This window comes from Rattus rattus, chromosome 6 (genome assembly GCF_011064425.1).
Source record: "Rattus rattus isolate New Zealand chromosome 6, Rrattus_CSIRO_v1, whole genome shotgun sequence".
NCBI classification, from domain to species: domain Eukaryota; kingdom Metazoa; phylum Chordata; class Mammalia; order Rodentia; family Muridae; genus Rattus; species Rattus rattus.
In genome coordinates this window covers 39,959,485-40,031,573 of record NC_046159.1, presented here as the reverse complement: position 1 = coordinate 40,031,573, position 72,089 = coordinate 39,959,485, and the positions used below count along the sequence as shown (strand labels likewise).

At 40.6% G+C, this 72,089-nt stretch overlaps 2 protein-coding genes across 3 annotated transcripts in view; one reads left to right on the top strand and one right to left on the bottom strand.

Moving 5' to 3' along the window:
* The window catches only part of Cntn4 (contactin 4), a 952,979-nt gene extending 923,236 nt beyond the window's left edge, over nucleotides 1-29,743 (top strand). The window contains exons 18-25 of the mRNA XM_032906003.1: nucleotides 1,345-1,494; nucleotides 3,163-3,233; nucleotides 4,334-4,568; nucleotides 6,879-6,991; nucleotides 8,220-8,406; nucleotides 8,840-8,952; nucleotides 23,610-23,778; nucleotides 27,116-29,743. Of these exons, the coding sequence (XP_032761894.1) occupies nucleotides 1,345-1,494; nucleotides 3,163-3,233; nucleotides 4,334-4,568; nucleotides 6,879-6,991; nucleotides 8,220-8,406; nucleotides 8,840-8,952; nucleotides 23,610-23,778; nucleotides 27,116-27,216 (1,139 nt within the window). The 3' untranslated portion in view covers nucleotides 27,217-29,743. The remainder of the gene's footprint in view (nucleotides 1-1,344; nucleotides 1,495-3,162; nucleotides 3,234-4,333; nucleotides 4,569-6,878; nucleotides 6,992-8,219; nucleotides 8,407-8,839; nucleotides 8,953-23,609; nucleotides 23,779-27,115) is intronic.
* Nucleotides 29,744-40,072: 10,329 nt separating this feature from the next.
* Nucleotides 40,073-71,098, bottom strand: Il5ra (interleukin 5 receptor subunit alpha). Of its 2 annotated transcripts, XM_032905044.1 has the most exons (10): nucleotides 71,026-71,098; nucleotides 69,402-69,541; nucleotides 67,992-68,130; nucleotides 65,794-65,947; nucleotides 65,530-65,717; nucleotides 63,312-63,457; nucleotides 60,207-60,345; nucleotides 45,324-45,417; nucleotides 44,262-44,346; nucleotides 40,073-40,159 (listed from the first exon to the last, which is right to left on the bottom strand). In XM_032905044.1, exons 1-10 carry the CDS (start codon nucleotides 71,096-71,098, stop codon nucleotides 40,073-40,075), a joined length of 1,245 nt encoding a protein of 414 aa, XP_032760935.1. The 2 variants fall into 2 exon arrangements, with proteins under 2 accessions (XP_032760935.1, XP_032760936.1); XM_032905045.1 differs by lacking the exons at nucleotides 40,073-40,159; nucleotides 45,324-45,417 and having other exon boundaries at nucleotides 44,273-44,346.
* Nucleotides 71,099-72,089: the final 991 nt, after the last annotated feature.

Here is a 72,089-nt window from a genome sequence, read left to right as displayed (position 1 = left end):
GGAGTCTATATATAATCCTTACAGCTATTCTATCAGTAAGGTAAATTTTTTATATTCTCTCTAAAAGTTTGCCATTGTTCCTCTTGAACAATCAAAGGAAAGGAAGTTCTACAGAGTTCTGTCAGTGAAGATAATGATCCAGTTTCCTTATCTTTCTTCCTAAAGCACCTCTTTGAATCCATAGAAAGGCAATGTTTACAGACAAGAAACCACTTCTAAGATGTGATAAACTTAAGGAATTGGAGGGAGGCAGCTGATGAAAATATACTTGAGGTCCTTAAAAATTTAACACGATATTTTAACAATTGGATTGACATGTCTTATATAAGTTACATGAAATTGAACCTAATATTTACTTCTCCTCAAGACATCAAGACCACACAGCAGTCCCTTGGGACACTAAACGAGTGTGTATCTTGCTTGCAGAAACTTCTGTTTGTCTAATTTTTACCTCAAATGCCATCTCAGTAAGAAAGAGAAAGAAAGAAAGAAAGAAAGAAAGAAAGAAAGAAAGAAAGAAAGAAAGAAAAAGAAAAGGAAGGAAGGAAGGAAGGAAGGAAGGAAGAAAGAAAGAAAGAAAGAAAGAAAGAAAGAAAGAAAGAAAGAAAGAAAGTTAGTTTAGCAGGTGATGGGATTGGGAAAATGCTTAAGACCTATGAGCAATGACAATAAAATTTTACCAAAAGAAATATAGTATTAATATGAATGAACAAAGAAAGATAAAAATATTGCTACTACTGATCCACCAATAGGAACAACCATGTTATGATTTGAACATGAAATGTCCCCAACAGGGTCATGTGATGAAAGTTATATGCTAAGCCACTGGCACTATTTTGGGAGGGGACAAAAGCTTAGGAAGTAGGTCTAGCTGGAGGTGGTATGTCATTAGAGTATTCCTTTGAAGAATATCATGTCTTGGACCCCTTTCTGTTTCTGTTTCCCAGACACCATTTTTCCAACTCAGAGATACCATGTTCCCATCACCATAGTATTTTGCCTAGCTTCAGGTTTCAAGGATTGAAGCCTGCCAACCTTTGACCAACACCTTGAATACCCTGTACCAAATAAATCCTTATCCCTCTTGAGCTTTTACTCTGAAGTATTCGTCAAAGTGACAGGAGTCTAACACAGAAGCAGTAAAGGGAAGAAAAGACAGCACAGACAAGAATTTGTGAATTTGGTGTAGAAGCATGTTCATATGTCTTCATCACTATCCCAGTAGGATAATGACAATGCCCTCCCTGGAAGTGGTGGCAGTGGTAGTAGTAGGAGATGCTCCTATAATCACCACCCTCAGTGGATCCTCTTAAACCCTCTCACCCACCTTTTGATATCTTTCAGTTCCAGAACTCGTTGATGGGAAGACATTCACAGCAACTGTGGTGGGTTTGAACCCCTGGGTTGAATATGAATTCCGCACTGTTGCAGCTAATGTGATTGGCATTGGGGAACCCAGCAGGCCCTCAGAGAAACGGAGGACTGAAGAGGCTCGTGAGTACCACCCAAGATATACATTTTCTCTTCTGGCAGCTCCCATTCTTTAAGGCAGTGGTTCTCAACCTGGAGGTGCAATGACACTTTCACAGAGGTCATCAAAAACCATTGGAAGACACAGATATTTATATTATGATTCACAACAGTAGCAAAATTACAGTTATGAAGTAGCAACAAAAACAATTTTGGGTTGGGGATCACCACAACATGAGGAACTGTACTAACAGTCACGGCATTAAGAAGGTTGAAAACCACTTAAGGAAAAACCATGACTTCTTCCTGATCCTTACCTTCAGTGAGCTCTATATTTACACACCTTCTCCCTTAAAGTATCATAATGATCATACACTAGGTCAGGAGAATCTCAACCTTGTGGGTAATGAGCTTTAATCAAGTTCTTATTCCTCTTTATTTGAGCCCACTGGTAGAGCACAAAACAGTACAGTACCTCCAAAGTCAACTCTCTCTTCTTTGGCTCATGTGTCAGAAAACAAAACAAAACAAAACAAAAAACACAAAGAAATCACAGATGATCAGGAGACATTTCCACAGAAATCGTTGCTAGGATTTTCTTAGGACTCAAACCATTGCAACAAGTGAAGAATGAGAGTAAGCTGCAGCTTGTACGATAAACACAGAATGAAAGCGTTGCACATCCGGCTAAGGCAGATAACCCTCTTATAACCTGGGATATCCTGTTGTATGGCCACTGGAGTGCTCCCAGCCATGAAAATAACAATGATTTGTAAAGGCATAGCAAGATCCTAATGAGACCAGCTATTTCAACGTATTCTTGGAATTGAAGAAAAAGAAATCGTGTAATGCTGCCTTTAATTAAGGGCATATACTGAGTAGCCAGCCTCAGTCCTCAGTGAGATATTTAAAGAATCTGTCTGGAGTCCTTCACTTAGATGACAGTATAACTAAATCTAGGCTCTCTTCCTAGATCTCTAAATCTATAGCTCAAGTCTGCCCTGTAATCTGGAGAAGGAAGTGAGTCTGATTTCCCCTCTTTTACAGAGAAAACTGGGGATCAGAGAGGTTAAGCACAGTGAGCCAGGGCTCAACCTAAGTCCACCACTTCCTTCAACACCCAGCTCAAAGCTCACCTTCTTCTGAGAAGTCATTAGCCCAGCGCTCCTCTGAGCAACCTGCTACTACAGAACAACACCACTGCTCTTCTCCATTCTGTCTGCGACCTCATTGAGTGTTGTCCAAGTTTCTCTGTGATATTCTGCATGTGCTCTCACCCTCCCACTAGATTGTAAGCTCCACGTGGGCACAGTTTGTCCTGTCTTTTCCTTGTGTTACCACCACGTGGCTAATAAATGTCTAACCGAGCAAGAGAACAGATTTTTCAGTCCTTTCTTCCTCTGGGAACTCCTAGGTTTTTAGGGGCGGAGCTAAACAATGGCTCAGTGGTACCTGGTAATGTGTATACCCCATTGAAACAGAAACAGGTAATTAAGAGCAATTTCCTTGGGGGATTTTTCTTCTGTAAGCCAGTACAGTGCTCCCTTGTGGATGTCATTCCCGATATCCAAAAACAAAGGGACATGTGCCCAAATATTCACTAACAGCAAGGCATCACATCTAGGTAACCTTCCTGGCCTCCATTTGCCATTAGCACCTAAAATAACTTGGTTTCTGTTTTGTCTCCTGCAGTCCCCGAAGTCACCCCGGCTAACGTCAGTGGTGGTGGAGGCAGCAAATCTGAACTGGTTATAACCTGGGAGGTAAATCCGTCACAGAACCAAAGGGACCTGGTTTTGTCTGTGCTGTTTTGTTATTTTCTTCCATATGACAAGAAGCCAGGAACTGTTCCCCTCTGTTTTCAAGAAATCCATTAAGGGCTATCAGGAAGTGAAGGTGTTTGGCCACCCATTGTTGAAGCAAGTTTTAATTTGACTGCTCACAGGAAAAACAATCATGAAAGAGGAGAAACCACAAGTTTAAAAAAATTAATAAGAAGAAGAACAATAAGTCTGGATCAGAGAAACCCAGTCTTTTTCTTTTCATTTCTTTTCTTTTCTTTTCTTTCTTTCTTTTTTTTTTTTTCTGAATTGCTGCATGGCCAATTGATTTAAAACATCTGCCAGCTATAGATTGAGTGTCCCAGAACAATTTCCTGGCAGTTGGCTTTGCTTCTGGGCTGTGAGGTATTTCTTTAAACAACCTGGAGGAAGGTTAGTGACCAATTTATTAAAAATTGATTTTGAGAGAGGAGGTGGAAGCTTCAGAAAAGGTTTGAAATGTGTTCCAAAGATTTTAGACAATGTCCTCTGAAATAAAAAGCCTTTCATTCACCCAGAGCCCTAGCAGGGAAAGAAATCTCTCCCTCCCTCCCAGCTGAGCCCAGGGTCTCTCCTCAGGGGCAGGATCTCACCAGAGCAGAGATGGCCCTCTTTTGTGAATTCATTCATCTATTTGACTCCCAAGGAAAATGATTACTGGATGGTGCATGATGGAAAGAGTTTTTTTGTTTTGTTTTGTTTTGTTTTAATTTGGTTTGTTTGGGCTTTTAATCAACTGTGTGGTTAATTGCCATCATTTGTAGCTATTTCAGAGTTGAGTCCTCCACCTTACCAGAGCCCAACTCTCCACAGCTGATCTCCATTTCAGTTTCAAGTCTGTTGGTACCCTGGTACCACATGAATATCTAAGGCAGGTTAAAGGACAGCTCTAAGTTAAAAGGTGGTTGTAAATAAAACCCAATTTAAATTGGTGAGGAACAGTCTTTAACAGTTGAGTCAACTGAAGCAGGAATTGGGGAGTCCCCTTTAATATTTGAATCACATTACTGTGCTTTCTGAGTACAACCTCCCTTCCTCCCCAGACAGTCCCTGAGGAGTTACAGAATGGCAGAGGCTTTGGTTACGTGGTAGCCTTCCGGCCACATGGCAAAATGATCTGGATGCTGACAGTGCTGGCTTCAGCTGATGCCTCCAGATACGTGTTCAGGAATGAAAGCGTGCGTCCATTCTCTCCCTTTGAGGTTAAAGTGGGTGTCTTCAATAACAAAGGGGAAGGCCCTTTCAGTCCCACCACCCTGGTGTATTCTGCTGAAGAAGGTATTGTTCATGCTACCTTGATATTTCTTCAGTTCTAAATGGTGTTCCTTTCAGAATGTACGATTAACTTGGGGTATAATGTACATACAAATCAAAGGGATATCTTCATTACAGACAAGTACACTATAAAATATTGGCTCACTACCGTATCCTGTCTCTCTGTCTCTCTCTGTGTCTCTCTGTCTGTCTCTCTCTCACACTCTCACACACACACACAACACACACACACAGAGAGAGAGAGAGAGAGAGAGAGAGAGAGAGAGAGAGAGAGAGAGAGAGAGAGAGAGAGAGAGACCCTGGCTATGTGTCTACACACCAGTAATTCCAGAATATGGGAGGTTGAGGCACATTAGCTAGTTTAAGAGTAGCCTGGGGTACATGTTTGAAACTATCTCCAAAACAAAAACACTCAGTTGCAACTCTATCATATATAAAAACACATGGCTCTCCATCAATTGACTCCATTCCTAAGGACCGACCAACCAAGCTTGCAAGTGCTCTCCCTGTGTTATCTTCAGCTGTATTTTTCTATGTGCCTACTGTCTATCTATTGATACATACATACCCGGTACCTGTGTGTTATCGTTATTTTTAAAGAATCATACTTTATCCTTTTAGGCAGATAGCAAAACAGAATGTATCACCCATCCCTTGTATTTTTAAGCCATTTTGCTCGGACTCTCACTTCTCAGGAGAGGAAATCACGAAGCACCCTGATTTCCCTTCACACTCCCATAACACTCATGAGTCTTCACACATTATTTACTTCTTTCAGGAGGGCCCTGCATTCACAATGCCTCTCACAGTCCTCAGTATGCTCCGACCTCACCATTTTCATTGTAATGATGATATTCAGAATTAAATCACCGGACAGCATCTAAAAATTGAGACATTAGTTTGGAGTCATCAAAGAAACTACATGTTCTTCTTCCTTGTGGAGAAATGATTGCCATAGAGGACAGCCTAGCATGGCCTCTCCCCTACCCCTCTGCTGGCTCTCACAGCCCTCCCCTGCACACTACACACTACATGCAAAAGACTGGGAATGATCCAAACCAAATCTCTCCCCTTGCATGTGCTTCTCTGCGTTATCTGTTCTCCAACTTACTCACAACACATTAGAAATCCCTCCTCATTCTTCCGGCCTCTCCTTGAATAGCAATGGTTTTCTGTGATTCCCTAGGCCTGCTACATGGAATAGGTTTTTGATTATGTCTCATTTCTTGAGTATCATTTGTAGCCATAATATTTATAGCCTCTGCATTTTTTGCTATGATAATGTTCATGCCAACATATTTAACATTTTGAAGCTTTGTTATATGTTCTCCTGAAGGAGAGTGTTGATGGGGATGGCTGATGTTTTCTGCTATGTGTCAAGTAACATTTTAATAATTCTGAATTAACACATAAGCACAATCTTATTGTCATGTGTAAATAGAGCTCTCTATGTCCAATATTTCCTGGAGTGTGCCATGTAGAGGAGTACACAAATTGAGACTAAATTATATAAGATAAATGTGTTAGCTTTAAAAGGAACTTTATTATAGCCTGTGTTGGGGCTTAAGAGAATGAAGATGGTGCTTTTGTCTACCAGTAATGGGTCCCTGGAACAGATGACGTTTTAAAGGTATCAAATAGTTATGTACTGACTTGAATTGCTTTTTAAAAAGTACATAGCTACCCAAGGTAAAATTTTGTGAATGTTATTATTTAAGTCAGAGCTAAACTAGGTTTTTCGGCAAGGCAGATTATTAAAAGAAAATTTTATGTACCGATGGTATACAACTCTCATAAAAAATCTGGCAAAAGCAACTGGAATGTGAGAAACTATTGGTTCAGTCTGCCATTTGCATTTGGGAATACTGAGTCCCAGAAACTGTAAATGACTTGTCTAGGGTTTCAAAGATTACCTTATCAAACCAAGCCATCAAGTAGCTTTCTTGAATTGTAGTCAATTCAGTTAACTTTCTTTCTGTCTTGTTTTCATAGCCCAGCAACTGAGACTATAATTCAATTTACCTAAGAAAGAGCTACGTAAACAAAGTGCTGGCTATGAGAACTTATTGCTAAACTTGCCCAAGCGTCACTTTAGTGCCATCTACTGCAGTGTAGACCTTTGGAAGACTTCAGAAGTATCCGTTTCCTAACTAGCTCACTACAGATAATAATTGTTTATCTGGGGGAGGGGTTGAGTATCTCCCAAGTATGAAGGACATATGACTGAGGGTTCTTTTGCCTTCTAACCCCATTTTTAAAAACCTGATGTAATGAAGCTGACCCAATAGTAAATTTTTCTGAATTTATTTGTAGAACCCACCAAGCCACCAGCCAGTATCTTTGCCAGGAGTCTTTCTGCCACGGATATTGAAGTTTTCTGGGCCTCCCCTATTGGGAAGAACAGAGGACGGATTCAAGGTTATGAGGTAAGATAGAGACCAGTGCATTTGATATTCATATCTTGGCGAGACTTCTAAGGCACATTCACTGATGGGAGAAGACCCACATTGCCTTATACAGGTATCTGTTTTAGAAGCCTACTTCTACCATACCAAAAATAGAAGCATTGAAGAATCTACTGAGACCACCCTTTACCTATGGTTATGCTCAAGTTTATTATTATATTTCTCTCTCTTTCTTTACCTAAAGATTTGCAATATAGTTGGTAAAAAGAGCTTAAATACAATAGGCCCCTGGGGATAGGCAGATGGCCTAAGAAGTCAGGAGTGTTCATTGCTCTTGCAGAAGATCTGAGTTCAGTTTCCAGCATCCATCCTGGGCAATTCAACAACTGCCTGTAACTCCAGCTCCAGGGGATCTGATACTCTCTTCTGGCCTTTGTGCTTACCTACATTCATAAGTGCAAGCACACATACATGCACACAATGTTTTTTAAAAAAAATTCTTTAAAAATACATGGGCGAATGCCAGCAGCAATCCACTGAACTGAGATCGGGACCCCTGTTGAAGGAATCAGAGAAAGGTCTGGAAGAGCTTGAAGGGGCTCGAGACCCCATATGAACAACAATGCCAACCAACCAGAGCTTCCAGGGACTAAGCCACTACCCAAAGACTATACATGGACTGACCCTGGGCTCCAACCTCATAGGTAGCAATGAATATCCTGGTAAGATCACCAGTGGAAGGGGAAGCCCTTGGTCCTGCCAAGACTGAACCCCCAGTGAACGTGATTGTTGGAGGGAGGGTAGTAATGGGGGGAGGATGGGGAGGGGAAGCCCATATAGAAGGGGAGGGGGATGTTGGCCCAGAAACCGGGAAGGGGAATAATAATCGAAATGTAAATAAGAAATACTCAAGTTAATAAAGATAAGAAAATCTTTAAAAATATTTTTTCCAATATTATATGCTCAGAATCAGCTGGCCTCAAAACAAAGGTGGGGGAAATGACAGAAATAGCCATTGCTGATTCTCCACACTGGCCATCTCAGTGAGAAAATAAGACAAAAAAAGATTTTCTTACTGTGGATGATTGTGTAGATCATGTGAATCTCCTTGTTCTAAAAGCACTGTCCACCAGTTAACATAGAAATTTACCTCCATCAGAAGAACTAGCATAACGATATTATTACCGGATGACATTGGAGGTATCCCCAGTGGATGTAATTTCCAAGGTCGTTCTTTATATTTTCTCAGGTAAAATATTGGAGACATGATGACAAGGAAGAAAACGCTAGAAAAATACGAACAGTTGGAAATCAGACATCTACGAAAATCACCAACTTGAAAGGGAATGCTCTGTACCACCTATCTGTCAAGGCTTATAACTCAGCTGGGACAGGACCCTCCAGTGCAGCAGTCAATGTCACGACCAGAAAGCCACGTAAGGACAGAGTTGCTCAGAAATATTTTGGGGATTCATCAAACATACTCCAAGTTCATTACCTATCCCCACCTCCCAGGGATCATTTGCATACTAATTGGTATCATTATATGGATTCAAATGCACCTTAGCATTTTAACTGAACCTTTCAGGATAGCATGCCAAATTCATTGCTCCAGAGGACAGAAAGATAAATGTTTTTCTCCTCACTGGGAAGGACTACTTCTTTTAGCTATAAATGGTAGGCGACCAACTGAATCTTTTTCTATTTGCAATGCTGTATCCCGTCAGATTTCAGTGACCTTGAAGACACATATTAGTGCAATCGCCCATTAAATTGCCTCTACTCTCGAATTCTAGTAAGGGGATATTCCTCGGAATCCATTGAGATTTAATAATCTGTGACTTCGTCTATCTTAATTTTTTTTTATAGCACCAAGCCAACCCCCTGGAAACATCATATGGAATTCATCGGACTCCAAAATTATCCTGAACTGGGATCAAGTGAAGGCCCTGGATAATGAGTCAGAAGTAAAAGGATACAAAGTGGGTAATTTCTTTTTGCAAGGACACCTAATCCTGCTATTAGCAGGAAGGGAGTCTGCCAGGTAGCAACAGAGGCTCCATTTTCTCACTCTTCCCTGATGGGCTTCCCTGCTGAATGCCGCCCATTCAGGAATCTCTACCCTAAGTAGACTCATCTAAATTTTATGTGTGCCTGATCTTAACTTAGGCTCTCATGTGGATGAATCAGTCTTTCCTTTCTCTCACAAATAACGGAGGTAATCAGCTTGGAAAAGAAAAGAAAAACTTAACTTGGTCCACACTTGAGGAAGTTTCAGTCCATGGTTGGTGAACTGTTACTTTTGGGTCTCTTGCATAGCAATATGTCCTGGCAGGGAGGTGTGGAACATAGAGGCCAGGATGCAGAGAGATGGAAAGGGAGAAGAGGAGGAGACAGAGACAGAGAGACAAAAATACAGAGACAAAGACAGAGAGAGAGAGAGAGGAAAGAGAGAGAGAGGAGAGAGAGAGAGAGAGGAGAGAGAGAGAGAGAGAGAGAGAGAGAAAGGAAAGAGAGAGAGAGAGAGAGAGAGAGCAAGAGAGAGAGGAGAGAGAGAGAGAGAGAGAGAGAGAGAGAGAGAGAGAGAGAGAGAGAGAGAGACTAAGATTCTATTCTACAATCCCCTGCAAGAGTACTCACAAAGTCTACCCCTTGTAGGTTCCACCATATCCAGGTAGCACTATAGGTTAAAGGTTATGTCAAACCTTTAACATATAGACCTCTGGGGAGCACGTATGAATGCTACAATTTCATGTAAATTTTAGGTTTATATAACATAGATCAGAAAATTCTATAAACTACGCCCCCCAAGAGTCCTTTACCATTTGCTTTTGGCAGCTTGGCTTTATTTATTGTGTGGTGCATGTGCGTGCATGTGTGTGCATGTGTGTGCATGTGTGTGTGTGTGTGAGAGAGAGAGAGAGAGAGAGAGAGAGAGAATGTGTGTATGTGTTGTGCACATGTGCACGAGCATGCGGTGTGTCTGTGTACACACAAGTGTGTGTGTGTTTAACTAACATTCCCAGTGTCACTGACAATCCTGCTCTTATTTATATAGAGAACTTCTCTGTAAGAGAATAGGCTGAAAATATTGTCTGCCAGATCGTGTAAATGCTAGCCTGTCTTTGAAATGAACACACACACACACACACACACACACACACACACACACACACACACACACACACACATGCATGCACACCCCCAGTTAAAAGACAGTGTCTTATGAAACTGGGGGTTTTTGACTGACTTGAAACTGAACTCAGATCCTCTATCAGAGCAGTACATACTCCTGATGGCTACGCAACCTCTCCAGCCTTTGACTGAATATAAAAGTCCCATTGCCACTGAAAACTGGGCCAAAATATGACTTTAAAGTCTTCACTTGGCCAAAATGGGCAGTGTCAGTGCTTAGCATCCCTAAGATAAGTCACCCACACATGTGGCTTTCTCACCAGGAATGGCTTTGCCAAAGCTACAGGGCAGCCAGAGATCACGCATTCCATGAGACTTTTCTCATGAAGAACTGGGTTTTCTTACAGTGAGGCGATTCATGTAGGTGAACTTCTGATAGGTCCCTTAGCTTCAGTGGAAGGGAGCAGTAAATAAAAGTTAAGGGTGTAGCTATTTTCTGTAAGGCCAGCCAGATTCAAAGGGATGAGGGTGGAAAAGACATGTGAAAGCAATAGTATACCATCCTGACATGAAGGGTACTGAGTGTGTAAGGCGTAGCAGTATTGGCTGTCTCTAAATGTGTAGGCCAGATGACTCTCTGAGCAGACTATAACCAGGGGTCTAGCCCCAACCTCTGAGGGGAAAGAAGAAAGAAACTACAGATGTTTAGCTGGAAGAAATAAAAGTTCTCAAAAGCATAACACTTCAAATGTATAAAGGGACTTGACTAATAATGAGTAAAGTTTTTCTAAATTTTATGACTACTGAAAATGTTGACTTCCACGCTCTTCTTGAAAAAATTCAAAATTGTAGACTTAGTTTTATAATCTTCCTTAAATAATGGAAACTATGGTAGGGTTTATTTAAGTGGACTTTTGCAAAATTGCAAAGGAAGCCACTATTTTCCTTTTAATGGATTACTGGAAAATCACTAGCAGCCAAGAGCATGTCAACACAGCCTTGGTGATAATAATTTATCAAAAGCTTTGCAAAATGTCACTCTTCCTGAGGATAGATGGGCAGCAAAATGCATTTAACTCAAACAGTGCACTGAATTCTCTTCCCTGACATCTCAGTAGAAAGAGAAAGTGGCATCGCTAATGCCTGCTTACTTCCAGCCATCGAGAAGAGTCCGTCTTCCTTTGCACTAAATCCATTCTTGAACAGTTTTGGCTTCTGGAAAGTACATTTGAGCCAAAATTTATCATTATGTCATCTGGGCTTGTGAGCCACAGCCTTATTCCTTTGTGTCCTAGGGAACAATTCTAAGGGACTTTAAGTTTGTTTTCAGGCTGCTGCCAAAACAAAATAACAGGTAGACTGCCTGCCCAAAGTATTTCAAGCAACCAGGAAAAAGATTTGAGATCATCTAGTAAAAGACCTTATTTTATATCTATGAGCATTCAAGCCCATCCATAAGTCTGTTGAAGTGCCCTTGTCTTTCTCAGGTGCAAGGAACAGTTGACACGTTGAGACTTGCTGACTAGTAACAGTTATTGCTTTGTTGGCAGTCAGTGCTTTGTACACCTGCTTCTCACAAATGCTCACACCGGATTCATTGTAATGTCTCCCCAGAAAGACCCATCTTCAGTTCATTGCCGCTTCAGACACAGTTGCAGGCACACAGATTAGTCCAAGCACCATCCATCATAGAGGGAACATGAAGGGCAAAGCATGCCAAGAGAAACATAAGAACATTTGATTTAGCAAAAGAGACCTGTTGTTCTTCGTATAGGATTTGGGGAAGCTATTTTTACGTCTGCAGTAATAGAATGAAATGTGGGAGTAAATTAAAACTAGGGCACTTAGTTCTCTTTCTGATTCAAATATCAGATCAAATGAGGTCATCCTTTAGGGCGTTAGGCATGTCATTTATATCTTTTGGATTTAGACTTTGAGAATATAGAAACTGCTGGCACAGCTGATCCAATATTAGGAGGAAGGTTTGTTTCTTGAGAATAAGAGAAAGGAAATATCCAGAGGCATCTGGAAGAGTACAGAAAGAAGGAAGTAGATTGGACATGGCCAGGTTTAGGGAAGGGGAGAGCAGGAGATGGAGAATAGAGCAGAGAGAGAGAAAGAGAGAGAGAGAGGGAGAGAGAGAGAGAGAGAGAGAGAGAGAGAGAGAGGAGGATGGGGGAGAGAGGAGGAGGATGGGGGAGGAGGAGGGGGAGGAGGAGAAGGAGGGAAGGAGGGAGGGAGAGAACAGCAAGAGAGAGGATGTGGTGCAGACAAATCATGAGAATTATGAAGAACATGAGTAGCTGTGAGGCAGGGAGAGCATAGATGCTAGCATGGATTTTGGCGTGTATAACAGGTATTTGTGATACTCAAGGAGCCTGGAAGCCAATATGCTTATTGGTGCCATAGGTAGCAATGTGTCCCTTCTGCCAACAGTAAGGGAAATGAGTCCTTTTGGCTAATGGGAATCATTTTCACAAGTTCCCAAGGAATGCTAGATTTTATTTAACCTCCAGAAATCTTTCTGTAGTCCAGCTTCTGCTAATTTCTGGATAGATGGACATCTTGAGACCTAATAATCAGATTTGAAGAAATAACCTGTGGTCTCAGTCTGGCAAAATAAACTATCCATGTAAATAACTGGATTAAGATGACTAAGCTCATTCAACAAATAGTCTAGACATCTATCCAAGTTTCTTCTTTTTTTTTTTACAGTCTAGATATTGCTCCCCTCCCAGACCATCCCTCTACAGTTCCCATTCCTCCTCCCTCTGTCTTCTAAAGGATGTCCTGCTCCAGGCCTCTCCACACTCTGCGGCCTCAAGTTTCTTCAGGACTAGGAGCATCCTCTCTAACTGAGGCCAGACCAGGCAGTCCTCTGCTGTATATGTGTTGGGGGCCTCAGAACAGCTCATGTATATTGCCTGGTTGATGGCTCAGTGTCAGAGAGATCTCAGCCATCCTGGTTAGTTGAGACTGCTGGTCTTCCTACAGGATTACCCTCCTCAGCTTCTTCCAGCACTTTCCTAATACAACCAAAGGAGTCACCAATTTCAGTCCAATATCTGAGTATAAATATCTACTTCTGTCTCAGTCAGCTGCTTGTTGGACCTCTCAGAGGACAGCCATGCTAGGCTCCTGTCTATAAGCACACTATAGCATCAGTATTAGTGTCAGGCATTGGAGCTTCCCCTTGAGCTAGATCGCAAGTTGGGCCTGTCAATGGACCTCCTTTCCCTCAGCCTCTTCTCCATGCTTGTCTCTGCAGTTCTTTCAGACAGAAACAATTCTGGGTCAGAGGTTTTGACTGTGGGTTGGTAACCCCATCCCTCTGCTTGATGCCCTGTGTTTCTAATGGAGGTGGACTCTACAAGTTCCCTCTCCCCATTGTTGGGAATTTCATCTAAAGTTTTTCCCTTTGAGTTCTGAGAGTCTCTCACCTCCCAGGTCTGCGGTACATTCTAGAGGGTTGCCCTACCTCCCACCTCCTGAGGCTGCATATTTTCATTCTTTCTGCTGTCGCTCAGGATTTTCTCTTATCTCCTCCCCACCCTCATACCTGATCATGTTCCAGTTTTCCCTCCCCTCCACTCTCCCAACTAGGTCCCTCCCTCCCCTGCCCCCCCCCCCATGATTGCTTTTTTCTCCCTCCTAAGTGGGATTGAAGCATCCTCACTTGGGACCTTCTGCTTGTTAATCTTTTTAGTTCTGTAGACGGTATCCTAGGGATTCTGTATCCTAATTAGTGGATAATAATATCCACTTATTAGTGAGTACATACTTTGCATGTCCTTTAGGTCTGAGTTCCCTCACTCAGGATGATATTTTCTAATTCCATCCACTTGCCTTGCAAAACTCATGTTGTCCTTGTTCTTAACAGCTGAATAGTATTCTGGTGTGTAAATGAACCATATTTTCTGTACCCACTCTTCGATTGAGGAACATTTGGGTCGTTTCTGGCTATCATAGATAAGGCCACTATAAACATGGTAGTGTGTGTGCCCCTGTGGTATGGTAGGACATCTTTTGGATATATACCCAAAAGCAGTACATCTGGTCTTCTTCAGATAGATCTATTTCTGATTTTCTAAGGAACCTCCAGATTGATTTCCAGAGGGGTTGTCCCAGCTTGCAATACCACCAGCAATGGAGGGGTGTTCCTCTTTCTCCACATCCTCGACAGCATGTGCTGTCACCTGAGGTTTTGATCTTAGTCATTCTGATTGGTGTAAGGTAGAATCTCAGGGTCATTTGGATTTACATTTCCCTGATGACTAAGGACTTTTAACATTTCTTTAAGTGTTTCTCTGGCATTAGAGATTCCTCTGCTTTGGATTCTCTGTTTAGTTCCTTGCCCCATTTTTTGATGGTGTTGTTTGGTTTTTTTGGGAGGTTAGTTCTTGAGTTCATTATATATTTTGGATATTAGCCCTCTATCAGATATGAGGTAATGAAGATTTTTTTTCTCCAATCTGTAGATTGACAATTTGTCCTACTGATTATGTTCATTGTCTTGTAGAAGAGATTCAGTTTCATGAGGTTGCATTTATCAATTCTTGATCTTAGAGCCTGAGTCATAGGCGTTCTATTTAGGAAAGGGCACCCTGCCCCATGCCGATGAGTTCAAGGCTCTTTCCCAGCTTCTCTTCTATTAGAGTTAGTCTATCTGGCTAAATGTTGAGGTTCTTGCTTGAGTTGGACTTGAGCTTTGTACAAGGTGACAAATATGGATCTACTTTTTTTTTTTTTTTTACATACTGACTACCAGTGATACCAGCACCATTTATTGAAGATGCTTTCTTTTTCCACTGTATATTTTTGGCTTTTTTTTTTTTTATCAAAGACCAAGTGTCCATAAGTTTGTGGGTTTCTTTATGGGTCTTCAATCCTATTCCATTGATCTACCAGTCTGTCTCTGTTCCAATACAATGCAGTTTTTATCACTGTTATTCTGTAGTACAGCTTGAGGTCAGGAATGATCATTCCCCCAGAACATTTTGGTAAGAATTGTTTTCCCTACCCTAGGTTTTTTGTTTTTCCATATAAATTATTCTTTGCATGTCTTTTAAGAATTGTGTTGGAGTTTTGCTGGGGATTACATTGAATCTATAGATTGCTTTTGGTAGGATGGCCATCTTGACTATGTTGATCCTACCAATCCATGAGCATGTGAGATCTATCCATTTTCTGAGGTCTTCTTTTTTCACTTTCTTTCTTGAGAGACTTGAAGTTCTTATCATACAGACCTTTCACTGGTTTGGTGAGAGTTACCCCAACATATTTTACATTACTTGTGACTATTTTGAAGGGTGTTGTTTCCCTAATCTCTTTCTCAGCCTGTTTTTTATTTATATAAAGGAAGGCTACTGATTTGTTTGAGTTAATTTTTTATTCAGCCACTGTGGAGATCTTATTTATCAGCTGTAGAAGTTCTCTGGCAGAATTTCCAGGGTCACTCATATATACTATCATACCTTCTTCAAATAGTGATACCTTGACTTCTTGTCAATTTGTATCCCTTTGATCTTCTTTTGTTGCTCTGGCTTGAACTTCTGGTATTATATTGAATTGATATGGGGAGAGTGGGCAACCTAATCTTGTCACTGATTTTACTAGGATTGCTTCAAGTATCTTTCCATTTAATTTGATATTGGTTGTTGGTTTGCTGTATATTGCTTTTATTATGTTTAGATATTGGCTTTGAATTCCTGATCTTTCCAATACTTTTAATGTGATGAGGTGTTGTATTTTATCAATTGCTTCTTCAGCATCTAATGAGAAGATCCTGTGATTTTTTTTTCTTTGAGTTTGTTTATATAGTGGATTACATTAATGGATTTTCATATATTGAACCAACTTTGCATGCCTGGGATGAAGTCTACTTGATCATAGTGAATGATGGTTTTGATATGTTCTTGGATTTGGTGTGCTAGAATTTTATTGAGTATTTTTGCATTGATGTTCATAAGAAAAATTGGTTTGAAGCTCTGTTTCTTTGCTGGGTCTTTGTATGGTTTTGCTTTCAGAGTAGTTGTGGATTCATAGAATGAATTAGTAGTGTTCCTTCTGTTTTTATTTTGTGGAATAGTTTAAGAAGTGTTGGTATTAGGTATTCTTTGAAGATCTTTTACAATTCTGCAGTAAAGCCATCTAGCCCTTGGTTTTTTGTTTTTTTATTTTTGTTTTTTGTTTTTTGTTTTTTGTTTTTCCTGACCAGGAGGTTTTTAATGGCTTCTATTTCTATAGGAGATATGGGTCTGTTGAGGGAATTTGCCTGCTCTTAATTTAACTTTAGTACATGGTATCTGTCTAGAAAACCATCCATTTTATCTAGATTTTCCAGTTTTGTTGAGTATAGGCTTTTTTAGTAGGATCTGATGATTTTTTTGAATTTCCTAAGTTTCTATTGTTAAGTCTCCCTTTCATTTCTCATTTGGTTAATTTGGAAACTTTGTTAATTTGTCCTTAAGTATGTTTGGCTAGGAGTTGATCTATCTTGTTGATTTTTTTCAAATAACCAACTTTTGGGTTTGTTGACTCTTTGTATCATTCTCCTTGTTTCAAATTGTTTGATCCTCTTGGTTGTGTTTGCTTCTTTCTTTTCTAGAGCTTTCAGATGTGTTCTTAAGTTGCTAGTGTAGGATCTCTTCAATTTTTTTTACAAGGGCACTTAATGCTATAAATTTTCCTCTTAGCATTGCTTTCATTATGTCCCATAAGTTTTGGTATGCTGTATCATCATTTTTATTGAATTCTAGGATTCTTTAATTTCTTTCTTTATTTCTTCCCTGATCAACTTAATGAGTAGAGAGTCGTTTCCATAGGTATGTGGGTTTTCTGCTGTTTTTGTTGCTCTTGAAGTCTAGCCTTATTCTGTGGTGATCTAATAGGATACATGATTTTATTTCAATCTTCTTGTATCTGTTGATGCTTGTTTTGTGACAGATTATATGGTCAATTTTGGAGAAGGTACCATGAAGTTCTGAGAAGATATATTCTTTTGTTTTCAGGTGAAACGTTCTGTATTTATCTGTAAAGTCCATGTGGTTCATAACCTCTATTAGTTTCACTGTGTGTTTAGTTTCTGTTTCAATGACCTATCTATTGGTGAGAGTGGGGTGTTCAAGTCTCCCACTATTATTGTTCAGTGTTTAATGTGACCTTTGAGCTTTAGTAAAGTTTCTATTATGAATGTGGGTGCCCTTGCATTTTGGGCATAGAAGTTCAGAATTGAGACTTTCTCTTGGTGGGACTTTCCTTTGATGAGTATGAAGTATCTTTCCCATCTTGCTTGATAACATTTAGTTGAAAGTCTATTTTATTGGATATTAGGATGGCAAGTCCATCTTGTTTCTTGGCACCATTTGCTTGTAATACTTTTATCAGCCTTTTACTCTGAGATAGTATCTGTCTTTGTCATTGAGGTATGTATGGTTCCTGTAAGCAACAAATGCTGGATCCTGCTTGCATATCCAGTTTGTTAGCTTATGTCTTTTTATTGAGGAATTGAGATTGTTGACATTTAAAGATATTAAAGATGGGCTGGAGAGATGGCTCAGAGGTTAAGAGCACTGTCTGCTCTTCCAGAGGTCCTGAGTTCAATTCCCAGCAACCACATGGTGGCTCACAACCACCTATAATCAAGTCTGGTGCCCTCTTCTGGCCTGTAGTTGCATACATGCAGGCAGAAAGCTGTATGATGTAAACATAATAAATAAATAAATGTTAAAAAAAAAAGATGATTGTTAGTTCCTGATATGTTTGTTGTTATAAGTGGCATTATGTGTATGTGATTTTTTTCCTTTTGTTTTTGTGGTGAGATTATTAATTTCTTGTTATTTCTTTGGTATAGGTATCCTCCTTGTGTTGGTGTTTTACTTCTAGACTCCTCTGAAGGGCTGGATTGGTAGACAAACATTGTTTAAATATGGTTTTGTCATGGAATATTTTGGTTTCTCCATCTATCAAGATTAAGACTTTTGCAGAGTCTAGTAGCCTGGGGTGACATTTGTGTTCTCTTAGGGTCTGCATGACCTCTCTCCAGGCTCTTCTGACTTTTTGGGTCTCTGTTGAGAAGTCTGGTATAATTCTGATAGGTTTGCCTTTATATATTACTTGGCCTTTTTCCTTTACAGCTTTTAATATTCTTCCATTGCTCTGTGTATTTAGTGTTTTCATTATTATGTAATAGGACTATTTTTTTCTTCCTAATTTGTTTGGTGTTTTGTAGGCTTCTTGTACATTTATAACCATCTCTTCCTTTAGGTTGGGGAAGTTTTCTTCAATGATTTTGTTGAAGACATTTTCTTGTCCTTTGAGCTGGGAATCGTCACTTTATTCTTTTCCCATTATTCTTGGTTGGTCTTTCCTTTGTGTCCTGGATTTCCTAGATGTTTTTGATTAGGAGTTTTTTTTTATGATTTGTATTTTCTCTGACTGTTGTGCCAATATTTTCTAAAGTATCTTCTATACCTGAGATTCTCTCTTCTATCTCTTGTATTCTGTTGTTGATATTTACATCTGTAGCTCCCGACCTCTTTCCTAGGTTTTCCATTTCCAGGGTTACTTCCATTTGTGATTTCTGTACTGTTTCTACTTCTGTTTTTAGGTCTTGGACTGCTTTGTTCAACTCCTTCACCTGTTTGATTGTGTTTCCCTGCATTTCTTTAAGGGATTCCTTTCCTCTTTAAGGGCTTCTACCTATTTACCTGTGTTGTCCTGCATTTCATTCAGTAGCTTATTTATATCCTCCTTAAAGGATTCTATTATCTTCATGAGATAGGAATTTTGGTCAGCATCTTGATTTTCAGGTGTGTTGGTGTATCCAGGGCTTGGTAGAACTGGATTCCAATGGTGCCACTATATGGGCTTCTGTTGCTTATGGTCTTGCACTTGCCTCCTGCCATCTGGTTATCTCTGGTGTTAACTGGCCTGGATGTTTCTGTTTGGAGCCTATCTCCTGTGTCCCTGTGTTGCTGCATGTCTTCTGGTAGACCTGTGGCCCTGGCTACAGCAGATCTTCTGGGAGATCTTCAGCCTGTGGTGTCTTCAGAGGGGGATGCACAGTAATGATCTGTTGCCCTGACTGTGACAGATCTCCTGGGAGGCCTTCAGCCTTGGGTCTTCAGAGAGGCAGACAGGGTGAAGGTGTGCCCCGATGACAAAAGGTGAAGGCCAGAAGGGAGGTAGAGATTGAGCATATGGAATAGGCCTGTGTGTGCTGGATTCCTCTGGGGCCCAACTGCTGAGGTTGTTTGAGAGGGTTCCTCACCTGGGTGCAGCCAATCTCCTGGCAGGCCTTCAGCCTGTGGTGTCTTCAGAGGAGCAGACACATTGATTATCTGCCCCAGTGAAAGATGTAGGCCCCATTCCAAGTTTCTTAATAATCTTACCTTCCTAATAACCCCTTAAAGAAGAAATTCCTAGAATCTACTGTGTCTATTAACCATAATTTTGAAGACATGGAGATGTGCTAAGATAATATCCTGAAATATCCAAACCTGGGTTCTGAACACAGCAGTGTGGAATCTGTTTCTTACCTTTAACCACTGTTTACTTTGCCTAGCAGAAAGCAGACAGACACAGTGAGTGAAAATAAAGTATCACAAGGAAAAGGACGCGAAGGTGAGAGGATCATAGAGAGCCAAGGGGCACACAGGAGAGGCGTGTCCTTTATATAAAGGCCAGGGAAAGCCACTTTAGGGGTGACATCTCAACTGGGCTTTCAGTGAAAGAAGAAATAAGACAGACATCTCACTCTCTGGGAAAGAATGTAGGTAGATGGCATGAAGGTACAGAGGTGAATGGGTGTCAGTGTAACAGAATGTGAAATATTGGTGACTATAGCAAGGGACTTTGTGACCATCCAGAGAGGTTGGGGGTGGGGGGCACAAGGCTAATTAGCACCACTTGTTGCCAATGAGAAGTTAGTCTGGTGTCTTTGTATCTGTTAGCTACTGTAAGAGAATAATTGAGGTTTGCTAATGAATGACAAACAGAAGTATATTTCTGGAGGCTAGGCATTCTAACACAAAACTGTTGGCCTACAAGGAGAGTCCTCTTGACCTGTCATTACACAGCAAAAGGTGAGAGACTGAAACACCAAAAGTGGACAGGAGTCCTACAACAGCACCAATCCTAGAATGAGGGTAGAAGTCTCATAGTCCAGGCACATCTTAACTGAGTCTAATCACCTCTTAAATCTTCCACATTTTTGTTTGTTTGTTTGATTGGTTGGTTGGTTGGTTACTTTGGTTTGGTTCGGTATGGCTTGGTTTGGTTTTGAAACAGAATCTATAACTCTGTAGCCAGAACTGTTCTAGAACTCACTGTGTAGTCAGGCTGACCTCAAATTCCTAGTAATCCTCCTGCCTCAGCATCCTGAATATGTAAGCAATTTAAGCTTTGTATAAGCTCTGAATATATAAGGATTGCAAGCATAAGCCACTATGTCCTACCATTTAAAAATAATATAATAGCAATTAAAATCTAACATGGATTTCACAGCAGATGACTACCCTAACCATAGCAACCACGATAGCAGTATCTTTTGACAATAACTATGCATAATTTTTATTTTATAAAGTTAGTATTTTTTTAAATCCAACATTAAGGTGGTCGAACAAATAATACATGCAAGTATATGATCCTCAGGCTACTCATTCTCTGCCTTTATTTATTTTTTGTATTACTTGTTTACTTATTTATTTGTGTGTGTGTGTGTGTGTGTGTGTGTGTGTGTGTGTGTGTGTGTATGCCCATGAGCATGTAAACACATGCAGGCACACACATGAATACATGCACTTATACCCACAGGTCTACAGCATGCATCTGGAGGTCACAGGACAACTTTCGGTAGTTAGTTCGCTCCTTTCATTGACTGGATACTAGAGCTCTAGTCAATGACATCATGGTGGGTAGCAGATTCCTTTACCTGCTGAGCCATCTGCTCTCTTACCACCTGACCTCTTTTAAGGTCTCTGTCTAATTTTGCACATATGAGGACACAGACCTGAGGGGGAAAGAAACTTGACCCAGAGGTGGTGGCCAAGTTGATATAAATAATCAAGGCTAGAGTTAGTTTACTTAGGTTTAAACATTGGGTGTAGAAGTGTTCCAACCCTAGAGAAGCAAAAGCAATCAGTGCTTGCTGTTGTTATCATGAGTCCCAGGTATCCTCTTTTTCTCCCTGCCTGTTTTATATCAGGTACAAGCATGACCTTCGTGTCAATCAGCTGTACCAAGTGTGTAGTGAAAATAAAGCTTTTGTTGTCCTTATTTAGGTGCCACTGCAGTCTCCATTGTTATAAGACTGAAGCAGTGTTGATTTAAAAAAAAAGTATGCTGTTTCTTAGAAATGTTTCTTTGGATTTATACGTGAAACTGGTTGGATTCTCTGAGCTCTTGCAAGGACCAAAAGTAAATCAAAGAAGCAATTTATTCCTCTGAGCGAGATGTGACCTTGCATCCCATCAGCCAGCCCATTCTCCTGAAGGGCTCGGATGAGAAGTGGTGCCCCAGGATTTATTGGCACTTGATCATTAGCAAAGGGATGCTGAGCCTGGCACAGCTGATGCTTCAGTTTGGGGAAGGAGATGGCTTGTGAATCTTTCCACCTTAAGGAAATTGTATTTTCCACCTTGTATTAGAGGGCTGTAAATTAAGGTGATAAAATGCCAGGGGAAAAATGGGATCTAAACTATGTTAAGGAAATTTTATGAATTTCACTCATGTTTGTTTGTCTTGCAATAGAAGACTGACCATATATTTCTGACCTCAGTAGATCAGTATTCACAGAGGTATTAGGAAATTATGAGCTGGTCCTGAGTTTTCAGACTGGGATACATGTTCAAGCAACATCGGTGTAGGGTGAGAACTTAGTAGAAAAGCAAAAGCCCAGTTCTCAGCTCTGATCTCTGATGTCAGCAACTCTGGGAATGGGCTGAACAAATGATGTTTTAAGTATCTTGCCTGGTGATTCTGAGGCAAGATTGACTTTGCTAACCTAATCTCATATTGACATTATCCAAATGATTATTTTTTTAAATAAAAGTATATCATAACCTACACTCTTACCTTGCAGCCAAGACAAGAAGTAGAATGAGATTTACCATCCCTTACTTACCACATTCAGAGTGAGACCATGCTTTTCTGTGGGGCTACCTTTAGCACTGTAGGAGTTTCTGCCATGGCTTTGGTCTCTACTCACTAAACAGGTAGCTATATGTGACATTCAATTATGTCTGCCAACAGTGATGACTGGCCCATTCCCATGCCACGACGGGCAAAAATGTGCCCACCCTCTTAACTCTGCAAAGAAGTATAGAATAAAGGTACCAGTAAGTGTCCAAAACACCCAAGGCAGCTGACTACTGGTGTCATCGATCATTCTTTTTATCCCATGGGAAGCTGAAGAAGGGAGGCTCTTTTGATTTTGGACTGTAGACTTAGGAATCAATTTCCTGCCACTTCTCCATGATGAGAGGTCCCTGGGTCTCAGTGCCCCCACCTGTAAAAAGGTAAAATAACACCTACATTATGTGACATTGAAAAGTTACCTGTAAGAGTCGGAATTTACAGTGTATTTGCTAGGTAGACAATGGCAGATACACATTTTATTCCTTTGTATTTTGTTCCCTATGTGGGTAAGGGACCATCAAAGCCTCAAGCTAATATATTTTTAGGAAACCTAGCCAGCCTCCTCAACAGATACATTACAGTCCAAAGTCAGCATCTAAGAGACCCAGGAAGGAAAACAAAGGTGCACAAGTTACACAGAAGTACCTCACTTCCCAGTGGTCACCGATGTCCTCCTCTATGGGGTCCTTTAAAGGAGTTGCAGTGGGAGGGAAAGTAGAGAGCTCATTGCCCTTGCCTTTCACAACCAGTCTATATGTGCAGAAATGTCCTCTTTCAAGAAGTTTCTGGATAATAACAACCTGCTGAGTGTTTCTTGTTCTAGGAACCCCTGCTGTGTGTGTTCATCTTGTTCCATTTGAGCCTGCATAGATAAGCTTTCTTAAATTGTTCCTTCAACCTAACCCTCACTGCATTCAGTCTTTGCAAAATTTTGAAAAGTGGGTGGGTTTGTCCCATTTTATAGTAAAGGGAACTGAAGTTAAGAGACATGAAGAAAATGACCTAGGGTCACACAGAACCAAGTCAATTCTGAAGCCAAGGCTCCTGATGTGTCACTGATTCTGCATTCTTAAGGAGATGTTCAGTCTTCTATATTTCAATACACGTTAACTTACCCATGTGAAAGAACAACCACACTGCTGCTATCCTTTCCCACCCCAACTCCTCCTTCCAACTCTTCCCTCCACAACATGGTGGCAGCAGACTTGACCCTCGCCATCACAAACGAGCCTTCTGAGTGTCAGCAGGCTGTCAGAGCTCTCCCATCGTTTTACAGTTAACTAGCACACTGAGCTAAAAAAGAATATACCATATCTTTGTGCATCAGTTAGAACAGCAGATGACACGGCTCTTTCTGCCTGGGCAGGTCTTGTACCGATGGAACAGGCAAAGTAGCACATCTGTCATTGAAACGAACAAGACGTCAGTGGAGCTTTCTCTACCTTTCGATGAAGACTACATCATAGAGATCAAGCCATTCAGTGACGGCGGAGACGGCAGCAGCAGTGAGCAGATCCGAATCCCAAAGATATCAAGTAAGACCTCTTTTCATCTTCCCCCTTTCCTACTGCGTCACTCTCCCAGATGACTCAAGGCTTTAAGGAAGTGGAGCCTGATAAGAAAGAGTCATGATTAAGGTGAATGACGAGAGCATCCTTTCTTCCCTAACTGGTGTTTTCCGATTTCAAGAAACTTTATGCAAAAAAAACCTCTTTGCCTAGTTTTGATGGATTGAGTCTGTGACCAACCAAAGTAGAAAATGAAGGCTGCCCCTTATAAGGCGTGAAGGGTTGTTTCATATTGACCCATTTGGCTAGCAAGTACATAGTCCCCTAACTAATCATAGCCTCTATAGTTAATGAACAATGCAGTTAGGAAGAAGAGACAAAAAGGTTTGGTTGTTGTCATTGTTTTTTAACACAGGTCTCACTATGGAGCACAACTGGTCTGGAACTTGCTGCATAGACCAGGCTGGCCTTGAACTCACAGAGATCCACCTGCCTCTGCCTCCCCAGTGCTAGTACTCTGCCCAAAAAGTTCTTACCAAGGCTGTTGTGTTTTATCCCTGGTAAACTAATGTTATTTAGTCTCGAGTTAGAAACATTTTGAAGTTAACGTGATATATTTTGATTGAGAATATGAAATCTGGGGCTGGGGATTTAGCTCAGCGGTAGAGCGCTTACCTAGGAAGCGCAAGGCCCTGGGTTCGGTCCCCAGCTCCGAAAAAAAAAACCAAAAAAAAAAAAAAAAAAAGAGAATATGAAATCTACATGTAAAAAAACATATAAATTAGTATAGTTAATTGTCTCCATTTTTAAATGTTGCTAAATACTATGTAAGAGTAGCTTTTGTGAGTAGCTTTTCTATTGTGTTTTTAAGTTTTATGTTTACAAATAATCTCATCAGCATACAAATTTTTGTTGTATGATTTTATTTTCATAAAAGAAAATGTATGGAGTCAAAAGTCAGAATAATGATTGGCAGCAGCTGGTGAGTGGAGCATGGCAGTTTAGTGAATGTTCGAGTACGATTTGGCGTGATTTAGAAAGCATCTAGAAAGAGCAGAGCTGCTTACATAGCATCTGAAAGTACTGCCAATGGATTGCACTTTTTTGGGGGTCTTTGTTTTGCTTTGTTTTTTGTATTTTGTCTTCATTTTGGCAGGTAGGATCCCACAAAGTAGCCCTGATTGACTCTGGGTTAGTTACATAAAGGAAGCTGTCTTCCGGCTTGCAGAAATCGGTCTGCCTCTGCTTCCTAAGTGCTAGGATTAGAGCCTTCTTTAGTTCTTCTTTAGTTCACATGGTTCCTTTGTTTATGGAGTGTTTTACACTGATAAAGAGGAGATTAGGTTGATATCCAAGTTGCCATTAGGTATTTAGGGATGTATTTTTCTGCCCTTTGGATTTGAGGTCTGGGTATTATAGGATCAGTGCTGGCTAGAGTTATAAACTTTCAAGCTATCACTGGAAAGATAATATTTTAAACCATGGGTGATATCCTCTGAGACCCTAATTTTAGAGCTGGAGTAAGTATCTTCTAGGTGTCCATCATTTTATTTTTCAAAGGAAAATGCTGTTATGTCTTACAGATAGGAAATGGTAACAAAGTAGCCCTGAAGTAATTTTATTTCTGTGAGATTTTTTCAGTTCAGAAGAATAAAGAGCTCCTTGGTCATTTCATCTGTTCTGTGAATGCCTATCATTTAGGAATGATTAAATAAGTACTTATCTGTGTTCCAGAATAGTTCAGGGTTTAGTGGGAAACTGGGGCCAAAGCCAAGCCTCAGAGATGAAGTTCATACTTACATAAACACTAACATACATACATAATATATAAATATGTATGTATGTGTGTATAAATGTTATAATATATATGGTTTATATATTGTATGGTTTACATAGTTAATATATGTTTTATTATATTTATATATATATATGTTAATAAGGGACTTAAATGCCTCTGAACTGTATTCTTATTTGTTCTGTTTGTTTTTGGGGAAGGGGAAGGGTCTCACTGATTAACCTTGATTGGCCTGGAGCTGGCTAAGTATATGAGTTGATCACCAAACTAAAGATCTGACTTCTGCAGAAAGGGAGCTTCACACCTTCACACAGTGAGTCATAGGACCAGCCCACAACCCCACAAAATCAGATTTCTCTATCTCACTTTGCTTAAACATTATTATAAACTTTTTATCATTGCAAAGGTAGTTCTTTTGCTCACTGATTCTTGGTCTCATTCATTACAAAACCATTTATAGTGGCCAGATACTGACGATCTGAATGTTAGTAGAGCATGACGTCTTCTCTTAAGGGACTTCCATCTTCTGTTGGAGAGATCAAACAGCTTTAAAGACACCGAGATTAACAATGGGAAAGCTTTTATTAAGAAAAATATACAGCCTACGTGAAGAAGCTTGCTTGCAATGTGATTATTTTGTGTGAGAAAAAGAGATTTACTTAGATAAACACGGTTTTGATTCCCAATCCAGACATTTACTTAGCTAGGCATTCTTAGACAAGTTAGTTACCTCATCTCTTGGGAGCCTAGTCTCATCTGATGGATGAAAAAGTGATGATATCTGGTCCACAGAGAGGGCCTGTAAGAGCTGAGTGTCATATCATCTGTGTAGCACAGAAGCGGAACTGAAAAGGAATATCAGTTTTCGATCCAACCTCTAACAGGCATATTCCTAGTAATATTTAAGTAATTATTACACTGGATACAGACAACCTCAATTTATAGGAATCTAAAGCATCTGCAGGATGATTCCTAGCCTGATCCCATACCGTAGATAGGTTATCATGGAACTGATATTAATGAATCATTGATAGAGTCATGTAGGTTGGCTTGGAAAGAAAGCTCAGTCAGTAAAGCACTTGCCTTGCAAGCTGGAGGACTCGAATATGAGCCCTAGCCCATGTTTAAAAGTAAGCTAGATACAGCCACACCCTTGTAGTCCTAGCACTGGAGAGGCAGAGACAGGAAGATACCTTGGTGAGTTCCAGACCAGTAAGAGACCCAGCCTCGAGAAAGCAAGGTGGATGGTATCCATCTAAGGAGCTGACAGTGTCCTCTCATTTCCATGTTCATGCCTATGTGTATGCACACATATCTGAGCACACATGCATTTCTTCATACACATACACACATAATAAAAATAAAATAGATAGCCAGATGATGAACAAACAGATAGGACAGGTTGTTTTGTTTTGTTTTGTTTTGTTTTGTTTTGTTTTGTTTTGTTTTGTTTTGTTTTGTTTTGTTTTAGAACCCAGCCAGCCATGTTGTTTTGGTAAGGCCTATAGCATCCTTTTCCTTTGTATATAGGAAGAGACCCTGATGAACAAATTTGTTCTCTCTTTTCAGATTCCTATGCAAGAGGATCTGGGGCTTCTACCTCCAATGCGTGTACACTGTCAGCCATCAGTACAATAATGATTTCTCTCACAGCCAGGTCTAGCTTATGACAAAAGTTATCTAAAGGACTCACTATTTATAATATAAGCAACATTTAGCTAGTTGTTTTGAAGACACCCAGTACTAAGTAATATTGTTGTTCAAGTACATCTTATTACTGGAAAAAAATGTTTTTTGCTTCGTTAGGAATGGCATTATACAGTACTTCCTCAAAGCAAATCTAGCTTTGTCTGAAGTTTCTTTGGAAACTCTGCAATGCACTGAAGACATCTGTAATATGATGTTACCAAAGCAGTTTACATATGTCCTTATATGCATATTTTTTATTATATATTTAGTGTTTTATAGAATTTTTTAAAGTTAACATATAATGTAGATATTGTTTTTTTTTCTTCCTCTGCTGTAAAATGCTCTGGGCAACACAACCACACAATTATGATTTGAGACGATTTCCTTTAAGGACAGAGTTTGAAAATCATCTCAGTAGATGAATTACAATTGACTTGTACAGTTTTACAAGGATCCGGTGTCAAAACATCTAGAGACTGGGTCTGTAACTCAAGGCTGCTGTATATAAATTATTCCTTGAATGGTTAATGCATTGAATCGAGTCCCCTTGACATATGTGATATGTTTTCCCACCCTGTTGTGAATTTTGTTGCTCAACACAATTTGAAATGGTTTCAGGAGCTACACATCCCCAAAAGCTAAACTTCCCAGCCCATGAGGTACCTTGTGCAATCCTCCCATCCCTGAACTTAGCATTGTCTGGTAAGACTTTATTTGAGCACCGTCCTTGTGGTAGCGTTATCTTAGGCATTGAATTTGAAGTTACATATCCTGTAGTAACATAGATGAAAAGTTACTATAGTCAAACGAGTCTTTCATGGCATAAAAGGTAATTTTACTCTTTAGACATATCTGTTTTGAATGTAAATTTTTTAAAACTTCTGTCGATGCATTTATAATTTCAAGATTTCTTATAGATACCATGTATAACTGTAATGATAGAGTCCTTCTTTTGAATGACAATAACATATGTAATTTGAAAACTTTTTCCTACTTTAGCAGATAGCTGCTGCAAAGAATTTTACATATAACTCTCTAAACTATCAGTAGTCCATGTGCATTGGACCTTGATGTCTCTCCCATTTTGCAGTAGCTAGTTTGGTTGCTTTATAAGCTTTACCTTCTAAATCTTAAAGTCATACAATGAAAGATGGCAATATCAACAAAACCTTATTCTTATGAAAAAACTATTTATTATGATGGGGGATGTTTTGTAAGCTGACAAGGGTGGAACATAGAAGGCAATGGGATTTCCTATAAAGCTTTTCATGTGAAAACACGCAATCACCTTTTTAGTCTTTCTTGGAGAGCTCACGATTGCCTGTAATTTGTCATTTTTTGCTTACACACACATAACATAGCTTTTCAACCTGCTAATTATATTCATCCAATAAAGTCATCATCAAAATTCCATTTGTGTAAAAATTAGGATGCTAACAGGGAAAATATTGTCAGTATTTCAACTGTGTTCCTTTCTTACTTTGATATGGCTTACTTCTATGTTCAAATACGATTTAAAGTCACATGCAAAAAAAAAATCAACTAAATAATAAAATGAATGAAAAAAGCCTGATACCCCAGGTAAGCCCAATCCCAGTGTAAATGATATCTACCAGTGATCTAGCATATGTAATCTTTTTTAAAGGTATTGTTAATAAATATTCTGTCGTTTGTAAAAATATCTGCCTTCTGGGAGCATTATTCCTTCCTGCTTGTCAGGGAAATTTTTAGCTTACCCTTGTGCTAGTTACAACTTGGGATCATAGGGGAACACAAAAGTCTCGAGCTCTGGCCCCAAAACTAGGTGACCCAATTCCAAAGGTGACTTTGAAATTGACAATCCTGAAGACACCATTTCAAATCTTCTTTGAAGCAGAGAGGATCAAAATCAAGTAACCAATGTCTTGAAGCTGAGACTAGAATATTATTCATGGTTAGCTAAGATTTTGTATATTTGATCTAAGTATATCTGTTGTTTTCCCTACCCATTGCCAAAATCACAAAATCTATATAAACTTAAGCACGTAAGGTCCCTTCTTAGTCTAAACCCCTAAAAATCCTCTGAACAGCCACACTGAGCCCTACTTGGTCCCTAAACACTGCTTGCTTTTGATCTCACCTCTGTGCCTTTTGGTCTCTTGGCTGTTCCTTCTTGAAATGTTCCCCCTCACTCTCGCACCTAAATATCAACTGTCCTAGGGTTCCTCCAACACTCCAGCTCACCTCTGAGGTTTTCCCACATGCCTGACCTTGTGATGTCCTCTCTATGAATTTGCTGCAACCCTTCATTTAGTATTTTATAGGGTACAACTTTTGGAAATATCTTGTACTGTTACCTTGCATATGAACCTAACTCTTGTATTGTTACTGACTTTTCCTTGAATGTATACCTTGTCTTCCCAACTAGATTGTAAGCTCCTTGAGGGCAGGGGCATTGGTCTTCTCTTCCATGTACTCTCCATAGTGCCTAGCACAGTGCCTTGCAATAAATACTCATTGATGAATTGATTGAAGGGGTCTTTGAAGTAGCATTTTGCATCAGTTGCCCGCCTGTGTGCTATATAGCAAACCAAGCAGGAAAGGCTGTCACTACTTCCATGATGCTGTAGAAAGTTCCAGTGGCTTCTAGTGTTATGCTTTGATGACCTTTTTCACCTCTCAGCTTTATCATCTGATAGTGATACCCTGAGTTAGCTGATACAACTGGACCAAAGAATTTAGCAAGTTTCACATTGGCACCTTTACCAAACTTTGCTTGATTTGTTGACTTCATTGTTTTTTGTGGGTAGGAGCCACTGTTTGCCAGCAACAAAAACAAGTCCCCTAACTGAACCAAGCAGACTGGAACTAATTAACATCTCACAGGGTCATTGCAGGAGCTCAGAAAATACCAAAGGTACTAATGAATGGAAGAACCCGGCTACTCTTGGGAGGACAGAAACCTTGCAAAGTCTTCTTGGTGTGTGGTTTGAAGGATAAACCAATTGTGTTTCCAGGTTTAATGTCATTCTGCTCAAGGTAAAAGCTCTTCCAGAAGTATCTGATCAATGTGGATCATAGAAGCTGACCATCCTGCTCACACCAAGTCTTCACTTACAGGGACACTATGTTAATCCAAGAGCAGACTGATGCTTCTAGAGGTGAAAGAATAGGTGTTGTTGGGAGGCTCTAAACAGTACTTTCTATGTATGGCCAACCAAGGGAACTTCTCAAGCACTAAGGTCCAGTCTACAATTAGGTGGGGTATACCACTCCTTGAGGGTAATCCCAAGGGAGGACCACTAAGAAAATTTGTTTACTTTAACCTTTTCAAGTTCTTCTGGGTGTCACCCACCTGTGATTTCACTGTAAAAAAGGACCTCTGTCCTGACAGGTAATTGGATCCCATCAAGGTAAGTACATTTTACTGAGCTAACAAGTCTTCTATACAAAGCAGCATCTTTCCATGTGGGTGGCAGAGTGGGCAATAAACTTTGATTCTAAGGTAAGCACTGAATTCTCCCAGCCAATAATATGGGGATTTCCATGAGCATTTATCTTGAAACAGAATGGTTGAGACTTTTTGACATCTAGGAGACTATTCAAATCTTTGTTAAACTGTTCCAAATGCTTACCTACCAATATACTTAAGGAATGTTGCCTATACAAGCAGCCCATAATTACTAAATAGCATATGTTTTATGTAATGTCAGGTTATTTTTTATACTACATTGCCACCCCTCCCCCTTCCATTCCTCATCAACCATCAAGTCTTAATTGTATTTTCCTGTTGTTAAAATTGTCATTGGATTCTCACTGAAGATATGGCCAACCACAGCCACTTGAAAATAGACTCTTAAAATTAAGATATATATATATATATATATATATATATATATATATATATATATCCTAATGCATGGCCTAATACCAACATTATTCCCTCACAAAATGCTAATCACTAGGACCTCACAAAGTCAGCTAGGCAAAAGACAAATCATAAGTGCTATAGATTCTAATAATCTGGGGTGCATTCTGACAAATGCCACTTTTTCACTTAGGATACAATGTTTTAAATGCATACCTCTCCAAACACTAGGAATTATTGTTAATAGTTAGCTATTGTGTTTGTTCAGGAATGTAACAACTGTAATATTTAATCATTTTAATACAATAAATAGAATATAAACTAACACTAAATAACAACGTTAATGTTTATCTAAAATAAGGTAGGCAGTAGGTTCCTCATTCAGATGCCCAGTTTTCCACAAAATCACCTTTAGAACTGTCTCTTTTCTCCTAAGGCCCATGATTAGAACCCATTGCTAACAGGCATCCCTCAGCAGTTGGTATTTTTAAATAATTTCATCTGTCAATGGAGGAGCATTATCTGTTGCTATTTTGTGTGATTCCTAAGCCTGTGCCAAAGGATGACTGCTCTGTGCAAGGCAGGCTGCTGGGCACGTGAGCAGACCCCTTTTGACCCTTGTGCTAAATGGGCCATGCAGATTAAATGTCTGAATTCCACAACTCAACTGGAAAAGTGCAATACTCAGCAGAGTTCACAGTTCAAACAAAATTGGCCTTTGTTCTTTATCTTCCTGGTAATGGCCAGATAGAGATTAACAGAGCTATAATAATATAAGTCACACAGACAAAAGCCTTAAAAAAAAAAAAGGTCAACTACATGATAGATAGGAAATTCTAGAAGCTCTAGGGCTGAGGTATTTAATATGGATATGATTAAACATGACATCGCCCAGTCTCTGTCAGTTGGGCTTTCTCTATACACTCTTTCCAGTTGTTAGGAATAGCACAGGTCTTATGTGAATAAAAACATGTGCTAGGATTTTAGTGAAAATTTTGTATGTTATTTAATCTTTTCTGAGTTTTTTGAGGCAAGGTTTCTCTAGCTAGCCCTGGTTGCCCTGGTACTAAGTATGCAGAGAAGGTTAGATTGAAAATCACAGCTATCCACCTGCCTCTGCCTCCTGAGTGCTGGGATAAAAGGCATGTGCCACCACACCAAGTGTTTATGTTGGTCAAAATCTTCTTCATGCTAAGAGGAAAGAGGTTCATGTTTCCACCATTTTCCTTAACGAAATGGATACAAATAGAACAGAAACCATTAGAAAGCCAGGGCTACACCTGACCTCTTTCCTAATTCAGTACACTTCAGTTCAGTTTAAGCTTGCTTGGTGTAGCTGTGACTAAAATACCTGCAAGTAAAATTTAAAAGGAGGATTATTTATTTGGGTTTATCATGGAGGCAGAAACATGTGGTAAAGGCTTCCTGTCTCGTTGTGGACAGAAACAAAGGAAAGGAGAGACTGCCTAACATATCGAACCTTTGAAGGCATGCCCTGAGTGACATGCTACTTTCAACTGGCTAACCTCCTAAATTTACCACCTCAAAAAAATGTGTCACCAGTTAGGGGCTAAGCATTCAACACATGAGCCACACTGGGTAAAACTTCATAAGAAAGTAATATACTGTTATAGGAATTTACTAAGAGAGGCAACAGGCTAAGCCACACTCAAGAAGCCTAAGTTCAGATAGAAAACAGTGCAGATAGGGCACTGAGTCAGCAAGAGGGGGATACTGAGTCAAGAGGAAAGGGTGTGTGAGGTAAGGCTTTGGGGTGAGTTGTTCAGGACAAGGCCATGTGCAGAACACTTCTATTCAAAGAAGCAGGAGAGGAGGAGCTCCATGAAGTGGGCCTGGTTTTGTTCAGCAAAAAACCAGCTAACTACTCTCTGTGCACTGTGCAATAATGTAGGAACAGAAGGAATATGGGTGGGAAAGCCAAGGTAGCTAGAACAGTGTGTCGTAACAATGGGGAGCTATGCAGAGCTAATAATAGCCAGTCATGTTTATGCTATCTAATAGTCTCACTGGAAATTGACCCGATGATTTGGTTACTATTTACCATTTCTTTTCTTTTCTTTTTAACATGGAGAAGTGAGGTTTAGAAATTCAGAAATGTACCAGGTCACACAGGTGAGCTGAGGCCAGGACCTCAGATGTTTCTGGCATAGTTCTAGGGCCCTTTCCAAACACTAGATTTTTTTTTTTGTCCCTGTAGAGAATAAAAGACACATGAACAGCAAATAGACAGACAGATAGGTGACAGATAGATGATAGTCAAATTGGATTTTGGAGAAAACGAGTGAGTATTTTCTTTTTAAGCATAAGTAAGTTACATGTAATGTTAATTTGAAATACAAATTTGATCGATCCTCCTCTGTATGTGCTAAATCTTGTAGGGAAGAAAATGCAATGGCTCCCATGAAGTCATTAATTTTGAGTTCGAATTTCCAGGGGCTTTTCAATGTCTGAAATAGATGACTCTGAGCTGGAGGCATGAGGCTTATTAATTGGAACACTGTTTCATTGGCTAATGTCGCTTTTCCTTAGATGGTACATAAGTGTGCTTACTTACATGCATACATACAGGTGCCCTGCATCATGAGAGCCAGAGCTGGTGGATAAGGTTTCCCTTACAGTTGCCCCTGAAGGAATATTAAGATAAAAGGATCTTTTCAAAGCAAAAGTTACATGGCAAGGTGGTAAAAAGGAAGTAGAGAAAAATTGCCAGAAATATTTTAAAGCGTTATATAAAATGATCTTTTTACCAAGAATATAAGCCATATAGCAATTAGAACAAGGTTTTATTAATCTTTAGGACAAAGTATCTGACAACAAAAGACTATCGATTTTATTGGTTACATCTATCAAGTAATCAATAGGTAAAAGCTGGGTGTTGTGCTAAAGAAATGAAGATAAGAGGACAGAGATGTTTCTCCTTATAGTTTATTGGAGAAGACTATTGCATGCATGCATTTGAAATATGGCATTAAAATGTGGGCAGATTAAAAATAGGAACAAAAGTCTGGCACCTGTGTTTTTATGCAAGACAAATTAGTAACAAGGTTAAGTTCAGTGGGGAAACCATGTTGCTCACCAACATATCTCAAAATAAAATGTTTTTATTAGACTAAACATTTTCTCAAATTGGTTGTTTTCCAAACAACTCAAAAGGAACAAGACCCTTGAAGTAACATATTTGGGGTTTATTAAGTTATGTACAGGTAAAATATTGAGCCACCTGTGAAATCTAGCTGTTGGTCCACTTTCTGTAAGTAAATATGAGGACAGATCCACATCCACGTGCACTTCATGTTATGTCAGAGACAGGAAGCTGCAACATAGACCATAGTCCTCAACAGGAACATTTACAAACTGTCTTTAACCTATACCAGTACTTTATTGTTTCCTCCTCTTCCTCCTCCTTTTCTTCTTCTTCTTCTTCTTCTTCTTCTTCTTCTTCTTCTTCTTCTTCTTCTTCTTCTTCTTCTTCTTCTTCTTCTTCTTCTTCTTCTCCTTCTTCTTCTCCTTCTCCTCCTCCTCCTCCTTCTCCTCCTCCTCCTCCCTCCTTCCCCTCATCCTTCCTTCCCCTCCTCCTTCAGATTAATATATTGCTACATTTTATCACCTGGTAGGAACCAATCTTTTCTTTCGATTTGAATAAAAGAAATGCAATTAGTAATACACTTTCTAGTGGAAAATAAAAGCACATGAAAATTTCAACTTAACACACCTAGGGTACTTTGTGTTCTCGATATATATGCTAATTACCAATGGCTAGCAAAGTTGGGGGAGGCACCAAGCTCAGTGGGCAGGCACTTCTCTGACTGTGACAGTTTTAGGTACTCTGTAGCCACACATGCAGTGGCACCAGCAGCTGGCTGTCTATAGATCAAATGAGTGATGTCAACTGTGAATTCTTATTACACTGACGGTCACTTTATTTCTGGTATAATCACTCAGCTTTTAATAGGTGAGTCTGAATTGGAGTTCTAAATATCAGTTGGATGCTTCCATTTCTTCTGTCTTGCTCAACTCACCCAGCACTCAGTTCCTACTGAGGGTCTATGTAAATAACATTACATAAAGAACCTTTCTTGACTTCAGGGTACTTACAAAATAAATAAACAGTTGACTGGTGTAAGCATTATGCAGAAGGCATCTGCCAAACATCCAGGGGCATGTCAATCAAATGGGAAATTGAAGAGAGACTTCGATGTGTCAGAGCTCAATCTTAGAAATACGGGCTTGACAAGATGGTGAGAAGAATCAGAAGGGTTTTTCCATTGGAGAAAACGTAAGCAGTCATGAGGGAAAGAAGAAGAATAGAGGTTGGATTTTGTGTGTTTTTGCTGGAGCACTACAGAGGAGCCAGGTAACAATGAATTTCTTGATCTGATCAGCTTTGATACAGAGAAGCATTTTTTCAAGGTTTAGGACAGAGTACAGAAAAATATGCCTTTAAGAGAGTGAAAATTCTGAAGGTTAGAAATTCAGTTCAGAGGCTACTATAAATGCTGGGTGAGGGATGATTAAAATGGAAGGGGGAAATGTCTACTCATGGAAAATCAGAAATATACCTCTCTTGATTGTGTAGACTTAGATAAATCCTTTATGTTAAAGAGTTTCCATCTTGAACCACATATACATTCATATCTACTCCCTAACAATGCTGTAGAAAATAGAAATTGTCATTTAACTCAATACGAAATTTGAAAAGAAAGCCTTTTTAAAAGTTTGTGTCCTGGAACTCAATGTATGGGACATTAACACAGGAGCAGTTCCATAGCTTTTGTCACAAGAATGGTGAGGGTGTCACTATGTCCTGTTCCAACCAGGCCCACCACCTGTTTGTAGTTCTCAGTTCTCACCAGCAATCTACATCTTCTTTAACAGATTAGCACCTACAGTTTATGAATTTCACCAACAGATGGCCCTGACACATACAAGTCCCACCTCCAAAATGTTTGGAATTTTAATCGGGATATTCTTTGCCCAAGTGGCTTCTTCCCCAGCCAGCATAAATAGCTGAGGCCCAAGGCCTTTCAGTGAGGCGCAGATGATTTGGCTGTTGCCGACATAAGCTTCATCACCCCCACCCCGACTCTCCTCAAACTCCCCTTATCTCACTCTCAGTGAATTCCAAGTAGCAAGGAAAGAGGTTGGAATAAACTCTTCATTATAAAGAGAACCAGATACTGTGGCTGTGAAGAATCTAGGGGGAATGTGGCTCCTATGCTGGTGAGAATGAGTACTGCCACCTCGGCCTCTATCAACCACAAGGTGTCTCCCAGCTACTTTCAATTACGTTCCTATTAGACACCTATTTTTCTTTCTATGGCATTGTAGGCCTTGGTAATCTCTGCTGAATACAGTTGAATTTAAATATATGCAGTGTTGTGCCTGAGCTAGGCGAACATCAGCTGGTTCACTAACCATATATATACACGCGCGCGCGCACACACACACACACACACACACACACACACACACATATATGTTATATATATGTATATATATGTTATGTGTATCAGTGTTTATGTGCAATGAATGTACCACTTCCATGCTAGTGCCCACACAGAAGCCCTAAGAGTGTAGGTTCAGTGAGAGATGCCATCTCAAAAATTTTGGATTTTTGAACTCTTAAACACACACACACATGCACACTCACACACAAAAATGTAAGATTTTTTTTTTTAAATCCCAGGTGTGGGATATGAGGCTGCAGCCCCTGACTAGGATTTGCCTCATTCTCTGATTAGGTGTGGCAGAGGTGGGGAAGGAGACAGGATTTGCCAGCTGCAGATAGTTTCTGCAATTGTGTGACATTTGGAATTTTGAGGACTTGAAGGTATAGAAATGTTGTTGGTTGGTGGTGGTGGTGGTGATAGTGGTTATGGTGGTTATGGTTATTATTGATGTTGTTACTAGGATGTTGGTTGCTGTTAGTCATAGTTTAAGTAGTCATGCACAAAGAAGACACAGCAAGAAGAAATTAGACAGTGAAAATCAAACTCGCATCATGGAATTCAATGCCCCTACTCAGCAGAAAGTAGTTTAAGGGTGACATCGCCCCTTTTCAACCCCTGATTTTATTCAGAGATCTCTTTTTCTTTCCTCTTTAATCTTTCTTTTATGTAGTGTTAGAGGATTGAACAGGGAGAAGAAAAGGGATGGAGAAGGATAGAAGAAAGAACCAACAATGTAGCAAATGCCAGCCATGTAAGAGTGCATCAGATACCCAGGGTCTGAGTTATAGATGGCTGTAAGCTACAATCCAAGTTCTGGAAATCAAACCCATATCCTCTAGAATAACAATCAGTGCTCTTAGCCTTTTGATCATCTCTCCAGTCCTGTGACCATATATAATTCTTAAAGGTTAGTTAGTATTCTAGACCCTGCAAATAAAAAGATGCAACTCATGTGCACAGTGTTAGTGCTCCAGGGTATTTTCAAGCAGAGAAGGAGGTGAACTGCTAGGGACACCTTCTAGTACACAAGACTCACAATGAGACACCAGAGGAATGATCAGCTGCTTTTGAAGCCTTCATAGAAGAGATAATATGGGATATGGATTCCCAAACAATGATTGTTACAACCCAAGAATCAGGAAGAATAAGTCCACAGCATGTTGATATGGCCACAAAAACTCTTTTTACTACTTTTTATACATGCAGCAGGATTAGATGATAGATAACATCCACCAGGGATGGGGTCAGGAGATCTGTGAAGCCCAGAGAAGTGCTGGCTTCTAGGTCTAGGAAAGCATCTCTGAAGAGAGAATTATACACATAACATGAGGAATTCGTCTTATATGAGGGCAGCTCCCCTACTCCCTCTCCACCCTCCAAGGTAGAGGTGGTTTTCCAAAATGGCATTTCTATGCTTTGTTTGCAAGACAAGAGACAGAGAACTCTTGGGGTTGGTCATTTCCATGTGTTATTCTTTCATCAGGCATCTTTCAAAGTTTTTATGTTCCTCATATTATATCACAGATCTACAGCATAAGCCTTACTTGAGAATTGCTGATCTTGAAAATTCGTGACTCCATCCCAGACCTGCTCAGTCAGACCATTATAGACAGACCATTATAGTGTCCATTACAGACAGTCTTTAGTACTATTTTCATTAATTCTTGATCAGTGAGTTGCTCAAATAAACACTGTGCCTCTTACAGCAACTAGCCTCAACTTTCTGATCTGACCCTTAAAGCCAACCTCAGCTTTTATGTGATAGTCTCCTCTGTGCTACTGAACTCCTCTGAGTCTGATATTAAGTTCACTACTGTACCCTTTCCTAACAATTGACCTTTCTCATCCCCATTTACTGAATCTTTATGGGAGGGAGGGAGCAGCAATATATGTGACTGTGACACAGTACAGACTTGTAAAGAGCAGAGAGATGTGCAGAGACTGCGGTATGGTGCTGTGGCCCTTCAGAGAAGATCCGTATTGGCAGTTGTCCATGACTGCTGTACCTTTCATTTTAAGCAAAGAAGAGTGGATGGTTATACACTGATTCATAAAGGCCATGGAAGGGATACTTGGTACCTCCTGTGCACTTAATCCAGATTATGAAAACTGACTAAACCAGCTCTATAAAGTATATAAAAAGTGTGGATTTTGAGTGCCTTTGTCTTCTTTCATTGTCTCAAGCTCTTCGGGGCTATCTATGTAAAATCACCACCACTAGGGTCCCTTCTATCACTAATTATTCCTCATCCCAACACATAGTTGTGTTTGCCCATCAAAAAGGCCTATAGATACAGCTTCATTATATGAAGATATTTAGGGAATATATTTCTATCCAATTGTAATATGTACTGAAGTGGCTTACTTGAAACCCTAATCGAAGAGATTAGGGTTAACTAAGCTCTAGTTGACCAATAAGTTGCCATGAAGTCTCTTTCACCAAACATCTCTTTAGGAAGTAAATTCTAGATCCAGCAATGACATCTGCATCAGAATTATGTTCAATGTCTTCCTCAGTTCACTTCCAGAGTACCTAAATGCCTTGAAAAATATAATCCTTGAAGAAAAGACAAGTTCCTGTCTTTTCTTCCAATGGGGAATAACGCCTTTAGTGTCTATGTGTTCATGTGTGTATATGTGTATGCATATATAGGGTAGAGGTCAGATCAGGGGTTCTCCCCAGTCACTCTCCACCTTATATTTTTAAGACAGAATCTCTCAGTGAAGCTAGAAACAACCTGTTTGGGTAAACTGGTTGGCCAACAACTTCCATGGAGTCTCTTGTTTCTGTTTCCCAACTCAAGGATTATAGGCATGTGCTACTTGCACTCTTTGTTATTGTTATTGTTGCTGTTTTTCCTTGATGCTGGTTGACCAATCTCAGGCCCTCAGGCTTCTTTATCAACTGAGCCATTTCCTAAGCCCCAGATGGGATGACTTGGTGTGTTTTTTTGTTTACTTTGACTTAGGCATTTCCTTGACCAGGCCTATGGAACATAGGGACATATGGGACATAGTCTTTGTATCTGCCCCCATGTCACCCTATGCCTCAAAGCACCATGAAACTGTGTCTCCCACTTGCTGCAGGAAAGACAATCTCGAATTTGGGTTCACTCAAGATGAGTTCCATCCTTTCTTCCTGTCACTGTAGTTGAGTGCTATCACTGCCAACTTAAGCCAACACAAACATGTGTGACATTAACTTGAAAAATGGTCTCCTATGCAAAAAGATCCAGTCAAGCAGATTGCAAAGACATACTGGTATAACCAGGCAATATGGTGTGTAGGAAACCAAGGTCCCATGCTTGGATGAGTCTGTTGCTGTGCTGTCAGCAAGGAGGTTTGTGTGAGGCATGCACACTTTAAGCGATGGGATACTGGTGACTGGTGTGTCTGGATGTGTTGTTGACTTGCAATCAAATTGAGTGTTCATTTGAAATACCTCCTTGCCAAGAAATATCAGTCCTTGCTCTTATTGAGGAGTCCTGTATGAGTTCATTTCAGAATATCACGATGTCATCAAAACATGGAATTTTCCATGACTTCAAATCCATCCTCTTCCACAAAATGTACAATTTCAATTTTGGTTTCATTCCAAGGAGGTTTCTGCAAAACAAACCATGTTCCTTACATGTCTTTTAGAGAACAGTTTTCATCTTTGATTTTTTTTCCTTTTCTTTTTCTTTTTTCTTTTCTTTTTTCTTTTCCAGTTGGGTTTAAGTAACTTTTAAAGAACAGTAGTATGTTTAGAAAGTAGAAAATGTCAAGAGGAAAGAAGAAACTGTATCTATAAGTTTATCTCCCAAATATACCCTGCATTTCCTTGGCCCTTTTTGAAACATAAACCTTTCTTTTACAACCGTGATGACGTAACAGACACACAGCTTTATCTTTATAAAATGTATTGTTGTTGTTGTGGATCTTTTGCCATTGAGGTATACCCCTAGTGTAGATAGGTATATAGATTTTTTTCGTTATAACATCATATAATATTTTAAGTATATTTTGTATTTAGGGGGTTGTGGTGTTCTTCTTTGGGTGTTAACCCCCAAACCTTGTACATATTAGGTAGGTATTCTGCTCCCACAACACACACCAATTGGATGTGATCATTTTTAATATTTCCAAAATATTCCACTCACCAATTACAATAATATAAATTTGAGGCTAAAGATGTAGGTTAGTTAATATAATGCTGGTCTAGCATTTACAAAGCTCTGGGTTAGATTTCCAGCACTGCAGAAACCCAGTCATCCCAGTACTTAGAAAATTGAGGCAGGAGGATGAGAAACTCAAGAGAATACTCAGCCATACATCCAATTTGAGGCCAATCTGAACTATATGCGACCCTGTCCCAAAAAATAAAAAGATTCTAATAAATTGTTTATCTAATTTTGGATGTAACACATAAAGCTAATGCTAATTACAAATTATGTTAAAAAATATCACTAAAATATCTTTTCCTCATGTACTCATCCAGAACATTTTAACACCCATTCCACCCCACAAAAAGTGTTATATACTGGGAATAATCTGAAAAATACAATATAAATGGTTCTGAACCACGTATACTTTATATTACACAGTGGGCATAATATGGGGGAAGAAATCTCTCAAGTTACCACTGCAGAAGGTCAGCTAGAAACTCATCGCTAATAAATTTAAAAATTCAGAGTAAGATCTAAAAAAAATGGTAACTTTCTCTTGAATATTGTAAAATATTGTCTACACTGAAGTCTGAAGAAATAAAACCTCTCTTAGCAACAGCTCCAGGATAGCCATTGTCTTCTAAGGTCTATGATTTAGAGCATTCCTACCAAGTTTGGAGGTGCAAGTCACAGGGAGCCCCTAAACACACTGTTTTGTATCTTTGGCTCCAGACAAGTGTTCTTGTTACTATCCCTTAGACTAGGCAGTGTAGTAGCCACCCCCACAGCATTTGCATTGGGCTTATTTGAAGTAATTTTAAGAGGATTTACAGTGTGGGGCAGAATGTGGAGAGTCTAAGCAAATGCAGCACAATTTTCCATCAGGGATTTGAATACTACAGCCTTTGACATCTATAAACACTCTTGAACCATGTCCTAGTCTCACCATTAAAGATCACCTCTGAAAACTGTCAGGTATCTCCCGGGGGTTATGGTGCCAATGGCTGGAATGGACCTTCTTTTTCTTGGATCAGGGTCCCTGAGAGTGGAATGCAATGGATGGCTGCTGCCTTTTGGTGGAGAGGCTGGAACACAACACGGCAGCATGGAGTCCAGCAGTGGTCGGCTCTCTATTTGCTCACACTCTGTCTTAGGTTGAAATTTTAGACTATAATACTGGTAACACATATAATATTCCTTTTTTTCAGTCCCTAATTATCTGTTCATGTTCCTCACTTGCCTCTCCCTTTCCTTTCGTGTAAAACTCTGCAATGGATGCCGCAGACTAAGTTACCCTCAGAATGCAGGCAATGTTGGTATTACTCTTATGAATATTCTGAAACCAGCTTGTCTACTCCAAGTCATTATTCTACACACATGACTTGATTTTAATTATCAACAATCCAGAAACCCAGAAACTAAAGCCCTTAAACCAGTTTCATTCACCAGTCGCAGCATATTAACAGAATCTTTCCAAGGGGGTGGCTATTCCACTGCCTAGTCTAAGGAATAGTAACAAGAACACTTGTCTGTATCAGCCTTCAAATGTCCCATGGAGAAAACAGGACAAATGGTTTAAGTGTCACTTTTGACTCCAGTCTGCTTTCCTCTGGGACAACAAAGAGGAAGGAACAGTGCTCACTTAAATGAAGAGAGGTATATCTACACATGGCTTGTTACTTTCCAAAGAGCCAGCATGGGTGGGCTGTTCCCTCAGTGAAGAATACAAGGATCAAACATGGGGAACACAACTCTCTGGTAAGTATCAATTCTTACTTCAGCAGCTTAGTAACCTACTGTCTATAAGTCATTCCAAACTCAAACTGCAAAGGACTCTAAAGAATCCTTGGGGTTTGCCGAAATTAACCATTTTGGTGACTTTTTCATCAACCTCTGTCTTCCTCTATAACTAGCCATGAGATGCTTCATCCACATTGGTTGAAGAAACATCTAAGTCTATGAGGAAAGTTCCTGGATCTAAGTCAGAAGTTAGTAAATGAAGCACAATCTGGCTTATTATCTCTCTTGTGAATAAAGTTGTATAACACAGTCATGCTTATTCATTAGTACATTTGCCATAGACACACCTTAAGTGTTTATTATGTCTTTATCAGAAGAGTTTGCCGTCCTCTATCTCAATAGCCAAACTACTAAAAGATAAGGTCAACTGAGTGCAATATAACAGAAATACACAAAATCTTGAAATGTTGCTGACAGAAACTATAGACCTCAATATACGGACATGCTGACAATATGATTAGAATGTTGCTTCCCCACAACCCCAATTAACCACAAAAGTTCACATTTACCAGAAACTTCCAGTTTCCTGTCTCTAATCCTAAAATTCAAAGACAGTCAAGTGGATCAGTCAGTTTAAGGTCAGCTTGGTCTACATAGAGAGTCCTAGTTGGGTCAGCGCTACATAGTTATATAGTGTCTTAAAAGAAAAAAAAATCCAGCTGCCTATACTCCTTCCATCCCCTCTCATCACTCTTTCCCCCTTTATAGAAAATGGCAGATGGGCTCTAAAATGTATGCAATAATTCGAAAGATTTAACCAAAATGTCTTGGGGGAAGGGGTTGGATACTTTTGGAGATGTCAGCCTACACGGTATCAATTTTACAACAAAGCTATAGTCCTGATAACATTGTTTTGTCAGGATCTCATCCTTGCCTCTTATGTATAGGAAAGGAGCTTAAGATTCCTGTTCTCAGATGTAGATCTCTCCTGAGAGACACAGCCAGAATACAGCAAATACATAGGCGAATGCCATCATTAAACCACTGAACTGAGAACGGGACCCCCGTTGAAGGAGTCTTAGAAAGGACTGAAAGAGCTTGAAGGCGCTCGAGACCCCATATGAACAACAATGCCAACCAACCAGAGCTTCCAGGGACTAAGCCACTACCCAAAGACTATACATGGACTGACCCTGGGCTCCAACCTCAAAGGTAGCAATGAATAGTCTAGTAAGAGCACCAATGGAAGGGGAAGCCCTTGGTCCTGCCAAGACTGAACCCCAGTAAATGTGATTGTTGGGGGGAGAGTGGTAATGGGGGGAGGATGGGGAGGGGAACACCCATAGGGAAAGGGAGGGGAAGGGGTTAGGGGGATGTTGGCCTGGAAACCCAGAAAGAGAATAACAATCGAAAAGTAAATAAGAAATACTCAAGTTAATAAAGAGGGGGGAAAAAAAGATTCCTGTTCTTAGAGGAATTACCAGAGATCAGTTAAAAGATGGTGTATATGAAGTAGAAATTCAGGTTTAAATGGCGAAAAGCCCTTCTCACTGAATAAGACTTTCCCAAAATGTAGAGACAATAATACCATCTATAGCTAATTTTAAACACACACACACACACACACACACACACACACACACACACTCGAGACATGAATACATACATACATACATACATACATACATACATACATACATACATACATACATATAGGTATTAACTGGTACATATATACATAGACATACAGAGGAATCTTGATAACCTGATACTCATCCTGGGCACTTAGGATGTCACCTCTTTGTGTCTTTTAATATTACCTCATATTCAGTCACCACGGGGAGATCTTTGATGCTACTCTTTGGCGCCGGAACTGGTGGAAACAACCTTGTCCATAGGTGAGACCTGACAATAGGGAAGGCACTGGGTGAGCATAAACAATCCACTCACCTAAATTTCTACTCAAACATTGAGCAAACTAGTTCCCTTTGTAGCTGTGTTATACATTTAGTGTCTCTATTGGTTAAGATTTCTAAATATCTTCATCATTGAAGAACTTGGGGTACTGTCAGGCTGAGATGTGGCTTCTGAGATCTTCAGGGTAGAAGAAGTTAGGACTGATTCACACTGGTACTCATTGCCAGCCCTGACTTCTGAATATGGTAGTATCTTTCTCTTGGCTCCTCAGTCACTGCTCATTCTAGTTTTCTTCCTTTAGCTGGGATAGTTTCACAGTTCCCTCTTTTCTTTCCCTTTCCTTTGAACTGCTGCCTATCACCCACACTTAGCATCTAAATATAACTTGGTAACAAGTAGTGCTGTTTAATATGGCAGTTACATCCTACGTTCTTAGGCTAAACCAGAACTTTATCTTAGTGATGGATGGAAAGAGAGGGATAGGTGTGTGTGTGGGGGATCAAAAGTAGCCATTTGCAGGCCACAAAGTGAGATGTGAGATCTATGCAGCCTTTAGAGAATTTGCATTTGATCCAAGGACAGTCACCTCATTGGACCAAGAACTTGAAAGCCAAGGCAGAGTCAGCTCCTGACCACAGAGGTCCATCTGGGAAAGCAGTGTAGTGACTTCAGACTTGGTTGGACTACTGCTTGTAGGCTTGTCAAAAGACAAATGGAAAGGAAAGCTGTGAGAGAAAAGAACACAGTGGCCAAAACTTCTACAGAAATTAAAATAATGAGCAGATTCGAGGAGTATGTGGTGGCTGGTCTAGCTGCTTGTTTGCCTTGTTTTGTTTTTGTTTCCTCTCTCCTGGTAAAGGCATCCTAAAACAGCATGATGCTAGTTTCACCTGATAACCAGGAGCCCTGTGTAAGCGCTGCACAGCAGACTGGAAATGCAGCCCTGGCGTGGAAAGAATACCTACACTCTGCAGATGAGTGAGAAGATTAACAAGATGAAGCAGAGGGCTGCTGGGAGCACGATGAGATGCCATTCTACCAAGGGCTGCTTTTTTTTTCCTGGTGTGAGGGAGAGGAGAGAGAAAGCAAAGTCAAAGTCAGGGAGGATAAATAAAATTAAAACAATGGGGTGTCAGAGGGTTTGGGTTTGGATTAAGGGCACTGGGTGGTGCTGGGTAAGGATGGGCAACTAAGCACTGAGCCTCTGATGTCTCATCTGCCGAAGGAGCTCACATCCATCTCACAGGGTTCTTAGAAGAGGAAAGGAAACCATGCACAAAGGGTTTTTCAATGATTACTAATTTAATCATCCAGTGTCTTGGAGCCTACCCCTACCCTGTACTACCTGGGTACTGGTACTTAGAGCTTCAGATGACAAGTAGGGTGTTAGGTGCAAAAGCTACAAAAGCATATGGCTACTCACTAACCTCATTAGAGTACAGTGAAATCTATTTCTATAGAAACATCTACCTGCTTGGAAATGAAACTTACGGAGGAAGTATGAGAAAATACCCATAGTGATGGAAGTATTAGAATCTACAGTAAACGCTGAATGGCTGTAATTATCCTCAAAGCCCCTCTTACTCTTATTTCCCATTTCACAGAATAGGGAGTAAGAAACTGCCATTGTCAGCACAGGAAGTGTTTTGCGTGCATCCCTATTCTCTATACAGGAGATTCTTCTACGACCTCTGAGACTGTGAGAAGGATGGTGGGATGGGGAAAGGGAGGTGCTTGTTTGTTTAATTTCAGGAATGCAGTCCTGAAAACTCAAAGGTCTCTGACTAATGATGCTAGTGGAAGTAGGGTTCATTTGTGCTACTCTGCTAGACTCACTTTCAGAGACCAAAAGCAAATCCTAAGTTATAGCCAGTTCTCTTTCCTAGGGAGAGAGATGACTCAGTCATCCATCCATCCATTTAGCAAGTATCTGTTAGGCTCTTGTCAGGTACACAGGTTACTGTGACTCGGTGATAAAAGAATGCAGTTGGCACTTCCATTCCTCCAGCTTGAAGTCCATCAAGGGAAATATGCAGAAAGCAAATAATGATTTGACGATAACTGTACTAGGTAAGTACTGTGGCAAGGTTCAAACCATGTTACTCCAGAATAAAAAGCAATAATAAACAAACCTGAGTTTGCTATGACATCTATAAAACAAGAAATGCATGTAAATGAGGGTTGTTGAGCATTTGTGAATATCCTAAGGCTTTCAAAAAAAAAATCTTCAAGTCATTCAAAGCCCACAAACTGTTTAATTATCACAGGAGAGAGATGTCTGGATTTAATGCTGGCAGTTCTTGCCTCTCCTCATCTCTTCCCTGTTTCTTCTCCACTTTCCCAAGGCTTTAATCTCTTCCTCAATCTCTTCCTTTCTGCCTTCAAATATTCATAGAATCCTTTATGCTGACTAAGCTATGACTCTGCTCAGCCATCTTCAGTAGCTATCATCAAATACTGTCTTCTCAAACTGCCCTGTCTGGTTTCTTGAATAAAGAAAGATTCAGGCTTTTGTATCTGTGGAATCCATTCCCCTTAACTAGGCTTCCTGGCCTCAGTGGGAGAAGATCCACCTAACCCTGCAGACATTTGATGTACCATAGTGAGGGATACCCATGGGAGTCCCCATCATCACAGAGGAGATGGGGAATGGGGAGGGGAAAGAACTATGTGAGGTTGGTAGTGATCAGGATATAAAATGAATAAATAAATAATGGACAAAATGATTCAAGCTTCTGTATTTTCATACCTCAGAAATTCCTTTTAAAGTCACTGGAAATGTCTTTCTAGATGGCTCAATGGTTAAGAGCACTGACTGCTCTTCCAGAGATCCTGAGTTCAAGTCCCAGCAACCACATGGAGGCTCATCTGAAATGGAATCTGATGCCCTCTTCTGGTGTGTCTGAAGAATCTACAGTGTACTCATATACATTAAATACATTTTTTTTAAAAGAAAAACCCAAAAGACCCAATGATTGATTCCTGTCCTAACTTTATGCTCTCTGATCTCTCTCCTAAATTTCTTCTCTTCCTTTAAAATGAGTTTTGTGGCAAGGTCTCATGTACTCCTAGACTGGCCTCAAACCCAATGTGTAGTGAACGATGAACTTGAACTTCTGGTCTTCCTGCCTCCACTTCCTGAGTGGTCTACCACATCTCCTTTATGTCCTGCTGGGGATTACATCCATTGCATACCAGACAAGTGAGACATATCCCCTCCCCATCCTTTTAAAAATGTTATTAGCATGTATCAATTGCTCAAAAAGTCATAGGATCCATTATGCCGTTTCATATATGTACACATATATGCCACACCACTGCCATCTCCATTTGGAATTCGAACTGTCCACCGTTTACTTAAGGAAAACCATGGCTCTTTACTGAAAGGATCCCATTCTTCTATGGCACTTCCTTCTTTTAAAATTGCAGCTGGTTCCCTTTCAGTGCCTCCCTTGGCCATTTCTTATCGCAGTCTGTTCTTTGAGCATTGACAAGCGTGTTTGTCACACCTTCACATTTTAATTCCATGAAACCCCCAAAGTCTTTCTTTTTCCTGACACAGCCCTGACATGTAGCTCTAGTCTTAGACTATAAATTCCCCACATCCCCAACTCACTTGTGTATTTTGCGAACCTGAGAATAGTCGCAACCAAGTTTGTGTTCTTCATTTCATCAAACCTATTGTCAGCCAGGCATGAGGCTGCACAGCTGTAATCTCAGACTCTGAATGCTAAGGTAGAAGGAGGGCGAGTTAGAGACACCCCTTCCCCCAGGGCTATAAGAAGAACCTGTCTCAAAACAACAAAAGAAGCGAAAGCAGTCCGTAATTACTTCCTTCACCAGCCTCTCCATTTCAGTCTCTGTCCTTTCAAGACCCAAACTGTATCCTTGGGGACACATAGATTATTTCCAATTTCTATAGCTCCTGTTCCTTACTCACACCCTCAGCATGCCTGATTCCTATGTATAATCATAAATGTAAGGCTTTATGCTTCTGACTCCTGCATCTGTCCTTGCTTAGTCTAGAGACCTGGGTTCCAGACCCAGCTTGCAGTGAAGCTGAATATTTTGGTAGTCTCACCACAAACCAAGTTATAACACAGGATCCTGCAAATCCGCCACACTCCTGACATCTTTCTTTTTCTGCTAATATCTATTCTACCCAGGCTACCATCACTTCCTTATGTGCCCTTTAAACAAGACTAACTTTACAAAAGCAGCATATTTTTACTGGTATTAGTTTGGAAATTACAAAGTACAAAAATATAAAAGTCGTCACTCACGAGGACTAACTAAATACTTACTCTGTGCCCATATTTTATGAGTACATTTTTAAGTGGCCAGACACAGTGTACACCATTAATTTAATCCCAGAGGTCCCTAGGAAGATAGAAAAATGGAAACAGAGAAAGGGAGCGAAGTCAACGGGGACACACAACTGTCATTCAGGGCAACAAGAACAAAGGCCAGGATTAACCAATGACTGCATGCCTAAATCTAATGTATGGTTCCCAGTCCAATTCTCTCCCTCTGTAAAACTGAGGGTGTGCTATGTCTGCTGCTTCACATTGTATATTCTGGCATTTCGTCTTTACAGAGTGTATCCCAGGAGTTCTTCACGTGTCATATACTAGTGTTTAATTACTTAATTATTCTAGGTGTGTCTTTGTTATCAGGGAGCACCCCCTGGCCATCATCACTTTTGTGGCTGAGTCTACTTTTACCTCACTAAAGTTTGTTTTGTGTCACATGTGTATTTTTGAAGCCTTCTCTTTACTCAACAGTATTTGAGCAACGTGCTCTCTTGCACTGAATTTACCCGTCAATGTCTGTTTGCTTTGAGGCAAGGCTCACAATGCTTTTACCCTTGAGCATGAGTTCTACTCTTCACATGGTCATATGGGGAGGGAGCCTGGAGAGGCTAGGCTCCGGAAGTAAATTAAAGGTGTACACTGTGTCTGGCCACTCAAATGATGCCTTCCAAACACTGGCTATGACTATGCTTGAGGTTGGCTGCTCTGCAAACATCCTGTGTCCTTGACATTCCCAACTATAGCACTGACGCACTTTATTAAAATCCTGAGCTAAAGCTAGAGAGACGGTTCAGCAATTAAACACTTTTGCAGAGCTCTGGAGTTTGTGTCCTAGTCCCCACATGCGGATGCATAGTATCATCTTATAGCTCTGACTTCAACTGCTCTGAGCCCTTCTGGTCTCTGAAGGCATCACACACATGTACATAAACATATACTCAAACATAGCTACATTACTTAGGAAAAAATCTTTAAAATATCAAGATTTTTTATAATGTTATTGTGTCTGTTATAAGCAGGCATTTGCATACCCTGGAATAGTGAAATGTGCCTATCACCCCAGCATTTGAGAGATAGAAACAGGAAGATAAAAGCAAGTCACAGGCCAGACTGATCAACATAGCAAGTTACAGACTAGTCAGGACTGCACAGTTGTTGTTACTGTTGTTGTTGTTGTTGTTTACTCCTCCTGAAAAGGCATTGAAAACCATTAACTATATTGTTTATTTGTTCATAAGTATGTTACTAAGACATACAGGAAAACTTTGAGTCCTATGAAAAGAACAAAAAGTAACTATTATCATGGTCAAACACTCAGTCATTTGTGGCTCAAATTGTACAATATCCACTAGCCTGATATGCCAAGTCCTGATAACAGTACCGTTATCCTCTGACCATGATTACAAAAATCTTTTCAACTGGCATAGTCCCCTTACCTCTTATGTAGATAAGTGAAGATTCTCAATGAGCGAGCAAAAATCAAGGGGAGGGCAACTTGTTTTAGTTTATCCAACTAAAAAGTTCTCACTACATGGAAATGACTGTTTATTCACAGCCAGTGTTTACAAGGAGTTAACCTAGCCTGTCAAGGCTCTCCTCCCATATGACCACATGAGGAGTAGAACTCATGCTCAAGGACCCAAGCATTGTGAGCCTTGCCTCAAAGAAAACATACATTGATAGGCAAATTTAGTGCAAGAGATCATGTTCACATACTGTGGAGTAAAAATGACTTGTAAATTACTATCGATCCAGTGATTAAAATTTTATTTCTAGTTTTCTTCACCATTTATTTCTTTTATAATAGAAGGTTGTAGGCACCAAGGTACTCGTGTGTAGATCAAAAGACCACACAAGGTACATGTGTGCACATCAAGGGACAACATGTAGGAGTGGATTCTGTCCGTTCACGACGTGGGGTTCAGAGATTGAACCAGGTCATTATGCTTGGCAGCAAGAACCTATACCTGCTTACCAGTTGTTTTATAAATGAGAGAGAGAGAGAGAGAGAGAGAGAGAGAGAGAGAGAGAGAGAGAGAGTTAATGAGTATATAAAAAGATGAATCCAAGCAAAAACCTTCCCTTATTTGGCTGAATAAGGAACAGAGAACAGATCTTACCAATGGCATACACACACACACACACACACACACACACACACACACACACACACACACGGAGTCAAAGTTATTAAGAGTGTCAATACACTAAAAGTTGAGTGATATCTTCAGATGTCCTGGGATACATGACCTTAGAGCTTTCTTTTCTAATCTCCTGGGCAAGGCTCTAAACTCAATTTTGAGGCTGGGGTTGGGAGGTGAGAATAAAAGAAAAAAATAAAAGGAGAAATTTCTAGTTAACTTGAATCATTTGTCTGACTTAAAGGGCATTTTTTACATGCTATTAACCATGAAGCCGCAGGTGCTTCTTAAGAAATGGTTGGGTATTGTCAGTTGATTATACAGACAGTTTTTGAGAAGGGAAGTGTCATAGTCTACATATGGAAAAGCCCCCAGCCCCTCCACCTCATGTCTGGGTGTCTTGAAGACCTTACTAACTCAGTGTATTTACAGACCTCATTCATGTGGTTCTGTATGGAGGGGGGATGGTGACAACAGACGTCAGGAACTCTCTAGGCGATGATAAGCTAGTCTTCCTGTAGCTGTCTTTGGCTGCCCTGAAAGCTCCATCAAATACCTCATACCTTGGTATTGCAGTCTCTCTGGCTCTAGAATTCTGTGATCTATTATTTGGGACTGACAGCTCTAAAGAGTGGATTTGATTCAGAGACCTGTGCAGTCTTGGTCCATGCAAGTTTGTACTTTCATTGCTCCAGTATTGATTTTTTAATCTGACTCCAATTCAACAATAGGTCTCAAGGAAAAGGACTAATTAGCAAATTGATGGAGGCCCTCAAATAAAGCAGCCCTGCTGTGTTTTGAAAGCAGCAGGTGATGGGAAAAGTTTGAATAGCATCAACAGGGTTGAGTAATTCAGATGGTGTCAATACGTTAGCCTATGATCCAGGGTTTAACTCGCTTCCTGCGGCTTTCCTCTGGTTGGAGGGTAAAGCTGTGGCGTCACACACAAAAGGTTCCCAATTTCAGCAAAAGTCAAAAGTCACCTTGTGTGACTGAGCTTTCTGTCACAGCTTTTAGGTGGACTCTGAGAGATCTGCTGGTTTAAGGAGGCAAGGGGTGGGGACAAGGGGTAGAGGCATAAAATGATGACCCGCTGAAACATGCACACAGCTGTGGTGTTTTGGTGAAATTGGGCTCAGGCGAAGGACAGTGAGGCAAAGCCATGGAGACTGCACTGTGTACATGAATGGCTTGGCGAGCTCCTAACTTAGAGGATGCAGGCGGTTTTCATAACTCCCATCAGACCCAGACTGGATGGATCAGAATAGGGAAAGTTTTCTCCTCCTCTGCAGGCTTCTCACAAAGAACCAGTGCCTTTCAGAGTTCCCACAAACCCAGAATTCTTCCTGTGAGCTACTGTGGAGCCATTTTTCTGTGGATCTGCTGAAGTAACTGCAGGCTGGCTGCAGAGGGTGCTGGTACCCAGTAGACACAGGAGGGAGAGATTTAAGTCGAGTTCTGTCGCTTGGTGCCAAGGTGTCCTTCCTTGAGCGGTGTATTTGTTTCACTGTGTATTGCTTTGAGGCTGGGGCAGGAGTGAATGAGTTAATACATACAAAATCTCTGCAAGCTGCCAGTAGCCGATCAGTCTGTGTTTGTGGTAATTATGATGGAGATTAATGCACTGTGTCAGAGTGAAAGCGTTGAGTTAATTTCCCTAGATCCTCAAGGGGACAAAAGCACAATTGCAGTGCTGTCTGAATCCTCAGGTCAAGAGACACAAATACCAGGTATTCTGGGTATAAAGGAAGAAGGGGGTCAGAGATCATGGTCAATCCCACACCTCCATACTTCAATGATATGAGTTGAGATGAACATTGCAGTGGGCTGTCGAGGTGGCTTATTCCTACAAATCTGAAAACCTGGGTTCAGAACCCACACAAAAGTCTAAGACAAAAGTGCAGGCATTTTGAATCCTGGCAAAAATCCTGCCCAAAGATGGGAAAATGAGCTAGGAGGATCTGTAGAAGCCTGAGGGTGAGCTAGCCTCATCTGAGCAACGGCACAAAGACAAATGCTAGAATCAAGATGCAAACACTGTCCTGTGACTTCCACAGTGGACTGAGGAGCGTGCACCCCCACGCTCATACACTTACGAATGTTGGCTTTCAAACCCTGGACAGGAGGCTGCGATGCCTGTTTAACATATCAAGTGGAACTGACGTCCAGGCTCTCCCAGCATCCCTCAGTCCCTACCAGTTACAAGGTATGGCTGGCACACACCACCCTCTATCCTGAGCTTTCCAGCCAAGGACTGGGCTTCCTCTCCCAGAGGCTCTTCTCTATGTAATCCAGACATTTTGCAAACTCCCTCTCTCTCCCGCTCTCGTTTCTTTCTCTGTGCATGCATGTACTCTCTCTTTCTCTACTCCACTCCACTGTCTCCCTGTCTGCATCTCAATTTCCCAGAGTTCCTCCTGTGAGATAAGGGTACCCGCCCCGCCCCCACGCGCGCACACAAACCCAGAGCTGCCTCCAATAAACCTGCCTTGATACTCTCAATTTAGCTTGAATTGGTTTGTTTCGATGTCGGAGAAAACCTATTAATGAACACACACACACACACACACACACACACGCGCGCGCACTGGCATATCACACACAGAGAGACACAGAATAAGTGACATGCACAACATGATGTATTTAGACAAAAACTGCTTGCCGAGTTCAATGTAAATATCTCAATGGCTTGGCCTACATGGAGCTTGAGCAGGCTAAGAACTAGCAAAAACTCACTTCTCGGTAGCAGTCTACAGCCCTGGCAAGGTCTATCTCCTTACCTCAGTTTCTCTGGCTGGAACACAATAATAACTGGGACTAGAACATCAGTCAGCATTAATAGGTGTAAAGGTAATCTTGCTGCTATGTATTAGACCTAGGCCCAGCAGTTACCAGGTTTGGACAGATCTCTCTCTCTCTCTCTCTCTCTCTCTCTCTCTCTCTCTCTCTCTCTCTCTCTCTCTCTCTCCTCCCTCCCTCCCCCCCTTTGTCTAGTAAGAAAATGATTTTTACACAGATATCCCGGATACTGTGAATAAACTTGCTTTGCACAGGACCAAGGTCAGGGATAGAGTGCTTCTTTGGCCTAAATTATTATGCATGGAAGATTGATTGGTATGGCCACCAAGAGAAATGGCTACACCTGAAAATAAAATAAAATAAAATAAAATCCTTGGCGTTAGGGAACAGAGCCTGAAAGCTTACTGTAACCTCCCTTCAAGATGGCAGAACAACCCACAGAGCCAAGGTGAGCTGGCCTGAGGCTTGTCGTAGGTCAAGATCCAGCCAACCTTGAAACCACAGAAGCCTGAGTCAAAGAAGCAGTTTGATTCAACTACTATGTCTGCCCATCTGAAATCCCCCGCTTGCAAAGAAAAGTGGCAGCTGTGACAGTTGCCTAAGTGGGGCTTTCCTTGTTGCTGAGGGGTCACCTGGTTTTCTTTCCAAGCATTTTTCCCCTGTCTTGACCCAGGGCCTCCCTTCTCTCACCTCTTAACACTGTAAATGGACAGAATTCTTTTCGAAGCCCAGAGAAAGTGAAACTGCCCCTTTCCTCCTACCTGTTTCTCTTTCCTCTTCCTTATTCTGGTTTGTACCTTGTCTCACAACGGTTTAGGTTTAAGAGTTTAAGAAGAAAGGGGGGCGGGGAGCAGAGAAGAGAGACAGAGAGGGGCGAACAGACAGACAGATGAAGAGAGGGGCAAACAGACAGACAGATGAAGAGAGGGACAAACAGACAGACAGATGAAGAGAGGGCTGCCAGAAATCTAGAGGCGCAGAGGAAAGAAGCGGCCAAAGCTGGAGCCTTTGATAGGCCGTGGACCACGAAAGAAGTTCATTCAGTGATGTTCAAGATAACCCCATCTCCTCCCAGCTCGTGCATCTACAAGCTTCGGGTAGAGGTAAATTGCTTTGCGTTTCTGTCGTGAACACCAAGTCAAGGAAGTCAAAGAATAAAAGCCCTCCTTCCGCACAGCACGAATGCCTATGTGCCACTGTTGCAGTCATTATTTGATCTCAGTTGGGATATTTCTACCTTGCCTTTGATCATTCAGTTCCTAGATAAAAGAGAGCAGATATGTACCCTCTAAGCTATTAGTATATACTACCCTTTCAATAGTCACATGATATGACTTGCCATGGTTTTTTTGTTTTTGTTTTCTTTTTTTGTTTTGTTTTGTTTTTTGTTTTTTTTTTTTTTTGGTTTTTTTTTTTTTTTGTTTTTGTTTTTTTTTTCCTGGGCCACCCTTATTCCAACTGGCCAGCCCTCATGGCCGTCGTTCACAATCCCTTTTCCCATGGCATCTTCTCATCTCTCCCTCATTTTGCACCCCACCCCACCCTATGTTTCTATGTAACCACATAACTCAAAAACTTGCCTATCTCTAGTCTCTCCAGTATTTGGTTGTAGCCATTTTTATTAAACCAATAGATTTAAATTAAGGAACAATGTTTGCACAACAAAAGCTGGTAAACATGAGATTTCAGTCCCAGAACTTTGGGTGTATAATTTAGCAAATTTAGCATGATAATACCTCACCTCAACATGCCATATTGATTTTTGATTAGCTCTGACACCCACCCCAGGACACATATTCCCCTGCACACATCACACACACACACACACACACACACACACACACACACACCCTTGCTCATATCATAGCAGGAAAGTGAAGGCCAAAATCTCCTGTGAGCAGCATGTCTTTTTTGCCGAAGGACTTGTCCCAGTAGATAGCAGCAGTCACGCTGTAAATGGTGACCACACTGCTGACTGAGCGATGTGAAAGCCGGGGTGACTGAGTCTTGTTCTGCTCCCAGGTTAAGTGCCACTTACCTTAAGCCTAAAGAAAGCTTTTTAGAAGAACACATTTTCACTTATTTCTAATAATACCAGGTCCTGAGTGGCAGAGTCAGTCTTCACTGAGAGTGGAGCAAACTCCCTGTTCACATAAAGCTATGGTTCTCAACCTTTGTAATGCTATGACATTTTAATATAGTTTCTCATAATGTGGGTAACCCTCAACCATAAATTTTTCACTACACTTCATAATTGTAATTTTGCTACTACTAGGAAATGTAATGTAAATATCTGATATGCTAAATAGCTAATTTGCGACCTGGGAGGGGGTCATGACCCGTAGGTTGAGAACCACTGTTGAGTCCAGTCTAACCTCTTAACAGGAAACAGGTCCGATCCTAACAAGGGGTACAGCTACAAATACATGCAGTCAACATTCTTATTTCTCAGGAGGGGGGGCAAGATGCAGCCTAGAAACATTTATTTCTAGAATTATTTATTTTACACTTATTGACGGAATGTCCCAGAGTAGAGGAGAAAAGAAGGCATGAGAAACAGCAAAGCTTCAGGGACCGGGGTCCAGAACATGGAAGTTTTCAGGAAACAGGAGATGGCGGAGATGACAACAGAATAGGAGAAGCTGGAACTTCAAGACTGGAAGGAGAAAAACATTTGAAATAGGGAAGTTCAGCTCTTAAAGCAGAAGTTAGCTGATCGAGAACAGTTGATAACGAGCACTGATAAAAACAAAACGGTCACTATCATAGATGGAGGAGGGGAGGAGGAGGAGGAGGGGGGAGGAGGAAATACATGCTCTGAAAATCTCAGAGCAACAGGGTAGATTCAAGGAAAATCTCAAGCAGATAGAGAGAGGTTCTTTGCTGTTCCCTGTATCTATCCCCCATGCCTATTGGACTGATAAAGGACCTTGCCACTAGAGCAGAAAAAGTCACCTCCCCTACCTAAGCTCCCTACACCATCAATCCACATTCTTCTGTGTCTCATTCTTTATGAAACAACCTTGGGCTATAATGGGTTAATTAGTTAATTTAAACTATTCTAATTTGCTAATTGGTTCATATGTCACTTATTTGGGGAAATTACCCATTAATAGCTACTTCTTGCCTATTTGACAATGACTGAATCATTTAATATCTCCAGGCTTTCATTTTCTTTCCTTAATTAAAATAATGGGGGTGAACATTATGTCAAAGGAATGGGTGATATTCCTGTTGGACCCGATAGTGAAAATCCAGGAGAGTTCCCAGGGGCCATTTGTAAGGCAATGTAGAAAAGAAGGAAGGGAGTTTGAAGGAAATGAACTTAACAACAAAACTGCCTGATAGACTGCAAGCTGGGCGTAATTGGTAGTACATTCTCCAGGGATAAGGAAGAGCCATGCAAAATATCCCTGAGGGGCTTGGACTTCCTATTATGTTTATTAATCATCTTGATGAAAACGGAGAGTCTGCATTGATTAAATTCACTAATGATCCCAAACTGAGTACAGGAGTAAATTCCAGAAAGGATGGATTTATAAGGTAAGCACTAATATTAATCAGGTCTTCTACGTGAACTAGGTGGCAATGAATGAAATAGGATTTGCAGTAGCAAATAGCAATGAGGTGCACCTGGGGCGGGAGTGGATATAAGAAGCCAGGTCCAAGCTAGGACGCTGTTATTTAGGAAATGGTAATAGAGCAGGAGAGTGGAAAGTGAAGTTAAAGACAAATATAAGATAAACTCTTGAGATGTCTCACACAGTCTTACAGTCCTTTGGTGGTGAATGTTGGAGAGTGGAGCGACAAGAGTGACAGCCAGAGAAGCAACTGGGGAACAGTCACCTTTACGGGTAAGGAAACTGATGCCCAGAAAGGTTAGCTGTCAGGTACGAGGTCAGAGTAGTAGAACCCAGACTGGCATGGTACTTCACTCAGTCCCAGACATGTGGTGGCAGAGACCATCACCGCCACTTACAACCTGAGTATATTCTCAGAATTCTTCTCCAAATTGTACTGTGTTCTCTAACTTGGTTCATTGAACCACAATTGGCAGAGCCATGGCTAAAATCCAGATCTGACTTTTGTCTACTTCTGCTTCCTCACCCTATAGTGTCAATAGTCAACACTGATTAGAACTTCAAAACTCAAACAGTCAAAAAACACAGTTAACTTCTTACCCAAGACTCTGATCTTGGTCTCTACCATATTTATCTGAGGTCTTTTGGTCTATATTAATATTTTTCTATGTTTGTTTATGTTGCAATGTTGGGACAACAATGAGAAACATCAGTAGTTTCAGACCAATGACATCTGTGCTCTTGAGAAACAACATAAACCATTTTGTAAACTCTCTGTAGAGTGCCAATAACCAAAGCTTCTCGCACATGATTGGACAACAGTAATTATCTGGTTAAAAATGCCTGATACTGATGAGTCTTGTTTCAATCTTGGGACACTAAGTGAGTTTTATTTGTGCAAAGAAGGATTTTTGAGAGAAGCCCTCTATGTGCTGGGTCAGGTTCCTTTAGTTGGGTGTCAACCTGAGGAGAGAGGGAGGAAGAGGAAGACTCACCTCAGCAAAATTATGAAGTAGGTGAGTCCGTATAACTTTCAGTTCCCTACCTCTTCCTTTCAGTTCCTCTCCCCAGGAAACTCATGGTGCTGCTCGGAGCCCATGTCCCCATCCCCCACTGTTGTCAGAGCCATGGCACAGCACAAGGCAGTTTGGGTTGGGTATTGGTTCAATCGGGCCAACATTCTCCTGTAGGAGTTCAGGGCAGCATGACCAGCCTACATGCAGACCTAGATCTGTGCTCCATGTCTTGATCCCTTCCACTATTCTTGTCTCCCTGGAAATGTACTTGATAACCACCAGCTCTGACTCAGACCACACAGAGCATAGATCAGACCCCAGAATTTCCCATGGATCCACACCCTTTAGCCCAAGTGAATGACTTACTACTTTAGTAGATAATTTTAGCATGTGCCTGAAAGAATTGTTTCCTTAAGTATCCTACCTAAATTGCTCTAGGATATCCCATAGGTTTTGTGAGAAGGGATAGAACCAGCCTTAACCACAAAGTTCTCTATGCCAATCTAATTTCCTAAGTACTTTTCATCATGTAGGGACGTATCACACCATGACAGAGTGCTAAGAGACTGGGCCCTAGGATGAGTTAACCTGGAGTTCACTCCATCCCTGATGCTTGCAAAGGTAAACAAATGATCTAAGATTTCCAAAAATACATCTTTACCTGAAGAACGAGTTTCTTGATAGACTTAGCTAAGAGAATACATGAAAATCATCTAGGATCCTGTTCTGCAAATGTCTACTTGTACCGGTAACTTTCTTTATCCAAGAAATACACCCCCTCATCCACAGTTGCTACCCTTTCCCTGTTATTTGTCATGAATGGCACTCAGTCAATTTGATCATAAATAACAATAGGTGGAAAACCAACACAGATGATCAAGAGAGGCCTCAATTCTTAGACCTATATAGTGTCTGATAAGCTAAAGTTTCAGGGATGGGTCCCAGTTTCTTGGACCTTAAAATTATTCAATTTCAAATTCTTTTCAAAGGGAAACAAATGTATAAACTCACACCCGAGTATGGAAACATTGCAGTGATGGGGACTGAATTAGTTCTTTCGAAGGGCTAGAGATGAGGAGCAAAAGAGGATGGGTGTGTTTTCAAAAGAAAAAGGGAACCATTGTACGATGGACTTCGTGGCATCTTGATTGAGCTGTGACACGCATGCTAAGAATGCATAAGACCCAAGATACACAAATAATGACACATTACACCCACAAGCTCCAAGAAGGATGGAGGGAGGGGTTGTCAGTGCCAATTTTGTAGTTTTGAAATTATACCAGAGATTTTGCAAGATGTTACCATAGGGAGAAAAACTAGATTAAAAAGAAGACTGGACCTCCATTTCTTACCACAGCTTATGAATCTGCAAGTCTCTGAAAATAGAAAAATCTACTCTAAATAATTAGGGGTTGGGAAGATGCCTTAGCATGCTCGAGTGTGTCTTGTACAAGCAAAAGAGGCTCAGTTCAAATTCCTCACACCCATGTGAAACCCTGGGTGTGGCTGCCTGAGGACCTATCAGTACAACGTGTTGTGGGCAGAAGCTGGAGGACTTCTGGGGTTTACTAGATACCTGCTTAGCTCAAGGTTTAACAAGAGACCATGTCTTCAAGGGAACAAAGCAGAGAATGATAGAACAGGATAACCATGTTTCCTTTTGTCCTCCATGAGCACACAGAGTACTTAAACCTGCACACACATATACACATATGCATAGTGCATTCATTCATGCATGCGCACAGAGACACACAGTACGGATAGACGCACAACCAGAAACATCTAAATAAAAGCAAGAATTGCACAAAATAAAATAGGCCCCGCAAGGGTTTGTGCTAGGGTGAAAAGCAGGACAACCAGGTTCCTAGGACATTCGTGCAGACACAGTAGGTGGATGGAAGATTAGGCAGAGTCAAGCCATTTCAAGACCCGAGTGAACATGTACATTTTCTGAGATTATCTGTTGCCACTGCTTTTAAATACACAGCAGGGACTCACCCACATAAATCGGTTGACTCCACTCGCCCCAGCTTCCTGACATCCTGCAAGGTGAGCTCACAGCTGCTCTCACTTGAATGGAATATGTAGACACATCATCAATTTTTGAGATGAACTTATTGGTGACCAGGTTTTCCATCTAAATGGGAAAAATAACATTATATTAATGCCTAGTCATGTGATTTATGTGAAATACCAGCTTGAGAGGTCACGTGTGGGTAGTCTGACTCATTATTTAGCAAGTAATCTAAAATCAATAGGGCATAGTCATGAGTGTATTCAACAGAGTTCCAGTGTGGTGTCTTGGCAGTTACCCCATGGGAGAAAGTGAACTTGTAACTAAAATAAATAAAACAAAAATAAATAAATAAATAAAATGGTCAGTTGATGCTGTGTGGACAAATTAATGTTTCACATGGAAAAACTGAAGTCAGTTTCAACAACATACATAATCTCTGTTACCTTGCCCTACCACATTGGTAAGTCATAAGCCTAAGAGGCATGTAGTTTATACCTATCCAGCTCTGCCCAATGGCCGCAGCCTGTGACGGCTTTCCTGGTCTATTGCTTGGACTGTCCTTGTAGCTCATATCCCTGTGTACACATGGTCCCCCTCTTCCCTACGTTCAACTTTCACATTGCTACCAAAATTACCCTTCTGTCCTGTAAATACTACACTTCTCTATCATGAAAAATCCGTGGGTGCTGCCCTTTGTCCATGACTGGAGTTTTAATGTAGGTACTGTTTGTCTTTTAATATAAACCCCATAGAGCCACTCTGAAATCCCTATGTAAGGTACATGGTTATAAGTCTATTGTTCGCCTTGTGTTCAGGCCGGTTCAGTCCCTACCACTTGGCTGAAGAAAGCATGCCTCGCGTGCCTCTGGGTTATTCCTTTCCTCACACCCCTACCAGGCGGCGTACTGTGGTTGTGGACTGGTATGGGTCAGGAAGTGCTGATTACCGGTCTCTGATAAGATCAATGCAGTCAGTGAGAGCTCAGTTTACAAACTGCAGAGCCGTTGGACACTGCTGTGGCAGACAAGCATGGGAATCGTGTGCTTGCATACAAATTAGCTTGTATTCTCATATCTTTGGATATATATATATAATATAACATATTATATATAGATTATATTATATAGATTTATATTATATAGATTTATATATATATAAACTTTTAGTTGAACCTTTTTAACTTATTTTATGAAAGTGCTAACTTAGGGTAGATTAGAATTTTACAAAAGAAAGCCAGTCCTGATTTGCCACATGGTTTAAAATTAATAAGACATAGGATTTGGTTTAATCCAGACTGCAAAAACAAAGCCTTATCTCTCCTTACGTGCTAACCCTAGCAGCCAATTTGTAGATATTGGTTTACTTGTGTTTAGTTTGTCTCTTTTAATTATTTTTTAGGAGTATTTATTTATGCTTGTGGGTGTAGGACACAGCACGCCTGTGGAGGCGAGAGAAGTTGAGGCAGTCCATTCTCTCCTTCCACCTTGGGGGCTCCAGGAATCAACTCAGGAAAGTGTTCCAAGCAGCACGCGCCTTTACCTGCTGAGCAGCCTCCCAGACTCTTGATTTCTTTTATCTGTGAGACAGGAGGTAGAATCCTGACTCCTCAGCTTTGTGGCTATGAGAAGTTATTTATCTTTGGGGGGTGGGGTGGGGTAGGGTGGGGTGGAGCTTAAATTGCTAATACAATGGTAAATATAATTATGCAACAGTTGTTATGGGCAATGTATAAAATAAGATAATAAAACTCCATGGGTATAAGAAACGTACTGTTTTCAAATGTGCAGGGCAAAACTGTTAAACAGCCATGCTGTTGTGCAAGCAGACCGCAACATGCTTTTCATCTTGCAAGAATGGGAGGCTCCTGGTTGGGGGGTATGTGTCATTCTCTGCATGCATGAGACCCTCTAGTCAGTTCACATCACTCAATAATGAAAGCCTCACAATCTGTCTGTGTCCATTAGACAATGGTCCCTCATTTTCCATCCCCCATTTCCTGGCAGTGGGGATACTTGCTACCTTCTGTTTATATATGGTTTTACTACCCTTGGCATCTCATGAAAGGAAGAATCATATCCTATTCATATTTGTTCTTTGCGATTTGTTTATTTCCCTTTGCTTGCTTAGGTTCATTCATATCATAGAATATGATATGAATATGATATTCATATCAGAATTTCCTTTCAAAGACTGAATAACGTCTCTTGGTGTGTGTGTGTGAGAGAGAGAGAGAGAGAGAGAGAGAGAGAGAGAGAGAGAGAGAGAGAGAGAGAGAGAGAGATTTGGGGATTCAGATTGTTTGTTTTCAGGTAAGAATCTTGCTATGCAGCCTAGACTAGCTTTGAATTTATAACATTCCTCCTATCAGCCTTCCTCCTGGGTGCTGGAATCACACATAGGTGTGTGCCACCAAGCCTGACTCTATTCATCTGTTAGTGGCTATTGGGGCTGCTTCAGTTCTTGGCTATAGTGAGTCATGCTATTGTAATCACGGTTCAAGCACCCTTTTGAGACCCTGTTTTGAAGTCTTTTGCATATCTACCTAAAGATAGAATTACAGGCTCCTAGGATAATCCTAACCTTTGGAAAACTTGCCTTCCTACTTGCCCAGTAGTTGTACCATTTGTGTTTTTATCAAAGCTTTTACAAATGAGTTTCATTTTATCCTTTGTATTATTTTGAACCCGAAGTATGTTTTTTTTTTCAATATGAAAGTCCTGTAAGATTTTATTTATTTCTGTAATACCTGGGGCAGATGTAAGTTAACATTGACTTTGCTGGTACATAAAAACCACCCAGAGCAGTCAATACTGAAACTTTTAAATCAACAGTTCTCAACCTGTGAGTTGTGATCCCTTTGGCAAACCTCTATGCCCCAAAATATTTACATTACAGTCCATGACAGTAGCAATACTACAGTTAAGGAAATAATAACAAAAATAATTTTATGGTTCGGAGTTACCACAACATGAAGAACTATATTAAATATCACAGCATTAGAAAGGTAAGAGTGAGAGTCACTGTTTTAAATATTCTTCAAATAATGAATGTCTCTCATGGAATACTAGAATGATATGAAGAATTACCTGAGAGTAACCATTTTTTGTGTTGTAAATTTTCAGTTTATACTTAAAGCAATGGACTGGAAAGGCAGAAAGTGGTTTTTCCCATTGTATATAGAGAGAATTGTTTTCAATTTCCACTGTGACATTCATTGGAGGATTCACTTGATCTAGGTAAGAGGAAGAGAGGTCAGTGGCAAGTCTTTACAATCAGCGATCAGGGCTGGTAGTCCCAACCCACCATTTCTAAGATATGGTCTTCTCGAGGTTTACCATTAGGTCTAAATCAACCAATCTCAAAGCCACAGGAAGCAAGTAGCTTCTCATGAGGTTCTTGGTATGGCTGTACCAAATAGACTTACACATATGAAGAACAGAAATCACTACAATGAAAGTGATTGATTGACTCATTTCCCCTGTCGGCTCATTGTAAGGTATACCCAGCAGCTCTTAAACGTTCCAGGTTAATCTTGTGCTGATGGTGAGAACATGGACCATGTGCCCCACCTCCATTTTCCAGCAGGGGACAACTCTAGGTAAGCACTTCTCCTTTTGGCTTCAGTGTTTGTTCTTTGTTATTGTTGTTTTGTTTTGTTTGGATTTGGTTTGGTCAGATAGAATAAGACGCTTCTGAGTATAAAGAACACATTGATCGACTAAGTCTTTACAGGAGTGAAGTGCTTTCACATTAGCACCAGGACCCAAGTTTAGATTCCCAACATCCAAGTGAAAACAGTTGTAACTCCAAAGCTGGTGGCAGCAGTTGGGTGTGGCAGGATATTTGACCACATTGTGAACCTCAAGACTGTGTTATTTACTTGAAAAAAAAAGTTTCTAGTTGTGGCATGGACCAGCCCTTAGCATATCGAATTCATCCCTGTGACTGGAATACAGACCTGTCTTTAGTACACATCTTTAATCCCAAACAATAGTGGTAAAGTTAATTGGTAGAAGGAAGCACCGATGTTTGGAAGTGATGTCTAATTGACTGGCAGGCAAAGTGACAAATCAGAGAAAGATCTTACAGAATAGGGTGTGCCAAGCTCTCACAAGAAGACAGAGGAAATGGAAGTTCCTTAAGAAAGCAGTAAAGAGGGAGAGGAGTGAACGGACAAGGCAGTTTTACTTAGAGAATTGTACAGAAATAGTTGGGTCCAAGAGCCTCACTAGGTAGCCAGCCAGTGTAGCCAAAATGGCAAGTTCCAGATCTATTGAAACTTTCTACTCCCCACAAAATAAAGCGAAAGAGCAATTGAAGAAGCTATCCTGATGTTAATGGAGAAGTACGCCTGCACCAATACATATACACTACACACACACACATATGAGAGGTGAAGGAGGGGCTGGGGAAGAGAAGAGGAAGATGGAAGAAAGGAGGGGAGTGGAAGAAAAGGAGAGGAGGAGAGGAGAGGAGAGAGGAGAGGGGAGGGGAAAGGAGAGGAGGGGAAAGGGAGGGAGGGGAGGGGAGGAGAGGGAGGAGGAGGGGGAAAGGGGGAGGGAGGAGAGGAGAGGAGGGGAAAGGAGGGGGGGAAAGGAGGGGAGGGGAAAGGAGGGGGGGAGGAGAGGGAGAGGGGAGGGGAGGGGAGGAGGAGGAGAGGAGAGGAGAGGAGAGGAGAGGAGAGGAGGGAGAGGAGAGGAGAGGAGAGGAGAGGAGAGAGACCTGTCGACATTTTGTTTAAAAGCATAGAGGTCAGTTCAAAGCACTGGGAAGGATAAATGAGGATCGGAGAAAGTTAGCTTTGAAAGAAGAGCCACATGATGGGAAACCTGGATACCTTTGGACTGCTGAGGGACCATACTGTGGGGGAAAGGCTCAGAATGACTCTGGGTACAATCTATTACAAGACCCATGGATGTACATTTCATGAAAACAGAGCAGATGAGCACTGCTGTGACTTAAGGAGTGGCTTTGCTTTTCCTAGTGCAACCATTCTCTACCAGGGAGGACTCTACCCTCAAAAAAATATGTTTGAGTCATGATTTGGTCCCACCTCAGGGGAGGAGAACCAGTAGAAGATACAAGTTGGATAATTCATGGATAGGGGCCAAGAATACAATTCAACCTCTTGCTATGCCCAGAGTAGTCTCTTACATTGCCAGATATTTATGTAGACTTAGGAACCCTTCCCCAGTGTTTTTCCTATGTTGGTTAGGTAGTTAACATTTGAAAGGTAGAAACACTCTTTCCTGTGCCAAGTTTGTGCTATTCTGTTATTCCCACCTTGGGATAAGTTTTTCTTACCAATGGCATGTAGAGTGAACAGCTGATCAAAGGGCTTGATTGCAGCATGCTTGCTTGAACCATTAACGTGCACAGCAAGTTGTTCAAACCCTTTGCTGTTGATAAATGTCCTGGGGAACCAGCATGCAATATTTCTGTTCAGTGCATCTCTGCTGTATTCTTGGCATTCTTCAGTCCAAACACTAAACCTAAATTGGAATACCCATGAGTTTTTATAAGGGAAGAGGAAATGGATAATTTGCATAAGTAAAAATAGATACTGACCTATAGTATAGGAAATACTGTGTGTCCTCAGGGGCATCCTTGCCAACAAGCCAGGTGCAACGAAGAGACACTTGGTATGGCCTGAAGTGGGTGTGGCTACTTTTGACAGTGTTTGTGGTACAAGTTAAATTCATAACCGAGGTGCCAGAAGATCCTAGAGGACCACAAATACAAAGGACAAAACATTGCTTTGATAGCTTCTGAATTTTGTGCTTTTACTTAAGATACTATTGATTATGAGTGACCACAAGCATCCATTTATAGAAACTCATTTGCAAAGGGCAAATCTACTGAAGAAATGAAACTAGAGTTATAAAGCCTTGACATGAAGAACTTCTGCGCTACTTTAGATGCAGATATGGATATGTGTCAGTGAGATGAATGTCTGAAAGTTCAAGGCTAGTGTCATGTGTCCAACAACTTCAGCATTCTAGTGCTATGTTTATCAATACCAGACTATCAGGCATTGCCTCATATGATGTCTAGATTCCAGTTTTTCTGGCTGTAAATGAGAGGTTTTATCAAGGAAGTTCTCCAGCGTCCCCTTTCTTCCTCAATCATATGAGCCATTCCTTAGTATCCATGTCTCGTGAATTACATGGATTACTGCTCAGAAGATGCATTTTGGCAATGCCCCGAACTCTTATCCTTACATTAGAAAGCCAGTGTCCAACAGCTTGCAAAAGTCTCCTTAACATGCCGTGACTTAAAATCTGAGATTTCAAATGTTTGTTTGTACCACATATTCCAAAATTATGTTTGGGAAATATTGGCATATAAATGTTGGAGACAGGAAACTGACTGGATGGTTTGTCTTATAACACACATGTGCACATTATATATGACATATACACATGTGTCTATACAATCATGTCTTTGTATCTATGGTATGAGTTCCAGAACTTTACCCCATGCTAAAGTCTTCAACGTGCAGCTCCCTTATATGATGTCATCTTGCATGTAACTTACACAACCTCTGGTCCAACATAAATCCTTTCTGCATAACTTAGAATATTGAACATAAGTGCTCTAAAAATCATTGTTACACTGTGTTGTTTAGAAGACAGTGGCATAAAGAGTCTGTTCATGAGCAGTATAGATGCTTTAATGCTTTTGTGTTAGGATACTTTTGATAGTTGAATCTATGAATATGCAGTCCATGGGTTCAGGCCTTCCCCCCTTTACTCTGTGTGTACATGTATGCATGTATTCATGTATGTATATTCCAAATAGTAAGCATCCACACAGTCCATGTCAAGTCAAAGCAGCTTTTCAGTTCCAACCCACAGCTATTCGGTGTGACTTTTCTCTTGGTTAGTGGCATAAATTATACACACTTATTGTCAACATGTATTGGGGGTACTCAGGAAACTATCAGAACTATACAAACTCAATACTGAAAGAAATATCATTTAAAGGAAGTTCAATTGTTCCTAAGAGATGGAATAATGGCTTAATGAATGGCACACAGTGAGCCATATTTATATTCCTCTGTATTCTTTGAGGTACCATCCTAACTCAAACTGAAACCTGTTGGGAACTCTTTGAAGAATTATGAGTTAATGCAAGCATCTATGTTGTCACCAATACAGTCTGGAGATTTTGGCTAAGTGAGCTCCCAGGGTTTATTTTTTAAAGATTTTGTTCTGCAGCAATTGGTGCTATTGAGAAGTGGGAAACCCTTTCTGAGTTGGGGCCTTCTGGGAAGTGTTCGGGGATACATCTTTAAAGAGAGTTGGACCCTTGTCCTTTTTATGCCTCCTGTTTGCTTCCTGGCTTTAGACATCTACCACCTGATTCTGGCGTAATGTGCTGTGTTATCGCATAGGCTAGAAACTGACAGACTGCCAGGTCAGGGGTGGAAACCCCCACTGAAACCAGAAACCAAAATAGGTGTATTATCTTACATATTTGTTATAGTAAAAAGAAAGCTGACTAATAATACAGGCGCAATCTTCTTCAGTGAAGTGAATAGGAGAAAGGCATGAAAACACTAACATATGTGGGGTTAGGACACATATGATTTAGGAAAGTGGTATATCCTAGGGTGACGATGGACAGTCTAAGACAGGTGTGGTTGGAATGTGGGTGCTGTCGAAGGGGATTGGAAGGCATGGTGCTGGGTTATTGAAAGGTGTCTTTTCTTTCCTGTTTTGAGAGGTAAAAGCTACAAAACTTTGATGTCTCATGTCCTTTACCTGGTGGAGCTTTGAGTTCAGCAGAAACCCAGCTGCTGGCCAGGGGAGAGTGGCTGCTCTTCAGAATGGTCCTTACACTCGCTGCAAAGCCTTCATGAAGCGGGGTCACGCATTTGCTTTCAGTATTTTTAGTATCATACTAAAATAAAACCCGCCAAGCATGGCATGTAAGAGAAAAACAACATTAATCAAATAGGCCCTTGACTCTACTTTGAAAATGATTCAGAAGTAAAATGGAATGAAGTAATCTTCTCAGAAAAGAGACATCTTAACATTAACAGTTTCTCAGTGACACGTGAGCATATTCCTCATTTTCCTTCTTCTTGGTTTTTCGAGACAGGGTTTCTCTGGATAGTCCTGGCTCTTCTCGATCATACTCTGTAGTTTAGGCAAGCCTCACACTCATAGATCCACTGGCCTCTGCTTCCCAAGTGGCCTTTTATTCTCATCTTTCATCTCCTCTCCTGGAGCAACTTCTTGACATGAAATTCTTTAAAATTTCATATTTACTGCAAAATGGTTAATACAAATGACATCCCCCTTTCTTTTGCCTTACTATAAATGTAATACATGGTGGTCATGTTATCGCATCCATATCACAAATCTGAGACCCTAAGAAATCAACTCAAGACCCATAACATGGTACACAACTTGGCCTTGACCTTGGCGTTGCTCACCCTTGTACCATTTTGCTCACTACTTTGCTCTGGTTTTATCGACAGTTTAGGAAGTATGTAAACAGTGCTATCAAATACATTCCACTTCAAAAGTTGGCACACTGGCTGTTAAGATGGCCCAGTCAATACATTTTACAATAAATGTAAAAGTGGCATATAGCAGCATGTACCTTTAAGCTCAGCACTGAGGAGAATGAGGCAGAGACAGGTGGGTCCGCAAATGTCATTAGCTCCTCATCCTAGCAAAGTTACTGCTAGCCTCGCAATTCAGGGAGAGCCTTCTCTCAAAAAAAATATAAGGTCTTGGGGAGTGTTTAAGGAAAGTATCAACCTGTGGGCCTCACCTGCGAGCATTCCTGCCTGCACGTGTGCACACACCCACACTAATACGTATGTAACAAACACATGCTCTCTCTTGCTCCCACACACACACATACACATACATGGGGTGGAGAGAGGAGAAAGGAGAAAATCGGGGAGAAAAAGGGAGGAAGTAGAGAAGATTCTTTCTTGAAGGAGAGAATTTTCCTTGAAATAAAGCCTTCTATGCTACTGTTTCCTCTTGAGTAATAACCATTAATCTAATTCACTTTACAGATCCTACTGGTAACACGACAAGATGATCTTTAGTAATTGGCTATTCTTTATCACGAATTTCACTTCATGAGGAAAAATGCAGTTTAGAAATGAATATTCACTCTCAGTAATGATTGTCATCAGACGCGACACTTACTTCGTCTTCTTGTGGAACATTTATTTTCACATGGTACTCTAGATCCACAGGATCTTGGTCAGGATTTGGGTCCCAGTGTAAAAGAACTTGAGCTAATCCGGTGGTTTTAATGGTAAAATTGACAGGTGGCAGAAGTAAAACTATTGAATAAAAACAAAAGGAAAGTCAATGATACAATGTGCCGTTGTCCATAAAGAACACTTTTATGTACTGTGCTGAAGATGAAACTCAGAGTTGGTGTGTGTGCGACAGGCATATTACCATGAGCTACAGTCCTGATGCTGAGCATATTTTAATCATTTTATTAAATAGCATATGGTTTGTCATGACTTATTAAAATGTATAATACTGAAATAATTTGGTAAAAAAGTTCCTTAAAAGTATTGCTAGTTCGCCGTACAGGTGTTATTTGTAACTTTCACGTGTTTTTCTTGAGTATGAGCCGCCTGCCATATTGTTATTGAAGCTGTAGTTTCAAAATAAGCCTCATAACCAGTGAAAGGGTATGACAACTCCTGGAGTTCTAATCTCCACCCCATTGTTTTCACGGTAGTACAGAAGATAAGTAGGAGACACCAGGAATAGGGGTTATATCAAACATGACAACAGTTGTCTCCTAAATGTCTGTTTCCATTGCATAAAGGTACCTACTTACTTATAAAACCCGTAATTCACAATGTAAAATGCATGCATTTCTCATTATGAGCCATCACCAAAGCTATTTGAGTCTAAACAAGGATTTGCTTTCAAATTAAAATATTTCACTTAATTAAAAAAATCAGTACCCACTGATTGTAGAGGCATCGTTGTACAGGTGCTGTAAAGCACAATGAGCGAAAGAAAAAGTAAACCATTTCAGTAGGCATCTCACTTTGTTATATTTCTCTGGGCATATGTTTAAATAACTTGTTAAAATTTCTTACCTTAACCAAGGTAACACTATGCATTGTGATACACATATTACAATCTTTAATTTATTCATTTACTAAATTGCCAGTCCTTTCCATTGACCTTTCAAGGCCCTTCATGGCTCTGCACCTGCGTTTGACACGTAAGGGTTTCCAGGGCTGTCTACGCAGTTCACGTTTATTCCAGCAGCCGCTGGCTACTATGGTTTTTCCCTTCTAAATTAGCTAACTAAACCCCAAAGTCCATTGCTCTAGATGTGCTGAGCGTATTTCAACTTCTTGGTAAAACGTGGTCTTTATAGAGAATTCTAGACAGAGCTGGGCTGGTGTCTTCAGACAGTTTTCCTCTCTTAACCTCCGTTATCATACTAAACCCTTAGATCAACAAGTTTTGGGGGAGGGAGGAAAAGAGAAATGGTAAACTTTTGTTCTTGCTTCTTTTGAAGCCTTTTGTAAAGTTCCCGGTGGAGGTTGAAGACCTAAATGTGGCCTCCAGAGGCTGCTTTCTTCCACAGCACCCGTTTGTACTCTGAGAATTGAATTTCCCACTGAAGCATAGAATTTACATTTTTGCCCACACGACCTTCTTAAATCTCAAGAGCTTATATGGTTTTATAAAAATTTCCCAGTTGAATGCTTATTTGGGAGAAAACTCTATTACCTATATTATAATGTACTTTAACAAAACCAAACATTATTGAATAGACGGTACTTACACTTTTCAGGAGAAAGTAAGTCAGCTTGCAGTGTTACCAAAGCTCCCATAAGAATTAGTAACGCAGGCACCATGGTGGTCGGAAACATGGAAGACAAACGTGCAAGTCACTGTGTTGTCGTTTGTAAGGAAAGCTGGCAGCTACTCTCCAACAGTAGATCAGAGAGTTGGTCGTTTAGCAAATGCTCATGATCTGTCTACATGCTGGGACTGCATGCATATGGAACATTGCTATTGGGCTGCAGATTCATAGTCTTTGGGAACAAATGACATATAAATCAACGATTAATTGAGAAAGTGCCCCCACTTTGTGTTTGAGGACACAATAGATACAGACAGACTTCTTATTTGACTCACAAAGGAAGAACCAAAGCTCAGAAGACACACAAGGAGAGATGGGTCTTCCTTTTAGAATCCAGCGAGCAAATGTGCAGAGCTAGAAGGAAGGGAAGAAAAGAGGAGAGGATCAGTATCCAGGACATAAGAGCAGTCTTTGGAATGGGAAAAGTTCTAAGCAATTAACAGCAAACACAAACACTACCACTCACATTCATGTGTTTTTAAATTAGGGGCTTGGTGGTAGAGTGTCACGTAGGAAGTCCTAGGTTCTATCTCCACCACTTTTCCCCCAGAAGTCAGCATGGTAAGAAACTTAGATTGATAACAATTTGTAATGTGAGAAACATAAATTGCCTTTACAATTCCAAGATCAGTCTGTGGTGCTTTGAGGTTGGGAGAAGATGATTCACCCTTCGAAGCACTCAGATGAGAACAGGCCAAGGGAGGACAAAGAAGCATAGTCACACACCTGGAAAAGGGTAAATATTTCTTCTTCCAGAAAACAGCTTGGCAATCCAATGTAAGGGGAATAGAATGTTAGGTTCAGTGAATGAGGACAAGCAGTCAATCACATCCCTGGAGTCCAACAGGGACATGCAATTGTTCCTGCTGGGACCTGTAGATAAGAGACCTGGAGATTTCCCTCAGAAACTCTCTCAAGCTTAACTTTAAAGATGAGCAGTGTGTGTGGATTCAACCTGACATGTGCCTCCTCACGTATTTATT

Bases quoted from the DNA above. Each gene is read 5' to 3' on its own strand.
- Il5ra (XM_032905044.1), bottom strand. From the start codon at position 71,098: ATGGTGCCTGCGTTACTAATTCTTATGGGAGCTTTGGTAACACTGCAA. The intron at 69,542-71,025 runs GTAAGTACCGTC...TTTATTCAATAG, and splicing joins CTTACTTTCTCCTGAAAAGT to TTTTACTTCTGCCACCTGTC. The intron at 65,948-67,991 runs GTAAAGGACATG...GTGGTCCTCTAG, and splicing joins TGAACTCAAAGCTCCACCAG to GATCTTCTGGCACCTCGGTT.